The sequence below is a fragment of the Pongo pygmaeus genome, chromosome 19 (genome assembly GCF_028885625.2).
Source record: "Pongo pygmaeus isolate AG05252 chromosome 19, NHGRI_mPonPyg2-v2.0_pri, whole genome shotgun sequence".
In the NCBI taxonomy this organism is placed as follows: Eukaryota; Metazoa; Chordata; class Mammalia; order Primates; family Hominidae; genus Pongo; species Pongo pygmaeus.
The window spans coordinates 43,308,542-43,369,489 of NC_072392.2; the positions used below are offsets into that span (position 1 = coordinate 43,308,542).

At 47.4% G+C, this 60,948-nt stretch overlaps 1 protein-coding gene across 3 annotated transcripts; it reads left to right on the forward strand.

Moving 5' to 3' along the window:
• Positions 1-26,817: 26,817 nt before the first annotated feature.
• On the forward strand, positions 26,818-38,192 carry LOC129018289 (ubiquitin carboxyl-terminal hydrolase 6-like). 3 transcript variants are annotated; one of them, XM_063655396.1, is made up of 8 exons: positions 28,416-28,485; positions 28,641-28,723; positions 28,826-28,931; positions 29,738-29,845; positions 30,154-30,263; positions 33,056-33,150; positions 33,540-33,605; positions 37,332-38,192. In XM_063655396.1, exons 1-7 carry the CDS (start codon positions 28,420-28,422, stop codon positions 33,599-33,601), a joined length of 630 nt encoding a protein of 209 aa, XP_063511466.1. In that variant the 5' UTR covers positions 28,416-28,419; the 3' UTR covers positions 33,602-33,605; positions 37,332-38,192. The 3 variants fall into 3 exon arrangements, with proteins under 3 accessions (XP_054315804.2, XP_054315805.2, XP_063511466.1); XM_054459829.2 differs by lacking the exons at positions 33,056-33,150; positions 33,540-33,605; positions 37,332-38,192 and adding exons at positions 26,818-26,953; positions 27,981-28,135 and having other exon boundaries at positions 28,413-28,485; positions 30,154-31,337; XM_054459830.2 differs by lacking the exons at positions 33,056-33,150; positions 33,540-33,605; positions 37,332-38,192 and adding exons at positions 27,475-27,580; positions 27,981-28,135 and having other exon boundaries at positions 28,413-28,485; positions 30,154-31,337.
• Positions 38,193-60,948: the final 22,756 nt, after the last annotated feature.

A 60,948-nucleotide genomic window follows, 5' to 3' on the forward strand; every position in this document is an offset into this window, starting at 1 on the left:
ACCATCGATGTGATGGCTGCTCTGTCTTAAGGGCCATTTGGGATCAAAAAGCCCAGAACTCAAATTTGAGATTGACCATTTGTAGTGTCACCTTGAGAAGGTCATCAAACCATTCAGAACTTAATTTTCCCAATTAAATTTTTTTAAATTTCCAGATTAATAAATCTGTGCCTCTACACCCAAAGAAGAGTTTGGGAAAGAAAAGAACTAACACTTAATTGACTATCTAATGTATATCAAGCCTTCTGTTTGTAATCATTTTCCTTTTCAAACTTTACAAGCTCCAAGAGTCCCCAAGAGTCTCCAAGAGTCCCCAAGAGTCTCCAAGAGTTGCAATGAGAGCTCACTGAGAACAAATATTTAACAACTGTCTAGGTACTGAAGATACAGCAGTGAGCAAAACAGACGAAGTCCTTGTCTTTGTGGAGCTGACAATCTTAACAGGGCAGACAGACAATAAGCAAATAAATATGTACAGTGTCAGGACAAAGGGTGGGATAAGGGGAATGAAGAAAAGTGGAGCAGAGTGAGAGGAGGCAGGATGTGTGTGCTATTCTGTGAGAGAGTGACATTTGAGCAGCAAACTGAAGATGTTAAGGAGCAAGCCAGCCTCTGTGAAAAGATAATTCCAGGGAGAAAACTGCAAGCGCAAGTTTTGAGATGGAAATGTGTCTGGCTTATGATGAGTGGTCCGTGGGGCTGGGGCAGAGGAACCTAGGTGAGAGAATGGTAGGAATTCAGGACAAAATAAGACCCAGTTAAGGGCTTTGGATGCTAGGACCATGGATGTAAACATGTATTGCAAGTATTAAGCACTATGCATAATAGATGCATCTCTCCATTCACCTGTCTTTCAGGACTTGAGAGTCTTAATTTTTTTAAAGCATATACATTTTAATTTTTATTTTTTAAAAATAGAAACAGAGTCTTGCTTTGTTGCCCAGGCTGCTCTCAAACCCCTGGGCTCAATGGATCCTCCTGCCCTGGCCTCCAAAAGGGCTGGGATTACGGGTATGAGCCACCACACCCAGCCTATTATACTTTATAAAGATATATATTATATACAGTAAAATGCTATGGATTTTTAACACATCCAATATAACCACCAGCTAAATTGAAGTATAGGACATTTCCATTGCCCCAGAAATTTCCCTGGTGCCCTTTTCCAGTGGCTATCCCAATCCCACTCCCCAGAGGCAACCATTGTTCTGATTTCTGTCACTGGAGTTAATTTATTTCCCTGTTCTTGAACTTTGTATAAATAGAATCATACAGGGTATATTCTTGTGTAAGGTTTTTTTCATTTGTTTACTATATGTTATTTCTCAGTTTTTTAAATTTTTAATTTTGTGGGTACATAGTAGGTATATATATTTATGGGGTACATGAGATATTTTGACACAGGTATACCATGCATAATAGTCACATCAGGGTAACTGTGGTATCCATCACCTCAAGCATTTATCCTTTATTTGTATTAGAAACAATCTAATTATTCTTTTTTATTTTAAAATGTGTAATAAATTATTGTTGATTGTAGTGAATTCTAGACCTTATTCATTCTATTAAACTATATTTTTGTACTCATTAACCATCCTCACTTCCCCACCACCCCACTACCGTTTCCAGCCTTTGGTAATCTTCATTCTACTGTCTAACTCCATGAGTTTAATTGTTTTAATTTTTAGCTCCCACAAATGAGTAAGAACAGACAAAGTTTGTCTTTCTGTGCCTGGCTTATTTAACTTAACATAATGACCTCCATTCATTAACATAGCATAACATAAGTTCCATTCATATGGTTGCAAATGATAGGATCTCATTCTTTTTTCTGACTGTATAATACTCCTTTGTGTATATGTACCACATTTTCTTTATCTGTTCATCTGTTGATGGACACTTAGGTTCCTTCCAAATCTTGGATATTGTGAATAGTGCTGCAATAAACATGGGAGTGCAGATATGTCTTCAATATACTGATTTCCCTTCTTTTGGATATATGCCTTGTGGTGAGATTGCTGGATCATATGGTAGTTCCATTTTTGGTTTTTGAGGGACCCTCAAACTATTCTCCGTAGTGGTTGTACTAATTTACTGTCCCACCAACAGTGTAAGAGGGTTCCATTTTCTCCACAGCCTCACCAACATTTGTTATTGCCTGATTTTTGGATATAAGCCATTTTAGCTGGGGTGAGATAATATCTCATTGTGGTTTTGATTTGCATTTCACTGATTATTAATGATGTTTAGCACCTTTTCATGTATCTGTTTGCCATTTGTATGTCTTTTTTTTGAGAAATGTCTATTCAGACCTTTTGCCCATTTTTTAATCAGATTATTGGATTTTTTTTCCTGTAGAGATCCTGGTTATTAATCCTGTGATAAATGGATAATTTGCAGATATTTTCTCTGATTCTGTGGGTTGTCTCAACTTTGTTGATTCTACCCGTTGCTGCAAAACACTTTTTAACTTGACATGATCCCATTTTAGCTTTGGTTGCCTGTGTTTGTGGGCAAGAAATCTTTGCTGAGTTCAATGTCGTGGAGAGTTTCCCCAATGTTTTCTTTTAGTAGTTTCATAGTTTGAGGTCTTAGAGTTAAGTCTTTAATCCATTTTGGTTTGATTTTTTTAATATGGCAAGAGATAGGGGTCTAGTTTCATTCTTCTGCCTATGGATATCCACTTTTCCCAGCATCTTTTATTGAAGAGACTGTCTTTTCCCCAGTGTATGTTTTTGGCAACTTTGTCAAAAATGGGTTCACTATAGGTGTATGGATTTGTTTTCAGGTTCTCTATTCTGTTCCACTGGTCTATGTATCTGTTTTTATGCCAGTACTATGCTATTTGGGTTACTATAGCTCTGTAATATAATTTGAGGCCAGGTAGCATGATTCATCCAGTTTTGTTCTTTTTGTTCAGGGTAGCTTTGGGCATTCAGGGTCTTTTATGGTTCCATATAAATTTTAGGATTGTTTTTTCTATTTCTGTGAAAAATATCATTGGTGTTTTGGTAGGGACTGCATTCAATCCGTAGATTGCTTTGGGCAGCATAGACAGTATAAAGATATTGATTCTTCCAATCCATGAACATCTTTCCATTTTTTTGTGGCCTCTTCAATTTCTTGCATCAATGGTTTCAAGTTTTCATTGTAGAGATCTTTCACTTCTTTGGTTAAGTTTATTCCTAGGTATTTTACTTGTAGCTATTATAATTGGAATCACTTTCTTGATTTCTTTTTCAGATTGTTGTTGGCATCTAGAAATGCTACTGACTTTTGTATGCTGCATATGATACATGACTTTTGTATCCTGCAACTTACTGAATTTGTATTTGTTTTTCAGTTCTAATCGTGTTTTTGTGGAGTCTTTTAGGTTTTTCCAAATAGATCATATCATCTGCAAACAAGGATATTGGCCAATCTTCCTTTCCAATTGGGATGCCCTTTATTTCTTTCTCTTGTCTGATTGCTGTAGCTAGGACTGGCTATATCGAATAACAGTGGTGAAATTGGGCATCTTTGTCGTGTTCCAGATCTTTCAGGAAAGGCTTTCAGTTTTTCCCCATTTAGTGTGATACCAGCGGTAGTTTAATCACATATGGCTTTTATTGTGTTGAGGTATGTTCCTTCTATACCAAGTTTTTTTGAGAGTTTTTTCCTGGTTCTCATGAAGGTGCTTTCTTGTGTGGAGAGTTGTTCAAATTTGGTGTTCCTATGAGGAGGATGATTGGTGGAGCTATCTATTTGGTCATCTTGCTGTACCTCCTCTTGTGTAAGATTTCTTTCACTTAGAGTGGAATGCTTTGGAGAGTCATCCATGTCATCACATTTAGCTGTAATTCCTTTCTTTTTGTCATAGAGCAGTATTCCATCTACCCAATGCTCGAAATTATCAGTCTTTTACTTTTAGTCATGTGCAAGGATATGAAGTGCAACTCACTGTGGTTCTAATTTGCTTTTCCCCGATGACTAAAGATGTTAAGCACATTTTCATCTGTTTATTGGCTATTTATGTATCTTCTTTTGAGAAATGTCTGGTTAAGTCCTTTGCCCATTTTGAATGTGGATTGTCTGTCTTCTTGTTGTGGATTTGTAGGAGTTCTCTATATGTCCTGGATATGAGTCCTTTGTCAGATATACCCGTTGTGAATATTTTCTCTCAATCTCCCAGTAAAAAGTGATGGGTCTTTTTGCTCACTAATTGTGTCTTTTGAAGGTTTTATTTTCAATGATGACAAATTTATCCGTTCTTTTTAATGGGTAATGCTTTAGTGTCCTGTCTAAGAAAATTATTGGTTACCCCAAAGTCAAGAAGTTATTCTCCTCTGTTTTCTTCTAGAAGCCGTACGGTTTTATCTTTTACATGTAGATCCATGATTCATCTTGAATTAATTTTTATATATGGGCCAGGTATGGTGGCTTATGTCTGTAATCCCAGCACTTTAGGAGGCTGAGGCAGGAGGATGGCTTGAAGCCAGAAGTTTGAGACCAGCCTGGGCAACATAGCAAGACCCTGTCTCTACAAAAGTTTTTAAAAAGACTAGCTGGGCATGGTGCACTCTTGTAGTCTCAGGTACTTGGGAGACTGAGGATTGCTTGAGCCCAGGAGTTCTAGGCTATAATTAGCTATGACTGTGCCACTGCACTATAGGCTGGGGGACAGAGTAAGACTCAGTCTCTTAAAAAAAATGTGTATGATGTAAGGTGGAGTGAAAGTTCATTTTTTTCCCCATATCTGAATACGCTTAGAAGATGAAATAATAATGGTGAAAAAACAAACACCTAGACTGAATAAAGAAACAACAGCAGAAACGCCAATGGCCCATTTGTGATACTGTCTGGCCTTTAGCCTCCCTCATTGCCTAGGCTGCGTTTGGCTTCCCATGGCCAGAGCCAAGGAGGGCAGAGGGGAAGGGGAAGCAAAACATGTAGCAGGATGAGGCAAAAATAGGAGCGAGTGTTGAGAAAGTCCCTACAAGGCTGAGCCAAGCTGGCCTGGAAGCTGGCTGGTTCTTTGGGGCCATACTATAATTTGAATTCTTGTGTCCCCTCCAAAATTCATGTTAAAACTTAAATTCCCAATGCAACAGTAATAAGAGGTGAGGACTTTAGGAGGTGATTAGGCCATTGAGGGCTCCATCATCATGGATGGGATTAGTGTCCTTTAAAGGGGCTGGAGGGAACTAGTTGGGCTCCTTTTGCCCTTCCGCATCCATCATGTGTGGACACAACAAGAAGGCCCTCACCAGACACCAAATGTTGGTGCCTTGATCTTGGTATTTCCAGCCTCCAAAACGGTGAAAAAATAAATTTTGTTATTTATAACTTACCCAGTCTCAGGTATTTTGTTATAGCAGCACAGAGTAAGACAGGTCTTCAGCAGGAATCTAACTGTGCAGCTTCTCTGTGTCTCTCTCCTGGGATTTGTGGACACTGGGAATATTAAGTCTCAGAGGCGCAAGTCAGATAAGAGGGCTGTGGGCCAAACTCTCCTCCAACAAGGCCAGAATGCCCTCTGCAGTACACAACCAGTGATCCAGAAGCTTGCTCATGGTATCTTATTCATTCAATTTGCCCTGCCACCTTAGAAGAAAGATACTTATTACTTCAATTTTATAGATGAGGAAACTGAAGATCCAAGAGATTGAATATGCTTCCCAGCACCATAAGTTACATGTGGTGAGTTAGGATTCTCTTTTCCACTTTCCTCTCCACTGCCTCTCATTTCCTCTGTGATCTAGCCCTTCCAAACCATGTGGTGCTGAACCAGTCAGACCACTGTATAACCACAGGCTTTCCCTCTTGAGAAACTTGCAAGCAAGCAAAAAAGAGATGCATGTGGGCCACTTCCTATTCCACATTTTCCCAAAATAGCCTAAAATTCCTATGAAACAGAGAGCATTTCAGGCCCAAGGCAAGGGTTTGCTTATATTGCATGTAATCTAGTACAAAGAATTTCAACAAAGTGAAAATATCTGGACATTCCTTTGGACTTTATTGATTCAATCAACTCACAAAAGAATGGTACAAAATGGTATAAAGAACAGCCAAGCTTTTTGCACATTGCCATACATTTGTCTATGTGGAGCCTCCTCCTGCAAAGCTGGCTTTGCCAGGTGCACTCTCAAGTACTCTCAACTGCCTGGCAAAGTCAGCTTCTCCTCTTTGATGCCTCTTTGGCTCCTGAGGTAGATTGAGCATCCCTGTATGGCCCTCCACAGCCTTTTGTCCAAACCTCAATTTCCAACATCTCCTGGACTGTATTGTTTGCCTTCATGTCCATATACCCTGTTAGACTGCGAGACCTCAAGGCCAGGACCTGTTATCTTTTACTTCAGTATCCCAAGTACCTGTCACAATATCTCTCTGACTTGCCTCAATAAATGTTAAGTATTGAAAAGATGGAGGCTGGGCGGGGTGGCTCATGCCTGTAATCCCAGCACTTTGGGAGGCCAAGGCGGAATACATGAGGTCAGGAGTTCGAGACCAGCCTGACCAACATGGAGAAACCCCATCTCTATTAAAAATACAAAATTAGCTTGGCGTGGTGGCACATGCCTGTAATCCCAGCTACCCAGAAGGCTGAGGCAGGAAAATTGCTTGAATCCGGGAAGCGGAGGTTGCGGTGAGCCGAGATTGAGATCGCACCATTGCACTTCAGCCTGAGCAATGAGAACAAAACTCCATCTCAAAAAAAAAAAAAAAAAAAAAAAAGAAAGGATGGGCCAAAGAAGGTGCCAGAAGATTGAAGAGAATTGCTGAGTCAGTTCAGGAGAACTTCTGAGGGCAGGAGCTCAGGTAACGGTCTAGATGCGTGCTCCTTTCTAGCTACGTGGTACTCAGTTTCCTCATCTGAAAAAAGGGGATGAAATTGGCAACTACTTTGTAGAGACGGTGTAAGGGTTGAATGAGTTAGCACAGAAAAAGCCTTTAGAGCTGTGCCTGGCATGTTTCACACTCAATGAATTTTAAAATCATCATAATCATTGTCATCAGCATGATTATAGTGGTAGTATCTTGCTTTCATGTCGGGACCACAGGCGCTAGGCTCCAGCCCAAGTGGCTGATCACGAAGAGTACACATCCAGGGCTCCTTGCCTTCTTTATAACCTAGAGAGACACCTGCCCTGGATGAGGGAAAGGTGACAGTGGCATGAGGACCAGGAACCTAATGCCAGGAGGTGGCTCAGACAAGTCGGGTGGACCAAGATGGTCTCACTTGAATGGGGGAAAATGGAGGCCTATGGTTAGGAAGCCCAGAAACCCACTGGCTGCGTGCAAATGTCCTCAGAGATGGTCAGCCCTCTAGCCACGTTCCTCAACCTTTCTTCCATATGGGGACTCATCAGTGCCTTTTAGTTTTTTAGCACCATAGATAACATTGGAATCAACATCTTTGAATATAGAGCTTCCCCTCCTCTGTATTGGGGTTATTTTCTTGAAATAGATTACCAGGAAGTGGAATTACTCAGTCAAAGGTTATGTGCTTTTAAATGACCATTTTCCCAAAGTTAATAATCATAGTCTAATCTAAGTGGAGTACACAGCTGTTCCTTTTTTGGTCTGTCCTGAATTCCCTCTGTCAGGAAATGGCTGTTTTTCAGTCCGTCTGATCCTGGTAAGCTGTCACTCCCACTGCCCACCCCCAACCCGGGTTCCCTGTCTCAGGAGTGGGCACACATCTAAATGGCCATTCAGAAGACCTCAGACCCTTGGGCAAAGCAATTGGCCTAGGGTAAATATGTGACCCCAGCAGGGCCAATCAGAATTTTTGGAGGGCTATATTTAAAAATTTTTTAAAACACCTTTAGGTTTGTAGAAAATTGTAAGTACAGTACAAAAAAACCTTTTCGCTAAACCGTGTGAGAATACATTTGCTGATATGATGCCCATCACCTCCAAATATACTTTAGTGTGTGTTTCCTAAAAACAGGGACTTTCTACTACATCGACTATTAAAATCAGGAAATTCATGCTGATACATTACTATAATTAAATCCTCAGATTTCATTCAGGTTTCACCAACTGTTCCAAAATATTCTTTTTTCTTTTCCTTTTTCTTTTCTTTTTTTTTCTTTTTCAGTGGCACCATCACAGCTTACTGAAACCTCAACCTCCTTGGCTCAAGTGATCCTCCTGCCTTGGCCTCACAAAGTGCTGGGATTACAGGTGTGAGCCCACGCCCGGCCCAAGAACATTCTTTGTAGCAAAGGGATCCATTCAGAATCACACACTGCATTTACTTGGCAAGACTCTTAAGTCTCCTTCAGTCCGAAAAAGTTCCTTAATCTTTTCTTAACTATCATGACCTTGGTCCTATAAAGATGTCCAACCAGTTACTGTGTAGAATGAACCTCAGCCTGAGTTTGTCCATTGTTTCCTTTTGATCAGATTTAGATGGTGCATCTTTGGCATGAATATCACAGAAGTGCAGCTGTATTCTTTTCATTGCATCCTATCAGGTGGCGCCATTTTGGTTTGCCCCATTGCTGGTGATGCTCACTTTGTTACTGGATTAAGGCAATGTTGGCCAGCCTTCTCCACTGTGAAGTTATTAATAAAATCTGGGGGCAGTTACTTTGAGACAATGTAAATATTCCACTTTTCCTTTTTTTTTTTTGAGACAGGGTCTAGCTGTGTCACTCAGGCTGGAGTGCAGTGGGACAATCACGGCCCATTTCAGCCTCTGCCTCCTGGGCTCAAACGATCCTCCCACCTCAGCCTCTTAAGTGTCTGGGACTACAGGCACTTACCACTATGCACGGCTAATTTTTGTAATTTTTGTGGAGACGGGGTTCACCATGTTGCCCAGGCTGGTCTTGAATTCCTGGGCTCAAGTGATCCACTCACCTTGGCCTCCCAAGTGCTGGGATTACAGGCATGAGCCACTGCGCCTGGCCCCGTTACTCCTTAATCATTCCATTTATTTGTTTGCTTATTTATTTATATTAGTATGAACTCATTGCTTCCTATTTTATCCAAAGGTTTATAATCCATTACTCTCATTATTTATCTTGGTGCTCAGATTGTCCCAGATTTGGCTCGTGGGAGCTTCTTCAAGCCAGCTTCTGTGTCCTTCTTTAAGTGCTTCCTTGCTTTCTGGTTTAATAAGATATTTTGGGTTCATATGGTACTTTCCCAGGCTCGGCCTTGGAATTTGACATTTCTCTAAGGCATTCTAATTCCTTTTAGCATAGAGTTGTGTTTAGAAGTCAAGATCCATGCCCTATGCAAACTCACTGCCAGGTGGCAAAAAATAAAAATAAAAATAAAAAAATAAAAAAGGATCTAGGCCCCCAGTGTGCTCATTGTGAATGGGGAACACATTCTATCTATGTTTCCATATTAAACACCATGAGTTTACAACCTTTTGTAAGTTTTATCATGGACTCTGAAACAGAGAGTTTCTCTCTAGAATTATAACTTCTAAGATCATGTAGACCTGGAGCTACTGGGAGACATTTTAACACTGCTGAGTAAGATCCTGTTGGGGAATGAAGTCAAGCAGAGGCAAGTGGATCTGAGAGGTGGACAAACCTAGGGTCCCAGAACACTACTAGATCTAGTCATGCCTGAGTCCCTTGAATTTCTTGGCTACATGAGTCAATGCGTTTCTTTTTTGTTTAAAGCTAATATAAACTAGGTCTCTCACAATTGACGGAGTCCTGATCAATATACTAAATAGCTTACAAGTGACTAGTTTGCCTTTCTACTGTGGAATGCTGGCTCTAGCCTTCAGGTTTGTTCCCTTCCAGTACTGGAGGCAGAGGGAGTTTACCTCTGTCTGGTTCCCCGTCTGTCAATGCTTGAGGCTGTGACTATGCCGGTACTGGGCTCCCTAGAGTCACTTGGTTCCACGGGGACCTCGCCCACTTTGCTGCTAGTCTTTCATGAAATGGTGCTGCACCACCTTAGAGGCCTTGGAGAAGAAGGTGTGGGGGAAGACCATCAGCTCCTCCATGGGTCTGCCCCAGGTGTGGACGCTGGCTGCCTTTTAACACCCCAAAGCAAAGACAGGGCTGCAATGGTCAACCCAGCATTACTGAAGGCTCAACCATAGCAGAAGGGAACTGAGAGGCTGGAGAAACAGATTTAAAACTGGAAGCCGGATTGGGTGCAGTAACTCCTACCTATAATCCCAGCACTTTGAGAAGTCAAGGCTAGAGAATCACTTGAGGCCAGGGGTTGGAGACCAGCCTGGGCAGCATAGCAAGACCCTATCTCTACAAAAAATTTTTTTAAAAATTTGCTGGGTGTGGTGGCCTGAAGTTCTAGCTACTTGGGAGGCTGAGACAGGTGGATCACTTGAGCCCAGGAGTTCGAGGCTGCAGTGAACTATGATCATGCCACTGCACCCTCCAACCCTGTCTGAAAAAAGAAACAAAGAAACAAAGCTCTACCTCTCCCATGACAATCTAAGAGAATCCAGATGTCTACAACCACACAGGGACCAAAGCCTATGGGTTTCCTTCTGCAGTGACCCCAGGGGACTCGGCAGTCCCCAACCAGCCCTGAAGGCACCCATCAACAACCGAAAATGAAGACAAATCTCAGCAGCCTTCCTGCAACACCAGCCTGATCTCCTGGGGGGCCTCCTGGGCAGAAAACAGCCCCCTAACACACACACACACACACGCATGCACACACGTACATGTCGCTAGTACCACCCCCATGCCACATCCACACACTCACACGCGAGCACACACACAGACACTTTTCTCCCAAGGACAGACCATTTTCTTTTTCTTTTTTTCTTTTTAAAAAACTCCCACGACAGCTTAAAAAGTATTATTATTATTGTTATTATTATTATTATTATTATTTATTTATTTAATTTTTTTTTTTTGAGGCAGGGCTTCCCTCTGTCCCCCAGGCTGGAGTGCAGTGGTATAATCTCAGCTCACTGCAGCCTTCACCTCCTGACCTCAATCAATTCTCCTGCCTCAGCCTCCCGAGTAGCTAGGACCACAGGTGAGTGCTATCACATCTGGCTAATTTTGTTCACTTTTGTAGAGAGCAAGTCTCACTATGTTGTCCAAGCTGGTCTCAAACTCCTGGGCTCCAGAGATTCTCCCAACTCAGCCTCCCAATGTGCTGGGATTACAGGCGTGAGCCACTGCGCCTGGCCCAGACAATTTTCAAAGCAGTGCAGTCCATATCTCTATACCAAGGGGAAGAAAAATGTTGGGCCTAGTGCGGTGGCTCATACTTGTAATCTCAGCACTTTGGGAGGCCAAGGTGGCCGGATTGCTTGAGCTCAGAAGTTTGAGACCAGCCTGGGCAACATGGCGAAACCCCATCTCTACAAAAAATTGCTGAAGTCCAGGAAGTTGAGGCTGCTGTGAGCTGATCATGCCACTACACTCTAGCCTAGGTGACAGAGGGACACCCTATTACAAAAAAAAAAATCAGAAAAAGAAAATAAAAATAAAAATAAAAATTGTTCCCAAAGATTTGGTAATACCGTGCATTCGAGGCCGCCTTTCCTGCTGGGCCTGGTCCACTCCGGAATAAGGTCTGGTCTAACCCGCAGTCAGCCAAAGCCCACAGAAGTGTTTCTCCCAAAACAAGAGGGGCCTGTGCCGCAGAGGTTTATTTAAGACTTTTCCTCTCCCTCACACAGAGAACAAGGAAACGATAAACTGAGTATATTTTTCCCCCAAGAAAAAAAGTTTCCAAAGTCTCAGATAAATGTTTTCTTTGTCTTTTTTTCTTTCTCTTTTTCCTTTTTTTTTGAGACAGGGTCTCACTGTGTCACTCAGGCTGCTGGAGTGCAGTGGCCCAATCACACCGCTCACTGCAGCTTTGACCTCCTGGGCTCAAGCAATCCTCCCACCTCGACCTCCGGAGTAGCTGAAACTACAGGCACATGCCATCACACCAGGCTAATTTTTGTACTTTTTGTAGAGACGTGATTTTACCATGTTGCCCAGGCTGGTCTCAAACTCCTGAGTCAACCGAACCGCCTGCCTTGGCTTCTCAAAGTGTTGGGATTATAGGCGTGAGGCACAGCGCCTGGCTAATAAATGTTTTCCACAAGACTCAGGCTCAGGGCCCCCCATCCCCTTCCCCCACTTTCCACTCTAGGGACCTCTGCAAGTAGAAAGTTGTCCCCACCCTGCCTTGCTTGAGGGGAAGGTGAGGAAGTGGAAGAAGCCTCCCACCTCCTCAGAGCATAAGGTTGGAGCATCTCTATTGTTGTCCCTGCTCCACCTGCTGAAGACTGTGCTGGGCGCTGATGAAAGACTGTGCTGATTTCCCAATGTCAATGGAGGCTCTGAACAAAGAAACCCAGGGTCACACAGTCAGTGACAGGCTGAGCTGGGATTCCAACCCAGGCCTGGCTGACCCCAGAGCGATAGCTCTTAGCAGTCCCCATGAATTGGTCTCCACAGATCCTGCAAAGTCATCTAGTCCACCAGCCCACAGCTTCCTTACTGGTGCCTCCAAGGAAGTTTCCCTTATCTACCCTAAGTCTCTCTTGCTATCCCTCTTGCCTTGTTTCCTTTGCCTTGTGCAGAAACACCCCCTCTTCTGACAGTGTCAGGCCCTCCTGACCACAGCCATGGCCATCTCTCAGCTTCCCTGTCCTCACACAAGCAAGATCTCCCACCCTCAAGGCCAAGGGTTTAGATAAGACCTTCATTCCAAGCCATTCCTGATATCACTGGTGTTGCATCAGTTACACATCCCTCAATCATCAAATGCTTTCGGTCTTATTTTCCTAAGTGATATAATTCAACCTGTTTTTTCCATCTCCTCTGCCCCAGGTGCCCAGAGGAGGCTCCCACCGTGGGTATTTCTTGCTAAGGTGTTGGCTTCAGTCAGTCCAGGCCAAGCACAAAATGTGTAAGTTCTCGGGCCTGAAAGATGTGCATTGACACATGGACACAGGGTGGGGAACATCACATACCGGGGCCTGTCAGGGGATGGGGGGCAACGGAAGGGATAGCATTAGGCCAAATACCTAATGCATGCGGGGCTTAAAACCTAGATGACGGGTTGATGAGTGCAGCAAACCACCATGGCACACGTCTACCTATGTAATAAACCTGCATGTTGTGCACATGTATCCCTGGGGTCCTAGCTACTCAGGAGGCTGAAGCAAGAGGATTGCTTGAGCCCAGGAGTTTGTGTTGTGCACATAAATTTAAAAAAAAAAAGATGTGTATTGAATTCTGCCTTAGCCACTTACCAACTCTGTGGCTTTGTGGGGGGTCTCTGGTCCTCTCTGAACATCAGTTTCCTTGTCTCTGGCTCTCTTCTCATCGGACTCTTGTGAGGATTATTTGGGATGTTTTTTTCAGCCCCCAAATATTTCCTTTTGGAGAGAGCGATTCATTGGGTGTCAAGCATTGTACCCTGTTTTCAGTTTGGTGGCTTATAATGAAGCAGCAAGGCACCTAGTGTGTGTTCCCAACACACATTAGGTGCTCAGTAAATGTGTGGCCCCTCCTCCCTCTCCAGACCAGGAAAGGTCTCTTTATATTTATTTCACTGGAAATTTTCCCATTTCGCTGTGGTTTCCCAGGAACAAGCAGTCCCTGGTGTATTTTGCAAATTAGTACATCCCTCTGCAGATGGCAGGCCTGAGATCAGAGAAGTACACCATGGGTACGAAGTCACATGGCAGGCTGGTGGGTGGTTGACAAGATGGCCCTTGTAAAGTCAATAGACTCTGCTTCCCCTCCTGTATTAATCCATTCTTATGCTGCTAAGAAAGAAATACCCAAGACTGTGTAACTTATAAAGGAAAGAGGTTTAATTGACTCACAGTTCAGGATGGCTGGGGGAAGCCTCAGGAAACTTAAAATCATGGCAGAAGGGGAAGCAAACACATCCTTCTTCACATGATGGCAGCGAGAAATGCCAAGCAAAAGGGGGAAAAGCCCCTTATAAAACCATCAGATCTCGTGAGAGCTCACTATCACGAGAACTCATTATCACGAGCACCCCCATGATTCAATTACCTCCCACCGGGTCCCTTCCATGACATATGGAGATTATGGGGACTACAATTCAAGCTGAGATTTGGGTCGGGGCACAGACATACCGACCTCCAAATCCTCCAAAGGGGATCACTTCCCCTTCCTTTCCCCTTCGGTGTCACTTGAGCAGTTCTAGGTCTTGCTGAGCTCCAAGTCTACCCTCTCATCTCCTCCATCCAGATGAACTTACTTTTCTCCAGCTTATATCTGCTCAAGGCAAAAAGATAACTTATTGGCCAGACGCGGTGGCTCATGCCTGTAATCCCAGCACTTTCGGAGACCAAGACAGGCAGATCATGTGAGGCCAGGAGTCTGAGACCAGCTTGGCCAACATTGTGAGACCCTGTCTCTACTAAAAATACAGAAATTATCTGGGCATGGTGGTGGGCACCTGTAATGCCAGTTATTTGGGAGGCTGAGGCAAGAGAATCACTTGAATCCAGGAGGTGGAGGTTCCAGTGAGCCGAGATCACACCACTGCACTCCAGCCTGGGCAACAGAATGAGACTGTCTCAAAAAAAAAAAAAAAAAAAAGAAGAACTTATTAACTCGTGGACCTGGGAAGTCCAAGCAAGGGCAGTTCAGACATGATTGGATCCAGAGCTCAAACAAGGTCTTCAGAGTAGTATCCATCTTACGTCTCCCTTTCTCCTTCCCTCTGTCTGATGGTTTGAGTCCATAACTGGCCTTCTGCACATGGCAAGAAGGATGTCCCATGGCAGCCCCAATTCTGTTTCCAAATTACTTAGCACCTCAGAGAAAAAGACCAATAGATTCAGCACAAAATCCAGAGAAGGCCTCTGATTGGCCCTGTCTGGTTTTTTGTTTTTTTTTGGACACAGAGTCTCTCTCTGTCACCCATGCTGGAATGCAATGGTGCAACCTTGGCTCACTGCAACCTCGGCTCACTGCAACCTCCACCTCCCAGGGTCAAACGATTCTCTTACCTCAGCCTCCTGAGCTGCTGGGATTACAGGCGTGTGTCACCATGCCTAGCTAATTTTGTATTTTTAGTAGAGACAGGGTTTCACCATATTGGCCAGGCTGGTCTCAAACTCCTGACCTCAGGTGATCTGCTCACCTTGGCCTCCCAAAGTGCTGGGATTACAGGCGTGAGCCACCACATCTAGCTGGGGATAGGTGTTCTAACAGGTGGATTAGGCCAGTTGCCATGGCTCACACCTGTAATCTCAGTATTTTGGGAGGCCAAGCTGGGAGGATCACTTGAGGCCTTGGGGTTCAAGACCAGCCTGGGCAACATAGTAAGACCCCCATCTCTACAAAGAAATTTTTAAAATTAGCCAGGCCTGGTGGCATGTGCCTGGGGTCCTAGCTACTCAGGAGGCTGAAGCAAGAGGATTGCTTGAGCCCAGGAGTTTGAGGCTGTAGTGAGCCAAGATCACACCACTGTCCTTCAGCCTGGGTGACAGAGGAAGACTCTGTGTCTAAAAAGAATTTTTTTTAATTAAAAAAATTAAGAACGGGGCATCTATCTACCTTTGGAATCTGAGGAGAAAAAAGGACAGGGTCAGCTCACCAGAACCACATAGAATGAGTTGCCCCTCAGAAAGAGGGATGTGCTGCCAGAAATGGGGATGGCTGTGGCACAGATAAAAACAGCAGGTGTTCCCCAGCACTGCCCTAACTTCCACAGCCTCAATACTACACCCATGGCTGTTAGCAAGACCTCTGTCTCTTGTTCAAAGAAGCTACAGAAAGAAAAGAACATGATTGTTGAGGTCAAGTGGAGCTACGACAAGCTGTAGTTCTGCCACTTGTTAAGCTGTATGACACTAAGCAAATTCTTTATCCTGTTGAAGCCCAATTTCCTCACCTGTGGAATAAGGATAATGATTCCTACTTCACAGACTTACTGTGAAGATGAAACAAGCCAACCACCAAGCCCGGGACTCAGTGTGGAGGAGAGAATTCATCTACCTCTGATCTCTTTGCCTTTGGTCCCTGACCTCCAGCTTGGCTTCCGGGTCCCAGCTCTGAAACTGGGACCAGGTCTATCTGTACTTGGAGGTCCACCTGCTCCTCTTTATGGAGCAGAATGCAGTGGAACTCACTCTGATGCAGTGGCAGGAGGTCTTACCAGGAGATGGAGCACATGGTGTTTTGTTTATTTGTTTTTCCATCTTGATAAAAAATGTGCAGTTTTTACACTGTCACAGAACAAATAGAACCTCGACATATGGGCCTCTATTTATGTGCATGATTTAATTAATCATGTTTCATGTTCCATCATCTTTCTATTATGAAGAATGATATTTTTCTCTGGGACTTCCTTCCTTCCTTCCTTCTTTCCTTCCTTCCTTCCTTCCTTCTTTCCTTCCTTCCTTCCTTCCTCCCTCCCTCCCTCCCTGCCTTCTTCCTTCCTTTCCTCTCTCCCTCCTTCTTCCTTTCTCTCTCTCTCTGTCTCTTTCTACAAATATTCCCTAGTACTCACTCTGTGCCAAGCTCTGGGCTGGTCTGGTGGTGAACAAGATGGACACAGCTCTGCCCCCACAGAGGTTACAGTCTAGCAGGGGATTCGGATGTTAACTGACAGTCATTTAACTACAATTGTAGTGAATGGTCTAAAAGAGAAACACATAGGGCTAGGAGAAAGAAATTTGGCCTGATCTGGGGTATCCAGAAGAGCTTCCTGGAGGAAGTGGCTTTTGAGCTAAACTTGGGAATAGGTGGAGGTCTCCACTGGTTGTGGAGTTCAATGAGGTGGGTGTTCCTGCAGCAAAAACAGTGTAATGGAGAGGCCAGAGGGAAGGGACATCATGCCTTCTAGAACAAGACAGAGGGCCAGCATGTGTGGGGGAAACAAGGACTTGGGAGAGCTGCTCAAGGCCAGGCTTGGGGGCAGGCAGGGGCCAGATCATGTAGGGCCTAAAGGCCACACTAAGGCTATTGGTCTTAATTCCAGAGCAACGGAACTTACACAGTTCGAGGGCTGCACTCCGATTGGAAGTGGTGGAAGTGGGAGCTCTCACCAGGAGGTGGCACTTAGAGGTTTTGCTTATAATTTCCAACTGGATAAAGCACTGTCTATTTCTTGCAGTCACAGAGCAGAGAGTGTGGCAAGCTCATGAACTGGGTGCTGGGTGCACTGTGCTTTTGTCTACTTTTCCCTGGACTCCACCTCTGGCTAGCTGCTCTATAGCCCCTGCTGGTCCCTCATCCTACTCAGCTGAATTCCCTGACGTGCCCCACCTGCCTAGCTCCAGCCTGCTGTTGTCTGTCTCCCCCACCTCCACCCCAGATCCTTGGACCTCACTAAGAGGTTTGGAGATGGGACTCCTCTCCCCGAAGTTCTGCACTGCTTTGTTGGGGCAGGAGTCAAGTTCCTCTTACATGCCCTCTGTGTCCCCTCCCTTCACCCCCTAGAACCTTGAGGAACTGATGTTCTTAAGCCTCCTTTTGTTCCAGAAAACTCCTCCTGCAAGAATCATCAATCTGTGAGTCAGAGGACTCTCAAAGTCTATCTGGTCCAGCTGTTTCTGGAAATCCTCCAAAGTCATTCCTGCCAAGGGGCCACCCAGCCTCTGAATGCCTCCACTCCAGGGAGCTTGCTGCCTGCTCTACTTGTAGCTTGGGCTTGGATCCAAAGCTTTTGAACAGGAGAGGGGACAGTGCCCCTCCATGTGTCTGTCTAGAAGTTATTTTGGGTAGCTCACCTAAATATTGTCTTTGCCATCTAAGCTCATTTTTTTGATGTCCTTCCAAGATACAACAGGGCCAGAGTCAGCTGCTTAGCTTCCCAAAGTCAAAGCCACCTCCTTCACCCTCTGCAAGAGGCCTTGCCTTTCACTGCACAAATGGGCAGTTCCTCCTCCCAGAGAAGCCTGGTCCCTTCTCTGCCTCCATGGACTCCTGTACCCAGGAAACAGGAAACACAGGCAGATGATGTGGGAGAAGGAGTGACTCAGAAGTTGCTAGGACCATCAGGAGCTCTCTAAGGACAGCAGGGAGTCTACTCCTGGGACCCGCAGTAGGGCACTCGGGGGTCTGGGGACTGGGCTTGAGGCTGGCCTGCTTGCCTGGAGTGACAGAAGTGCCAGCCTCTCGGCTCCACATCATTTTTGCCTCTGGGGTCCCCCGCACCTTCCGTGGAGGCGCTCTGCCAATGACGAATAATTTGGGAAACTCTCAGAGAACTCTTGCTGTCTCTGAGGCTCAGTGAATTGTTTTCTTTGGAGGCAGCAGCTCCTGGAGAAAACAGCTCTCATGGAAGCTTCCATCCATTTCATTGCATGTTCACCGAGAGAGAGCTCATTACACGCCAGGCCTGTTCCAGGCACTTGGCATACAAGATGAGCACCTGCCCTCAAGGTGCTCACAGTTTAGGGGGGAATCCAGGTGGGAGATGATCAAACAGATGTCCATGGTGTCCTGTGATAAGTGCTGCAACGGTGAAAGGTTTCTGAGAGGCCAGAGGAGGCTACCTCAGCCTAGGGAAGCAGGGAAGGCTCCCTGGAAGATGTGTCCCTTAAGCTGAGTTCTAGAAGATCAGTAGGAATTAACCAAACTGGTTCAGTAGGAAGGAAGAGATGGTAGGAAATTGGCTTGGGCCAGAGAGAACCTGGTGCATTTGGGGAATTGCAAGGAGTTGTGGAAGACTCCAGGTAACAAAAGCAGCTCAGGCCGGGGAAAAAAAAGCCTTCCTTATGGAGGCACCAGACCTCATTTCTGGGCCTTCCCTTTCCCCTGTGATGTTTCTCTGCAGCCCTAGGCTGTGCTGGCTGCCCATGCTTGCTGATGTTACTATGTCCAGGCTGGAGGATTCAGCCATTACCCACAATTCAGCACTCAGGCTGGAGAGGAGAGAAGAGTTATTAGGTGCCACCTCACACTGGAGTCCAGGACCACTGACTCCCAGCCCATGGATCTCTAAGGAAACTTATAAGTGATGTTTAAAGTTCTGTTCTTTGAAAAGCAAAATACAGACAGATATGCATTACGAAGAATCTGAGTGATGTTGCCTCAAGATATCAACAATGGTCTTAGCCATGGAAGTACTGCTTTTTTTTGAGACAAAGTCTCACTGTGTTCCCCAGGCTGGAGTGCAGTGGTACAATCTTGGCGCACTGCAACCTCCGTCTCCAGGGCTCAAGCAATTCTCCTGCCTCAGCCTCCCAAGTAGCTGGGATTACATGCATGCACCACCAATCCTGGCTAACTTGTTTTTGTTTTTGGAAGCGTAATCTCAGCTCACTGCACCTCCACCTCCTGGGTTCAAACAATTCTCGTGCTTCAGCCTCCAGAGTACAGGTGCGTGACACCACATCTGGCTTTTTTTTTTTTTTTTTTTTTTTTGTATTTTTAGTAGTGTCAGGGTTTCACCATTTTGGCCAGGCTGGTTTTGAACTCCTGGCCTCAAGTGATCTGCCTGCCTAAGCCTCCCAAAGTGCTGGGATTACAAGCATGAGCCACTGTGTCCGGCCTGTGTTTTTTGTTTGTTTTTTTGGTAGACACAGGGTTTCACCATGTTAGCCAGGCTGGTCTCGAACTCCTGACCTCAAGCAATCTGCCCTCCTCAGCCTCCCAAAGTGCTGGGATTACAGACGTGAGCCACTGAGCCTGGCCTTGAGTCCTTGTTTTCAACTCCACCTAGGAGTGGAACTGGGACAGGTAATTCTGTGTGTAACTTTTTTTTTTCTTTTTCAGACAGGATATTGTTCTGTCTCTGCAGTGGTGCAATCATAGCTCACTGCAGCCTCAACTTCCTGGGCTCAGGCGATCCGCCTGCCTGAGCCTCCCAAGTTTCTAGCACTAGAGCTGCATGCCACCATGCCAGCTACTCAGGAGACTGAGGCAGGAGAATTGCTCGAACCTGGGAGGCAGAGATTGCAGTAAGCGGAGACTGCACCACTGCACTCCAGTCTGGGCAAATAGCGCACCAATGTTCACAGCAGCATTACTCACCATAAGAAAAAGGGAGAAGGAAACCCACTCTCCATCAAAAGTTCAATGGCTAAACAATGTGTGCAAAACACATAAAACAAATTATTATTCAGTCATAGAAAGGACTGAAGTGCTGATACATGCTTCAACGTGGATGAAACCTTGAAAACATCATGCTACGTGAAATACAGGTAGCCACAAAGGACAAAAATCATATGATCCCACTTACATGAGGTATCTAGAATGGGCAATCACAGGGACAAAATAACATAGAGGTTACTAGCAGCTGGGGAGAGGGGAAATGAAGAGTTTTTGTTTAATGGCTATAGTTTGTTTCATGTGAGGTGAAGAAGAAGTTTTCAAATAAATAGTGGTGGTGGCAAATTCTGCCAGATACCTGTGGCAATCCCCTTTCCTAAAACAAAACCAAATTAAAAAAAAAATTTTTAACTAGGAACAATGATTTTTAAAGGAAAATAAGCTAAAATAGTTCTATATTTTCTAAAATATGTGACAAAATGTATGTAACAATTAGCAGGTATACTTCAATAATTTTAAACACTCTCAGGAATGTTTGACTTTCTTTCTTTTTTTTCCTTAGACATTTCATATTCAAAATATAAGTAAAAATCCCACAGAAATTAAATGGGGAGCCTCTGAAAATCAACAAAATGATCACAGACTAAAATTAAACAAGCAAGTGGTTCCAAGGAATGGCACGAGAGTTTATTAATTATGAAACAAAATTTCTATGTAAAACATTGAGACAGCACTGTGAAATGTATGGCCATTATGGGGAGGGAAAGGGGATAGGTCCCACAAAAGCAAAATAATATAAATAAGTAAAGCAAAAGCTAATGCATTTTTATAATAGCCTGACCATCTTTTTATTCCAACATTAACTATGCTTCTAACATTAAACAGTTATTCTTAAATAAAAGTTGAAAACCTACATAGAAAAAAGTCATGATTCTAAAAAGGTCAACATTTAATCTTACATTTTCCCTTCTAGTATAAAACCTACATTTTATAATAGAAAACTTTGGACTCTGGCAGGGCGCGGTGGCTCACGCCTGTAATCCAGCTCTGGGAGGCCGAAACGGGTGGATTATCTGAGGTCAGGAGTTCGAGACCAGCCCAGCCAACATGGTGAAATCCCATCTCTACTAAAAATACAAAAATTAGCCTGATGTGGTGGCACACAACTGTAATCCCAGCTACTTGGGAGGCTGAGGCATGAGAATTGGTGAACCTGGGAGACGGAGGTCGCAGTAAGCTGACATTGCAAAACTGCACTCCAGCCTGGGCAATAGAGTAAGACTCTGCCAAAAAAAAAAACCCAAAAGACAAAAAAATCAGGCCGAGCGTGGTGGCTCATGCCTGTAATCCCAGTACTTTGGGAGGCTGAGGAGGGCAGATCACGAGGTCAGGAGTTTGAGACCAGCCTGACCAATATGGTGAAACTCCGTCTTTACTAAAAATACAAAAATTAGCCAGGCGTGCAGACCCAGCTACTCGGGAGGTTGAGGAAGAAGAATCACTTAAACCTGGGAGGCGGAGGTTGCAGTGAGCCAAGATTGTGCCACCACACTCCAGCCTGGGTGACAGAGCAAGACTCCATCTTAAACAAACAAGCAAACAAACAGACAAATAAAAAACCTTGGACTCGCCAGTGTTTGCTGCTGGAATGAGGTGTTTGTCCAGTACATCCAGAATGTTACAACAGATTAACTTTAGCTCAGCCTCAACCTAAGAAATGAAAATAAATTTTAAAAAATCAGATTAAGTCTAGAAATTCTGTAAATTATTACACAGTCTATCTACCTCTGGTTTTGAATAAGAGAGCTTAGTATTAAACAGAATTCCTATCCTCCAAACTTCCTTCTTCCCTCTTGACACGAAAGCAGAGAAAAGCTGCCTGTAGGTTATAAAAAGTATCTTTTCCTTTCTTCGTTCTATTACATGCTACACACACGCACGCGTGCGCACACACACACACACACACACACACACACAGCCTCACAGTCCAGCTAGTCAATTACCACTGACTAAAATTGTACACTGATGCTTCTTAGTTAATGCTGGTCAATTACATAAATTAACTTCTTTCACAAGGTAACAACTATTGTGTCCATTTACATGGGCAAACAGAAGCTAAGACATTTGCTCAAAGATCATCAACTTAAAAGAACTTAATATGCAGAGCTAGAATTTGAACCCAGACAGGTCGCAAGGAACAGAATAAAATTCAAACCAGGCAGTTGCCTTCAGTACTCTTATTCCTAACAACATTCAACAGGCAATTCCTTTAGTGGTAGAGATCCATAACTAGTTAAGACACCAAAAACCTATGGACCAAAGTAACTATTGCCACTCATCTCTATCCATTTATAATGCTGAAAATGTACACCACCTCTAAACGCACATATCCAGCTTGCTTCCTGTTTTCTATTAACTCATGACACTACTGTTGAAACTTTCTAGGTTCCTCTCATTCCCCTAGAACCTCCTTTCTACTATAAAACATTCTCTCACATTTCTTTCATAATCACATTCTTATCTTAGCTAAGCAAAACTATTTTCTGAATAAACCACCTCCCTGATGGCTTTTCAAATAGAGCCTGCTCTAGGAGAATGAAGATTCCCATGTTCTCCTAGCTCCTCACATACTAAATGACTGCTCTCCTGTTACTCCAAACCCTTCCTCCTCACAAGCTGTTATTCTACATTCTGTTTCTCAGTTTCTGTCATCGATAGATCTCTAGGCCTTTCTTCCACATTCACGGAGTATCTACAGCCAACCTATCCAATACCTGAGATCACACCAAGATATGGTGTGGCCATGTTGCATGCAAAAATGTCCTTTGCCCTCTACTCCAAGACATTCACTTGTCCACACCCGTACCTGTGCTGCTCCATACTAGAAGTCTGAAATTGTAATACTCCACTCTTGGCCCATGACTTCCTTTTTCGGTTCCTCTTCTCTGTCATTTCTACTTAGGAACTCATCAAGACATCCAGACTCTTTTTTGTTGTTGTTGTTTTCTCTTTTTTTCTTTTAATGCATGTATCTCATCTAAGATGTCCAGTATCTTGAACTTCTCACATCTCCTCCCAATTTATCAGCTGCTCTCTTGCTTCCTGCTTCCCTTTCCTAGCTAGCCCAAATCTCACGATGGAGCACATGGGCTTTTTTCTTCAGCACTTTCAACTTTCTCATTTCCTAATTCCTCTGGGACACAAAACTTGTCTATTGATCATCCAAATTCTTTGACCAAACAAACATATTTCAGGGTAATGGTAGCATCAGTCCTAGCTTATAACTTTATTTTTAGATACAGAGTCTCACTTTTTTGCCCACTACTGGGCTCAAGTGATCCTTGTCTCTATCTCCCCAAGTGCTGGGATTGCAAGCCATGAGTCACCATGCCAGGCTCCAGCTCACAACTTTCTATGTGACCTCATCTATGTTACTTAAACACTCAAAGCCCCGACTTGTGCATTTATAGGTTGGGATAATACCTACACCTTCCAGTGCCATTTTAAAGATTTCATACAATACCTTGCACAAATACCTATGATAAAACTATTTCCCCACTCAGAACAGTGCCCAGTAGAGCTGGCAAGTCAGTAACTGTGGTTCCCCCACGTTGCCCTCTCCCTAGCAAGCTCACTTTCCACCTGCCCTGTAATTCCCTTCCCTGTTCTCTTTCATGTGTTTACATGCCTGTCTTTTCCACTGGAATCAGTTTCTCAGCAGCAGCACTATTGACAGTTTGGGCAGAATCATTCTTTGCTGTGGGAACTGTCCTGTGCATAGTAGAAAGGTTAGCAGCATCTCAGTCTCCACCCACTAGATGCCAGTAGCACCTTCCAAGCTGTGACAATCAAAAATATCTCCCGAGATTGCCAAATGTCCTCTGAAGGACAAAATCACCTCAATTGAAAACTGCTGCACTAGAGTAATGGCTATCAAAATTTTTGGAACGAGACCTGCAATAAGAAACATTTTGTATATGTATAAACACACACAGTATGTGAAATAACTTAATTAAATCATTCTTACCCTTACAATGTCCCACTCTGATATGTTCTATTTAAAAAAACACTGACTAGACTGAGCATCCATAAGAATAGTAATCATATCTGTTTCATCTTTGCACTCACAGTACCTAGGCAAATTGTGTGGCACAAAAGAGGAACACAAATACTTGTTAAATCACAATGAATCACTCTATTGCCTGCTTGCCCAGATGTCTTAACCTGGCTTTAGGAAGATAGAACAGATAACAGGGATGAGGCCCTGGCTTTTCCCAGGAAGATTTGGTAAAACACTCTTTATTTAGAAGCAGGGGCAGTGGGGGACCTAGGGATGACTGGCAGTGATGGGACCTAGGGATGACTCTTCACCTAAACAGCAAGAAGAGCAAGGAGCCTGGTTTTATGCCTTCAAGCCTGGGAGGACGTGGCCAGGGCTCCACAAGGCCCTGGAGTTGGTGGGGGGTTGTGTGTGCTGGCAGGAGAGCAGATCCACCCTCCTCTTGAGGAAGCAGCCACCACCCCCAGGAAGCAGCAATTCGGGGCACACAGGAAGAGTCCCCGCATGCTGTAGAGCAGGGCCAGCAGATCTGCACTCAACCTCAGCCCCGAGGGAGCTGCAAGACAGGTGGAGACCCTGATAGGTTTGGCTCTGTGTCCCCACTCAAATCTCATCTGGAATTGTAATCCTTCTGTGTCAAGAGAGGAACCTGGTGGGAGGGGATTGGATCTGGAGACAGTTTCCCCTGTGCTGTTCCCTGATAGTGAGTGAATTCTCAAGAGAGCTGATGGTTTTAAAGCGTGGCACTTCCTTGTTCTCCACTCACTCCCTCCTGTCACCTTGTGAAGAAGGCTCCTGCTTCCCTTTCACCTTCTGCCATGATTGTAAGTTTCCTGAACTGCGAGTCAATTAAGCCTCTTTTCTTTATAAATTACCCAGTCTCAGGTATTTCTTTATAGCAGTGTGAAAACAAATTAATACAGATCCCTTCCCTGAAATGCCTTCTCCTTAGGCCACCAGCTCCCCTGATGCTCCTCCTCTGCCCCCCGGTCTTTCTTTCCCCCTAATTAGGCCCAAGTGATCCACATGGCCAGGCCCAGCCCCATCCTACTGCAGGCCTTTGTGGCTGCTGGAGAGGCCGGGCTCCTTTCCTCACCCCGAGGCTGCCTGATATGCTTTCTGGATCCTGGAGGAAATTTACCCCCTATCCTCATACTGGTGCAACTTCTTCCAAGACCTCAAAACTGGACAACGTGAGCCAGTCTTTTTTCTTTTCTCCACTTGCTAGGGCTGTCACTGGGACAGTCCTGGGGTGGGGTGGGGTGATGGGGCAATGGATGAATGGATGGATGAATGGACACTAGTCCAGGGGGGATGTCCCTGTCTGTCCTGAACTGGGCCCTTCCTCCAATGAGAAGCCTTCCTAAGTGAGTTTACACAGTCATCCCTTGGTATCCATGGAGGATTAGTTCTAGGGTCCCTGGGGATGCCAAAATCCATGGATGCTCAAGTCTCTGATATAACATGGCCAAGTATTTTTTATTTTTTATTTTTTGAGATGGAGTTTCACTCTTGTTGCCAAGGCTGGAGTGCAATGGCACAATCTTGGCTCACTGCAACCTCCACCTCCTGGGTTCAAGCAATTCTCCTGCCTCAGCCTCCTGAGTAGCTGGGATTACAGGTATGTGCCACCACGTCTGGCTAATTTTGTATTTTTAGTAGAGATGGGGTTTCTCCATGTTGGTCAGGCTGGTCTCTAACTCCTGACATCAGGCGATCTGCCCGCCTCGGCCTCCCAAATTGCTATTACAGGTGTGAGCCTCCGCACCTGGCCTAACACAGCCTAGTATTTATATATAACCTGTGCACGTCCTCCCATATACATTAGACCTTCTCTAGATTACTTATGATACACAATACAATGCAGATGCTATGTAAATGGTTGTGATACTGTATTATTTAGGGAATGATGACAAGAACAAAGTCTGCACACGTTCAGTAGAATCATCTGATTTCTTTTCTGAATATTTTCCATCCGCTGTTGGCTGAATCCACAGATGCAGAACTCCCAGATATGAGGGCCAAGTGTGCTTTGAGAGTAGGATGGTGAGGTTGCTAATGAGTACAAGGGAGTAACTGTCAATCAGGAGGGCCCTGCATTGGGGCATCTGGATGCCCTATCTCAGGACTTGAGGCTCCAGGTTTGGATGGCAGAGGCAGGCTCAGCCCAAGTCAAAGCCCTCCCCTTGAATGTTCTTTTTATCCCAAGCTCTTTCTGGCCCCTGGAATTTGGCATCCCCTAGGATGCCTTGGATGGAAGGATGGATAAGCCAGATTTTAGATAACATGTCTAGAAGAGTGAGCCTCTACTGTGTGCTGGGCACTTCCCCCACAGGATCCTCTAGCTGGAATAACCAAGGGTCATAGAGAGAAATATCCAGTTAAAATATCAGAAATAAAAAAAGAGATACCATTAGAGATACTAAAAAGATCATTAGGTAATAGTATTAGCATTTTTATTCTGAGATTCAACAGCAGCAATCACTTCCCTCCACCCCTATGTATATCCCAGGACCACCCTGGGCTGGGAGGGCTGAGGTTAGGGAGCCCCCATGGATGCCGTGATGCTGGCTCTGAGCCCCGGGGGTGACAGTGACAAGGAACAGGGTGCACACATGGGTGAGGCAGCCAGGCCTGGCCAGAGAAGCAACAGACACGTGCACAGATGTGTTTACCTACATACATGTGTGCACACACATGCGCAAACACATGGCACGCAAGCATGATGATGCCTCAGGCAGTGGAGGATGCTGACTTTGGGCCCTGCTGACCCGGGCAAGGCCCCATTGTGATGCGTGCCTTTATCTCAGAATGTCACTGGTGCTTAGCACCTGTCCACTCTCCGGCCTGCCTCTGTGTTCTACAGCAGCTACACACACACAGTGGTATCTGTGAGCAGCTCTGTGGACTCAAAGGTTTTCTCCCTGAGAGGCATAACCCAGGCCAGCTGATTCTTCAGAATCAGGTGAGTGTGACCTGCTCTCTTCCCTCCATGCTGTCTTGGGGACAGTGGCTAACCGTGTGGGTGGTGCTGGCCTCTGGGCGCCTGCTGAGGAAGGTCATCCCTGAGCACTCACCGGGTGCCTGTTCTACACTGCCCGTGTAGACAATTGTCTCTTTCATCCTCATGGTGGCTCCTGCATGTGCCCATTTGACAGGTGAGACATCTGGGCTCAGAGAGGCGATAACCGGCCCAGGAATCCCGACAGGACCCTGGGTTTTGCTCTTGGCCCTGCCCTGTGCCCTATTGGACTTCAGGCCTGAACCCTGTGGCCTCCTTGCCCTCCTTGATCAGATTTGGGACAGATCCCAAATCTGTGCAGGGTTTCTGATCCCAATGGGGCAGAGCCTCGCCATGGCAGAGCCACTGAGATGGATCCACTGTGGGTGAGGTGGAGGGGAGGGTCCTCAAAACACATCTGTGCCCTAAGCTGGGTCTTGATGGTCCCTGTGGGACCCACTGAACACACACGGTCCTTTGTTCAGGAGTGGGATGGGGAGCCTTCTGCCTTTGGGCAGTTGTGGAAAATGAAGGATCCCTGGAGAGCTGGCTGGAGGGAGACTATCTTCCATCCTGTTCAAAGGGGTCCAGGTACTGGGGTTCTCCCCAAGTATTTCTTCCTCTGTCTGATCCTCTCGAGGCCTCACCCTCCTTTTGCCCCGAGTGTTCCCAGGAGGGACGGTCCATCTAGGTGTTCTCCAGAACCAAGGACCCACTGTTCTTCCTCAGTGACCCAGGAAAATGAAGCCCCCTCCTATATGGATAGCTTAGAATGGTGGAGTCCACCGTCCCTCCCCGAGAGATGTGGTTTCCACGAGCACAGGGGCTGCTTTGGAGACAGTAGATTATTTTCATCCCCCAAACCAAACACCCTCCTGCTTAACTGGCGTTGTTCCTAAAGTGGCTTCACTGGTGAGACTGAAGGGCCACAGTAGCCCAAGTGATGAGTGGAGTAGAACCGAGCAGTCAGGAGAGGTCTTGTTCCCCGTAGGAAACTGGGCATCTCTGTGGTCCCTGAGCATCCCAGGAGGCCGATTGTACAGAGACCTCTGGTCCCTGACCCCAGTCTGCCTCCACATCCCTGGAATAGCCCATCATGGGCCCTTCAACCTTGGCAGGTGGACACCATTCAACCTGCTGGGGCAGGTGTGTACCCATTTCATGGCATTTGGGGACAACAGGATTCTCTGTCCAGGTCCCACTGTCCTCAAGTCCTTGGGAAGATGCCCACCCCTGCTTGGGGCTTGAGACTCCAGAGACCCATGCAGGTGTGGGCCACTGGGTCTGGCCCCTTTTCACCTGAGGGCAGTGGTGGAATGGGGGTTACGCAGCCAGGCAGCATCTGGGAGCCACGTGGGAGCGGTTCAGGCGTTCTCCAAAGGTCTCAGGTACAGTGTAACATTTAGATGATTTTGTCTCACAGGATGGACATGGTAGAGGATGCGGATACTTTGCAGAAGCGAGAGGACATCATTATGAAGTATGAGAATGTACAGGTCCGTCTGCTCCCTGGAGGGAGGCCTCTTCCAGTGGCCCTGGTCAAAGGACCCTGGGCTCCCTAGGAGCACAGGGCAGGGACGGGTGGCCAATATCCCCAGACCCTTGCACCCTTTACCTTGGACCCCTCATCAAGGCTGCCTCTGGATTACAGGGACACCGAGCTGGGCTTCCAGCAGACATGGGGCCTAAGCCTGTTGGAATCTACAGCAGCACTTATCACTTTGGGATTCTGCAGTGAGTCCTCTGTGCTCCCCTCAGCCCCTAAAGCACTTATTTCAGCTTAGGGATGGGTTTGCTTTTAGAAAGGGCTTTCTGAGGCAGAACATGTCTCCCCAGGTCGGGCCAACCTCCTTTCCAGGATCAGAACTCCTCCCTGGCTCCCCTGCAGGTCCAGCCTGAGGTCGTTGTTAGGCCAGAGGTGTGGGGCCCATCTATGCAGCGGGTAAGAATAGACAGGGGTCTAGGTCAGGGCCCTGGGCTCTCAGCAATTCTGTCTCCAAGTTAGCACAAGAGGAGGGGGGCAGCCTGAGGGTCTGGCCCTGTTCACTTGGAGACAACCCCAGTGAGATCCAAGGGTTGTGGCCACAGGGTGAGGAGATGCCTGGTCCAGCCTCACAGCTGTTGTCCAGCAGGTCTTTGGTCTCTGAGGGCCCACCTGCCCCTGTTCTCCCCCATTTCCCTAGAGCTACAGCCCTCACTGTCCCCATAGGGAAGGGGGAAAGGCATGGGGACAGTAGGGGCTATGGCCCTAAGAGAATGGGGGAGAAGACTGGCAGGGCCCGGTTCTGGGCATCTCATGGAGAGCCAGGGAGGCCCCCAGAACCACTCTCTGCAGAGACAGGTGACAGGCACCCATGGCTGTGGCCTGGCACCATCAGCCTCTCAGAGGGTGGGTGGCACACTGACCTCACCCAGAGGACCGCAGGCCTGGTTGCCAGCTTTACTGTCCATTCATGCAAGCATCACCTTGCTGAGAGAGAATCTGAATCTAGGGCTGGGGCCACCCCTAGCTCAGGGCTGGGGATGCCTCCTGGTGACCTGAAGGAAGGAAAAGGTCCAGATCAGAGTTCAGGACTCTGAGTGCCCACACATTCTTTCAATCCTGGGAAGGGAGACCCTGTCCCAGCTTGACCTCACCTTTACCAAGGAATCATGGGGCTGAAACCAAAGATTTCCAGGATCCTCAGGCTCTGGTCCTGGCTGAGGTCACCCCGTGGCCTGTGATACCAGATCATTTTCTGCCCACAGCTAATTGATCGAGTGTATAAGGGCATTCCCATGAACATCCAGGGCCAGGTGTGGTCAGTCCTCCTGAACATTCAGGAAATCAAGACGAAAAACCCCAGAAAATACCAGGTATGCTAAGCCAGAGCACAACAAACAGGCCAGGCTGGGTCAGGGCCCAGTTCTCCAGCTGGAGGGAATGTCTTGCCCAGCCTGGGGGAGTGGGTGCTGTGGTCAGATGCACATCCTAAGCACAGAAGGTGACACAGGAACCACAGACCCTCCCCAGCTTCAGAAACAAGCCAAAAAGCAGCTTTCTGCAGAAGGAAGCCTTTCTTTCCTTCCTTCCAGAAGTGCTGACTGTGGGCTGATTGCCATTTGGGGCAGGGAGTCTTCCATCTGTTCTGAGGCTGTTTCCTCCGCTTGGCCCTGCCCTACAGGTCATGAAGGAGAAGAGCAAGAGATCCTCTGAACACATCCACCAGATCTACCTGAACATGAGCTGGACACTAGGGAACCACATCTTCTTCAGGGATCGACATGGAGTCAAGTAAGCCAATGGGAGCCACAGGGTGCCAGCAGAGATGGGGTGAACCAGAGGGATGGGGACTTCCCCTGAGCAGAATCCAGGGTCACCCAGGGGGACGACACAGCTGCCAAGGGCTCTCCTGGCCCAGGGAGCAGCCGGCACCATGGACGGAGCACCTCCCAGGTTCCAAGCCCTGTGCCAGGCTGGAACATGTGGGGCCAGAACCCAGGAGGATCCTGCGGAGACAGAAGGCAGCAAAGAAAATCGTGCACAATGGTGAAAGGTGCTCTCCCTGACCCACAGGGACCCATGGTAGGACCCACAGGAGGGTGGCAGGAAGGAGGGCCCATGAGCCTCCCCAGGCGATACTGACAGCACCAAATGCTGGGGGGATTCAGTTTCCTGGAAACTATCATCCAGGTCTGCTGGGAACATGACATGGCACAGCCACTTTGGCAGCTGGTTGGGCAGTGGCTCACAAAGCTCAATGGACTTGAACTCCACATCCCCAAAGTGTCACAGTTATTGAACCCACTGATTTGAAAACTGACATCCACATGAAACCTGCATGCCACGTTCACTGCTTGATTCATCATCACTCATACATGGAGCCTTCGGGAATGACCTTCAACACGGGAATGTGGAGAGGAAGGCTGGTCCTCCCTAAAATGGTAGAAGACTCAGTGAGAAAAGGGAATGAGCCAGTGATGCCCGCACAAACTTGGGTGGATCCTAGATGCCTTTTGCTAAGGGAAAGAAGCCAGAGTCAACAAGATACTGCTGTAGGATTCCAAACATAGGCCATTCTGGACAAGGCCAAACCATAGGACTGAGAACCAGTCTGAGTGGCCAGGGACTGACGGATCAGGGAGAAGCTGGCTGCATAGAGGCCACCCTGGAGACTTGGAGGATGAAGGAGTCACTCCAGGAGGGGCTGGAGCAGTGGCCAGAAGATTCTGCACATTGGTATAGAACCATGGAAGAACTGTACACCCAAAGACTGAACTGGCATGCGTGCACACCAAAAAAAAAAAACAAAAAAAACACACAAAAATCAGAGCAAAAATGATCAGTCAACTCACTGTACAACTGGGCTATTAGCATTTCACAGATGTGGATTTTACTGAAACATTTCTTAAATAGTCAAAGGCCCTGAAGAGTTCACTGCTTGTCTAGTGAATCATCTGAACCTGAAATTGGATTTGTTATTAGGGTTTGTAGACAAAGTGAAACTAACATCTGCACAAAAGAAACAAAAGCCCACTTTATCTGTTTTTTAGGCAGCGGGAACTATTCTACATCCTCCTGGCATATTCAGAGTATTTCTAGGCAGTGACCATATTCCCATGTTCACGGCTATATTCCCGGTCCATATTTCCATATTTCCAGGCATGGGTGTCTGGTGGGGGTGTCATTGCTTCTTTTAAAGTTAGTATTTGTGACCCACTGGGATATAGGAGGTAGGACTCCAGCCCACTGCTGGCATAAACCTCCAAGCAAGGGGGGTGGTCTCAACGGGTCTCACTGAGACACAAAGGAGTTGGGCCTGGACTCCTGGTGTCACCTGGGCCTGACCACCCCTTCTTGGAACAAGAAATGATGCCCTCCTCCTGGGGCTACCCCAAAGCTCAGGAGCTTGGCGGTGTCACAAGCAGGACGGTGCTATCAGGAGACATTTTGGACAAGGTGCTAAAAGGCCCAATGGACATAGCTGTTGTTATAAAATGAATTTGCATCTTGAGGAAGCCTCTTCTTCAGAGGAAGCCTCCCCAGTCACCTCTGCCCTCTCTGATGATGTGAGTCCTCCCAGGTGACCTCAGCCCTCCCAGGTGATGTCCTTCCATGGTGACTCTGGCTCTCGCAGGAGGTGGGCTACTGCAGGGACCTGAGCCATGTCACTGCCTTGTTCCTCCTTTATCTGCCTGAGGAGGATGCATTCTAGGCACTGGCACAGCTGCTGGCCAGTGAGAGGCTCTCCCTGCAGGGTAGGTGGACAGCTGCCCCCAGGGCCTCACGCAATCAGACCCGGAGAGAGCCACCCTGGCCAGGTGATCTCGGCTTTCAGTGAAGACATCTTCCTTGTGTCACCAGCTAACTGTTGGGAGCCTTTAGGATGTCTCTGCCTCACGCAGTCAGACCCAGAGAGAGTTACCCTGGCCAGGTGATCTCGGCTTTTATTGAAGACACCTTCCTTGTGTTGCCAGCTTGTTGGGAGCCTTTAGGATGTCTCTGCTGAGGTTCCCACAAGAGCCCGGGGCTGACCCCCAGAGTCCAAGTCAGACACCTTTCATCTTCATCAGCAGAAGGCATCTCATCCTCCCCGTGGCCGCCGTCTGTATCATGGAGCCACGCCCTCCAGCTCTGATTCTATGCAGTTGACTCTCCCCTCCCTGAGAGTCCTCCTGCCCTTCAGCTGCTCAGGCTCCAGTTGCCCTTGGTACCCACAAATGGGCCAACCAAGCCCAGATGGCAGCATCTCCCCATCCTGTGTCCCCTGGCCTGACGCCACTTCCAGGAGACGACCACGAAGCCCAGCACCCACCCTGTTCTGGCCACCCCCTGTCGTGGCCTCAAAGTCAGGCTTGCCCTCCCGGCACCCTGGCCCAGGAGGCCTCCAGGGGAACCTCCAGCCAGGCTCCGGGGAATGTTCCCACCCCTCCTCCCCAGGGCCAAGGCCACATGGTGGGGTTACCAGATGGGAGGGTGGGAGGCCTCGGGGTTTGGGGGGCTCTGCAGCTGCCTAGCTCTTCCAGCTGATGGCTCCACAACTTGGGAGAGGGCTCTGATTTCATGATGGGCTGGGGGCTTCTCAGGATTCCACAGCCCAAATGGCAGGACAGTTCAGGGGCTCCAAGACCATCAGGAGCATGTGGTGCCCACGTCACAACCCAAGACCATGTGTCATCTGGTGAGTTTATAGTCCCCTCGGCCCTTCCCCAGAGGCCCTGCATCGTAGGGGGCTGGAGGAGCAGCAGGGGCTGAAGCCCCTCGTGGGGCTGGGGACAGGCTGAGTTCCAGCCAGGGCCTGACCTGGGATGTCGGGTTCCCCATGGGCTGGGAGTTGGGTTTCCTTTCCAGCCCTGGAGGAGACACAGGCATAGGGATGGGGTCCCAGCTCCCACAGAGCAGGGCTAAGGGCAGTGTGTCCACCAGCAGTGCCGGAAGGGGAAGATGTTGGGGGAGCCCGGTACACTGCCCAGTGTTCTGCACTTGGGGAAGGATCTTCAGAGGACCCTGGAAGAGGGAGGTTTTTAGGGCAGCCCAGGGGGTCCTGAGCACCCCTGTTCCTCCCATCAGGACAAGGAAGGTCTATGCGCAGAGGGTTCCTCATTCAGCTGGCTTCTCTGGGTGCTGAATGATGGGGTAAGGAGTCACAGGGAGACCCTGGCTCAGGGACCCTCCTTGCCCTGCAGTGCCCTGCTTCCCCAGCCCGGGGGTCCAGCTCACCCCCAGCCCACAGGAGGCTCAGGCAGATCCCTACAGGACACACAAGCAAGACCTCTGCCAAAGAGGGGTCATCCCAGGGCAGAGGGTGGGGCTCAGGCCCAGCCTTAAGGGCAGACTGGGCCAGGACCCGACTTGGGAGGGCTCAGGGGAGCCTCAAGCCCTGGGGAAGCCCCTCCCTCCACTGAAATGAGTGCCTCCCATAAGGAGCTGCAAGACCTTGTCTGACCCAGCCTCCTGGAGGGGTCCGGTGACCCTCATGGGGAAGGTCACTGAAGCCCCAGTGGGCTAGCTCGAGCCACTAGCCCCAGCCTGGAAGGCCAGGTCCTCCCATGCCTAGTTTCCCCACAGATCTCTCTCGGGCTCTCCCTGTGCCTGTGGGACATGTATTTGCTGGAAGGGGAACAGATGTTGATGCTGATAACAAGCACTACCTTTAAGGTTCAGAGGAGTAAGTCCACATGTGCCCAGTGGGGCCTGGGGAGCACTGGGGTCAGACCCCGACTAGCCCAAGGGCAGCTTCCTCACACTGTTCTCATGATTCTCTGTTCTGGCCCAGAGGGAGGTCTGGCCAGGTGGGCTGGGCAGGGCACAGTGACACCGAGCCCATCCCTCACATGACCCAGATGAAAGTCAGGAGTGTGGTGAACACTTCTCTGCCCAGGCCACCCCCCTCCCCCAGCCACGGCCTTCTGTGCACATCTGGACCCCTGGGGTGGCCACAAAAGGATCCGGCACTGCCCAGTGGGAGACTGAAGTGGTCATGGGGTGTGGGCTCTGACCCTTCCCAGGGAACTCTCCTGGCCTGATACCCACCTTGTCCCTAGAGCGCCACATGAAGACATCCAGGTCTGGCCTGTGGGCACATTTTCAAGACCAGCTCTTCTATACCTGGGCCCTGGATGATGACGCTGTTCTTTTTTTTTTTCTTTTATACCTTAAGTTCTAGGGTACATATGCACAACGTGCAGGTTTGTTACATATGTATACATGTGCCATGTTGGTGTGCTGCACCCATTAACTCATCATTTACATTAGGTATATCTCCTGATGCTATCCCTCACCCTTCCCCCCACCCCATGACAGGCCCCAGTGTGTGATGTTCCTTTTCCTGTGTCCAAGTGTTCTCATTGTTCAATCCCAACCTATGAGTGAGAACATGAGGTGTCTGGTTTTTTGTCCTTGTGATAGTTTGCTGAGAATGATGGTTTCCAGCTTCATCCATGTCCCTACAAAGGACATGAACTCATCCTTTTTATGGCTGAATAGTATTCCATGGTGTATATGTGCCACATTTTCTTAATCCAGTCTATCATTGATGGACATTTGTGTTGGTTCCAAGTCTTTGCTATTGTGAATAGTGCTGCAATTAACATATGTGTGCATGTGTCTTGATAGCAGCATGATTTATAATCCTTTGGGTATATACCCAGTAATGGGATGGCTAGATCAAATGGTATTTCTAGTTCTAGATCCTTGAAGAATCACCACACTGTCTTCCACAATGGTTGAACTAGTTTACAGTCCCACCAACAGTGTAAAAGTGTTCCTATTTCTCCACCTCCTCTCCAGCATCTGTTGTTTCCTGACTTTTTAATGATCGCCTTTCTAACTGGTGTGAGATGGTATCTCATTATGGTTTTGATTTGCATTTCTCTGATAGCCAGTGATGATGAGCATTTTTTCATGTGTCTGTTGGCTGCATAAATGTCTTCTTTTGAGAAGTGTCTGTTCATATCCTTCGCCAACTTTTTGATGGGTTTGTTTGTTTTTTTCTTGTAAATTTGTTTGAGTTCTTTGTAGATTCTGGATATTAGCCCTTTGTCAGATGAGTAGATTGCAAAATTTTTCTCCCATTCTGTAGGTTGCCTGTTCACTCTGATGGTAGTTTCTTTTGCTGTGCAGAAGATCTTTAGTTTAATTAGATCCTATTTGTCAATTTTGGCTTTTGTTGCCATTGCTTTTGGTGTTTTAGACATGAAGTCCTTGCCCATGCCTATATCTTGAATGGTATTGCCTAGGTTTTCTTCTAGGGTTTTTATGGTTTTAGGTCTAATGTTTAAGTCTTTAATCCATCTTGAATTAATTTTTGTATAAGGTGTAAGGAAGGGATCCAGTTTCAGCTTTCTACATATGGCTGGCCAGTTTTTCCAGCACCATTTATTAAATAGGGAATCCTTTCCCCATTTCTTGTTTTTGTCAGCTTTGTCAAAGATCAGATGGTTGTAGATGTGTGGTATTATTTCTGACGGCTCTGTTCTGTTCCATTGGTCTATATCTCTGTTTTGGTACCAGTACCATGCTGTTTTGGTTACTATAGCCTTGTAGTATAGTTTGAAGTCAGGTAGTGTGATGCCTCCAGCTTTGTTGTTTTGGCTCAGGATTGTCTTGGCAATGTGGGCCCTTTTTTGGTTCCATATGAACTTTAAAGTAGTTTTTTCCAATTCTGTGAAGAAAGTCATTGGTAGATTGATGGGGATGGCATTGAATCTGTAAATTACCTTGGGCAGTATGGCCATTTTCATGATATTGATTCTTCCTATCCATGAGCATGGAATGTTCTTCCATTTGTTTGTGGATGACATTATTCTTAATCATTTTTGGGCCTCTATGAAGAAACTAACAAGGAAGGATGGGGACCTGCCACCCCCAGGTGGGCTCCAGTACCAAGTCCCCTCCTGAGTCACCCTCTGGGGCAGTCAATACTGGGGGAATGCCCAGGACCCCTAACCCTACTACCTGGGTCTTCCTCTTCACCTTTTCTTCCTCCTCTTCCTCCTGGACTCTAAGAAAGTACAAGAGGCCCACTATTCCTCGGGGCAGGCGCTCAGTGCATATGTACTGGATGTGCTGTGCACGCAGGAGGGGGATGTGGGCAAGACCCTCCAACAAGCTCTTTCCCACTTTCCATGGTGGCCTGCTCTCCCCCTCACAGGGCCCTCAAGGGCACTGGAGGAGCCAGACCCATTTGTGAGAGCCTCTGCCCCTCCCTGCAAGCGCTGACAGCCTCAGAGAGCAGCAGAGGCCCCTCACTCCTGCAGACTCCTCCAGAGGTGCCAGGACAACAAGCCTTGAGCCAGGGAGACAAGGGAATCAGTGTCTCTGACCTCTAGAGCATTCAGAGACAGGGCACAGGTGGGACCCCGGGCCAAGAGCCAGAGCCAGAGCCAGAGCCAAGTGTTTAGCCAGGTGTGGGAACGGTCAGTCCTGGTATGGACGGGGCAGCCCAGGAGGGCAGAGGATGACCCACGTCCAGGCCCAGTCACCCACTGTGGAGACGGGTCCCCATGTGAGGTGGCAAGGGGCTGGTTGACATCCAAGTCCCCTCCCACCTGAGTTCTGACTGGAGGCCATATCCCAGGCCCAATAGCCCTGGGACGAGGGTGTGTGGCAGGAAGCCCCCAGCGAGGCTGAACCCTGGGGGCAGTCCCAGGAGCCACCTGCCATGCCCAGACAGCTTCCCCACGCCAGGCAGCACACACCCCTTCCTCTGGGATCAGCAGACTACAGGCATGTCATCAGTGTCAGACCACGGGGGCCACACAGAGACCCTGAGGACTCCAGAGACCCAGGCAGGTGGGGCCCAGCCAGGAAAGGCCTGCATGGGCTCACTGGAGACGCTGACCACGTCTGTTTTCCTTTTAGCCAAACCTGAGAAAGGGTCCTCGGGACCCAGGTCTGTGCTGGCATCACGTGGCAGGAAGACCCTCTGCAAGGGGGACAGGCAGGCCCTTCCCGGCCCACCAGCCTGGTTCCAGCGGCCCATTTGGTCAGCCTCCCCACCTCGTCCCACACCCTGTCCTGGTGGGGCTGTCCATGAGACCAAGGCCCAGGAACATGTGGGGGCTTCTGGGGAGCCCAGGGCAGCAGACCACTCTCTGGGGGCACCTGGGACTCAGGGCATGCCCAGGCTGGCCCCCGCTCAGGGAGGACCTCAGCGTTCTTGGTGATTCCTGCAGTGGAACTCTATGCCCCGGCTCCTGACGGACCTGGATGTGGGGGCCCTTGGTTCCCCCATGACGATTTCAAACAGAGCTGCTGGGTCCATGTCCCTTCTAAATGTGTCCTGGACAGCCCCGGAACCATGGGACAGGCCTAGCCCAGGAAGCCCAAGGGGACCCTGACACCCGGCCCAGCCCAGGCCCATCAGGAATAAGAGGGAGGTCGGGAGATAACCCCACTGCAACATGGGCACCTGCATCTGGCCCCCTCGGTGACCAGTGACTGGCATGTCTGGAAGAAGCCAGGGTGGCACCCCGCCAGCTGCCCCACAGCCCCAGACACCTTGGAAAATCCCATTCAATGGGGAGGCCGGTCCCACCAAGGCCACGAGAGACAGAGACGTGAGCATGGCAGCCCCGGCCAGCCAGCAGCATGCCCTGGGGCCTCTGTCCCAACCTGTGGGCCTGTGTCCCCCTCCCAGCGCATAATTCCCAGGCAAGAGGGGTCTGGCCTAGACCCCAGCCCTGGGAAGAGAGGGGCACCAGGGGTGTGGTGGGCTCCCAGCTGCAGTCAGTATGACCATGCAGGGGACCCTGGAGCTGCAGAGCTCTGCCACTGTCACAATTCACCTCACAGAAGCCGGGTGAGTCCCGAAGCCTTGCAGCCACTGCTGCAGCCCCTGCAGGCACCACCACCAGGTGCCTTCCAGCTGCCAGTGCAGGCTTTCCTGACAGGAGGGCACCCTGCAGCCCTGGCCTCAGCAGCTCAGACTCTGAAGGTATCTGTTATTCATGTTTCCAGTACTCCCACCAAAGAGAATTACTATGGAGGATGATGTTGGTCCTGAGTTGAGCAAAACAGCACGCCCTGTGGATGGAGCCAGCTTCTTTCCAAGCCACCACACTTGCTGGATGGGCCCACGGAGCAAGTGGCCTTGAGACCGGCATGAGGATGGAAGAGGCTCAGCATCCTGCACATGCCCTTACCAAGGCTCACCAGGCTGACACCACATTTGTGGATAAGAGACTCACACCCAGACCCTGGGATGGCACAATTTCCCAGGAGGATCAGCTGGCCACCTGCTGGCAGGCTGACCACACTGCGGAGGGGCTGAGATTGGCTTTCACTGCACTGAGCAACAATATGGACATGGACTTGTGGGCCCTGCAGTCCACACAGCATTGCCTCCGAGCAGGACACCCCATTCACAGCTAGGGACAAGCAGCAGTGTGCTTCCACCTTGGGGCCTTGGCTCTGCCACCTCTATTTTGAATGTTCTCAGTTCCCTCCAGGCTTCTAGAAGCATCTGGGCCAGGGCTCATGACTAGATAAGCACCCAAGATCCCAAACAAGCTTCCCATCCTCGTTTTATTTTTTGTTAAACTTATGAAAAATTTTTAAGATATGACTTACATCCCTGGTAAGTGCACAGCGCAAAAGACATTCAGAGATGGAGCACACCAGCCCCCAGATCACAAAGCCAACCATGCCCAGCCCCTCCCAGCACCCCCAGCCCCGAAACCAGTGTACTGACTTCTGACGACACCATGAGCCTGCCTGTGTACTTTACACTCATGGAAGGATAACCACCTTCATGTTGTAAAATAAATGTTTACTGTTGAAATGATTTTACATGTACACCTTCCATCCAGCTGCCCTTAATAAGGACGTTTTGCCTTATCATGGCACATAAGAAATTTAGGCCAGGTGTGGTGGCTCATGCCTGTAATCCCGGCAATTTGAGAGGTCGAGGCAGGAGGTTCAGGTTCACTTGAGCCCAGGAGTTTGAGACCAGCCTGGGAAACATAGGTAGACTCTTTCTCTAGAGAAAAGTAAAAGAAATAGCCAGGCGTGGTGGCATGTGCCTGTAGTCCCACCTAGTCAGGAGGCTGAGGTGGGAAGATTGCTTGAGCAACTGAGTTCTAGGAAGCAGTGAGCTATGATCACAGCACTGTACTCCAGCCTAGGTGACAGAGTGAGACTTTGTCTCTTAAAAAAACAAAATAAGAAATTTAACATGGGTGCAATCCTATTAACTAAATGATAATGTGAACTATCATCTAAGGTTATTAATGCAGTAATTATCTGAATAGGGTGAAATTTATTCAGACTTCACCCGTTTTTGCCTAGCTTCTCATACCTGTCCAGGGATCCCACCTCTGACTCACCCTCTGCCTTTAGGTCATGTCTCCTTAGCTTCCTCCAGGTGGTCCACCCAAACATACACCTGGGCTGAGTGGTAGAGCTGATTGCTCCTGGGCTCCAAACCTCTACAGCATGTTACCATATTGAGTACTGTAGGCAATGGTAACATAATGGTGGCTATCTGTGTATCTAAACACAGAAAAGGATCATAAAAATACAGTATAAACAATACAAAATGGTACACCTGGCCAGGTGTGGTGGTTCATGCCTATAATTCCAGCACTCTGGGAAGCCATAATGGGAGGATCACTTGGGCCCAGGAGTTCAAGACTAGTCTGGGCAACATAACAAGGCCCCATCTCTTCTTAAATATCAATTTTTAGAGATGGTACACCTATATAGGGTGGATCCATTATAACCTTATGGGAACCACCATCCTATATGCATTCTGGCATGAACTGAAATGTCGTTATCTGACACATGATTGCATAAGTAATCTAGAGATAATTTTAAGTGTACAAGAAGATGTACTTAGGTTATATACAAATACTGCACCATTTTATATCAGGACTTTGGTATCTGTGGGAGATGGGGAAACTGATTCCCCACATACATTGAGGGGCAACTGTAAACATTTCAGGCACCACAGAAGGCTCAATTCCCTGCACCCCCACCCCGAGGTAAATTCTTTTACTGGAGATTAGTTTGCCTGATGATAACTTCATATAAATGGAATCACACATTATCTATTCTTATAGATATTATTCTTATCTATTCTTATAGACCTATTCTTATAGGTCTAACTTCTGTCGCCCACACACAAGCTGTGTGAGATTCATTCGTGTTGTAGCCACAATTTATTCATTTTCTTTGTTGTATAGTATTCTAGTCTTGAATGTCCCATGGTTTTTTATTCATTCTTCTGTGATGCGTATTTGGGAAGTTTCTAGTATGAGGCTATTACAAATTGTGCTGCTATGAGGGTTGTTTTACTTGTATTTTAGTGAAGATATAGACACATCTGTGTAAGGTACACACGAAGGGAGGAAATTGCTAGCTCATGGGAGGCAAATGTTTAGCTTTGGTGAATATTGCCAAATCATTCTAAAGTGTCTGTTCCACTTCACCTGTTCATCTGTGAGCTGGAGTTTTCCATCCACAGCATGGGCTGTCTCAGAAAGACCTGGGTTCAATCCCATTCAGCCACTTAGTAGCTGTGTCCCTTTGGGCAAACCATGTAACTTCTCTGAGCCTCAGGGTCCTCATCTGTAAATTGGGCTGCTGGCGGTCCTTAACTCACAGGGCCACTGTGAGGACTAAGTGAGATGAAAGCTGACTCCCTGAGTGACACCACTTCTCTCTCCCTCAGACTCAACAGGAAGACACCTTCACTGCCCAATGCGAAGGCCATGGGGAGGACGTGAGGCCCCAGCGCTCCCCTGTCCCAGGAGCATAAGCCCTGGATTTTCATTTCCAGAAACAACCATCCCTGGGGTCAGGATGACTCTCAAGTCCCCACAGCCTGTTCTCCCACCCCATGAAGGCGCCTCTTCAGCAGTGGGGAAAGGGCTGCACTGTGCCAGCCTCACCCTGGCCACTCTCTGTCCTCATGACTCAGAGCACAGCGAGGTCACCAAGCAGAGCAGTGCAGGGTCCGGCCCCAGCCCTGGGCTCTAGACATCCCAGTCAGCCCCACCTGCCCCAACCCTGCCCCCTCCATCCCTCAGCCCCCGCTTGCCACCTTCACCGCTCAGGACATTTTAGCTCCTTACATGACACCATCATCTGTCTCCTCAACGGAGTGCAGCACAAGGGCAGTGAACTCAGTCAGTCTATGGATGTGTCTCTGGTGTCTGGGAGATGAGAAGCTCAATACATACTTGCTCAGTGTCTGCGTGCATTTCATTAAGCAGAAGACAGCTTTGGAAATAAGAAGAGACCCTCCCGAGGTGACAGTGCGTAGCTGGCATTTTCCAGGTATTCTCGGCATGCAAGGCGCTGGGCTGGACCATGGACACGGGAGCTCTGGAGCCCGTGGGGTGCCAGGTTACAGGCCACGCCTGGATAGAAGTATTGTTTATTTCTTTATTAAAATTTGTACTTTCTGAGTTTATGTAATTGGCAGGTGTTGCCTTGTGATTAGAAACAGTAAAGGTATAGAAAAAATGTGTAGAAAAAAGCAGAAAAACAAATCACATCTATAATAAAATCCTCGCTTTTAAATAAAATGTGCAGAGAAGAAAGATGGAAAAGAAATGCAGTGGGCCGGGCATGGTGGCTCACGCCTGTGATCCCAGCACTTTGGGAGGCCACGGCGGGAGGATCGCTTGAGGTCAGGAGTTTGAGACCAACATGGCCAACGTGGTGAAACCCTGTCTCTAATGAAAAAAAAAAATTAGTAGGGCATGTTGATGGGCACCTGTAATCCCAGCTACTCGGGAGGCTGAGGCAGGAGAATTGCTTGAACCTGGGAGGTGGAGGTTGCAGTGAGCCAAGATTGCACCACTGCACTCTAGCCTGGGCAACAGAGTGAGACTCCGTCTCAAAAGACAAAAGCAAAGAAACCTTAATAATTGTCATCTCTGAGGGCTGGGGATATCAGGAAACTTTGCTTTTCTGTCTAATTTTGTGTATGCTCATCTCCAGATTTGAATGTATTCTATTAAATTCCCTTAGCAGCCTCCTCATTAGTCTCTCTGCCCCCATTCCTGCCTGTGCCTGCCGTGCAAAGGCTTCCCTGGCATTGTGCTAGAGAAAGCAGGTTGCTCCTAGAAAAAGTCTCCGTTCTCTATGCCTAGTTAACTTCCACTTACCCATCAGTACTGTACTCAAGGTCTCCCCAACTACTTTATGGAAGACTTCTGTAGTGGATGCTGTGACCTGCCACCCGGACGTCCACTTCAGGATCAGGGCCCTCATTCCCTGGCTGCTAGGAGACTTGGAGGTGGATGCTGGCAGATGAGTCTTACTCTGGGAAATGCCCTGGCTGAACGGAGCTGCCTGGGGACAGTCTACATCCATTGCCTAGTTCATTGGATCAGGGAGATGGGGTGGGCAATAAAAGCCCAGACCCCTCGCCTCCATTCACTGCAACTTTGAAGGGTCATCTACCCTCTAGAGCTCCCTGTGGGAGTGGCTGAGACCTCTGTTGCAACTGGAGTGCAGTCACTCTGTCTGGCCAGGCCTGCCAGCTTTACCCTCTCACAGGTGCTGGTCCTGAGGGCACTTCCCAAGGAACTTCCTTAACCAGTGACAACTTCTTGACCTCCCAGGCTAGGGTAGATTCCTTAACTATATGCTTTTTCAGGGCATATATCGCCTTTGTAAGTTTTACATCCATTTGTGGTATCTGGCTAATGTCTGCCTGTCCCATCAACTGTAATAGCCACAGAGTGGGAGCTCTATCTGATTTTATTCACCATTGCATTCTGCCATGCTGGCATGCAGTTTAAAAATATTTGTAGAGTGAACAAACAATTTTATTAACCATCTAATCTAATCCCTTAGGAGGCCATCAGCTTTACTTAGGGCTGCAGAATGTCTCATTCATTAATTCAATAAATATTTACAAGGAGAAGCTGGATTCCTACCTCTCAACACCAAAACAATTCCAGATGGTTCAAAGATGGTTATATGTAAGAAAATGAAACCAATAACTTTCTAGAATAAAGATGAGTAAGTTTTAGAAAAAAAATTGGTGGGCCGGGCGTGGTGGCTCACGCCTGTAGTCCCAGCACTTTGGGAGGCCGAGACGGGCAGATCATGAGGTCAAGAGTCCAAGACCAGCCTGGCCAACATGGTGAAACCCCGTCTCTACTAAGAATACAAAAATTAGCCAGGTATGGTGGTGTGTGCCTATAATTCCAGCTACTCAGGAGGCTGAGGCAGGAGAATCTCTTGGACCTGGGAGGCAGAGGTTGCAGTGAGCTGAGATTCTGCCACTGCACTCCAGCCTGGGCAACACAGCAAGACTTAATCTTGAAAAAGAAAAAAAAAAAAGAAAAAAATTGGAATATTAAGGGCCTTCATAAGCATGACCACATAAAATTCTAAACCTTTATAAAGCAAAAATAAAGATTAATAATCTGGGCCAGGCCCAGTGGCTCACGCTTATAATCCCAGCACTTTGGGAGGCTGAGGCAGGTGGATCACCTGAGGTTGGGAGTTCAAGACCACACTGACCAACATGGAAAAACCTTGTCTTTACTAAAAATACAAAATTAGCTGGGCGTGATGGCACATGCCTGTAATTCCAGCTACTCAGGATGCTGAGGCAGGAGAATCGCTTGAACCACGGAGGCGGAGGTTGCAGTGAGCCAAGATCACGCCATTGTACTCCAGCCTGAGCAACAAGAGCGAACTCCATCTCAAAACAAACAAAAAAAAGATTAATAAACTGGTCAGGCATGGTGGCTCATGCCTGTAATGCTAGAACTTTGGGAGACTGAGGCAGAAGGATTGCTTGAGGGACCAGACAGGGCAACAAAGTGAGACCCTGTCTCTACAAAACACACACAAACAAAAATCAGCAGGTCATAGTGGTGCATACCTGTAGTCCTAGCTACTCGGGAGGCTAAGGCAGGGGGATAACTTGAAGCCAGGAGTTCAAGGCTGCAGTGAATCATGGTTACACTTGTAAATAGCCACTGCACTTCAGCCTGGGCAACATAAAGCCCGTTTATATTTATATTTGAAAAAATAAAACAAGTAAAGAAAAAGCAGCCAATAAGGAATATTTCCAGCTAGGCACAGTAGCTTATGCCTGTAATCTCAGCACGTTAGGAGGCCAAGGTAAGAGGATAGCTTGAGCCTAGGAGTTTGAGAACAGCTTAGGCAACATAGTGAGACCCCAGCTCTACAAAAAATGCAAAAATTAGCCAGATGTGGCAGTGTGTGTTTGTAGTCCCAGCTACTCAGGAGGCAGAGGAGGGAGAATCGCTTCAGCCTGGAGGTCCAGGCTGCAGTGAGCTGTGGTCATGCCACTGAACTCCAGCCTAGGTAACAGAGAAAGACCCTGTCTCTAGAAAAAGAAAGTAAAATAAAAAATTTAAATGAAGAGTGTTTGCAATACCTATATATGACATCTAATATACCAAGAATCTTTGCAAATCAAAAGGTTAAAAAGCCTACAGAAAAATGGGCAAAGAATGTGAAAAACTATTGGAAACCTTATTTCTATTCTATGAAATGCAAATTAAAACAATAATACAACATCACTTTTTCTATAAAATTGACTGAGTTGAATGATTAACAATACCCAGTCTTGGCACGAGTGTAGACAAACAAGAAATTTAATTCACACTTGTTGGCAAAAGTTGTCCTGAGCTCTTTGGAGAGCAGTTTGGCAATGTCTATTAAAGCATTCACTGTTTTTGACCTCACAACCCTACTTCTAGGAATTTATTTGTCTAAGGTCATGTTTTTGTACAGTCTGTACAACATAGAGCATTGCCACTTTTATAATTGCAAAAAAGATGCCTGGGCAACCTAGTGAGACTCTGTCTCTACAAAAAAAAAAAAAAAAAAAGCCAGGCATGGTGGTGCTCACCTGTGATCCCAGCTATTCAGGAGACAGGAAGAAGGATCACTTGGGCCCAGGAGGTTGAGGTGGCAATGAACTGTCTTCATACCACTGCACTCTAGCCTGGGCAACAGAGTGAGATTCTGTCTCAAAAAAAAAAAAAAAAAGAAAGAAGAAGAAAAAAGAAAGGGTGGCCAGGTGCAATGGCTCACGCCTATAATCCCAGCACTTGGGGAGGCCAAGGCAGCCAAGGTGGATCAGATGAGGTTAAGAGTTTGAGACCAGCCTGACCAACATGGTGCAACCCCGTCTCTATTTAAAAAAAAAATACACACACACAAAAATAGCTAGGCATGGTGGAGGGCACCTGTAATCCCAGCTACTCGGGAAGCTTAGGTGAGAGGGTCACTTGAACTTGGGAGATGGAGGTTACAGTGAGCTGAGACTGTGCCATGGCACTCCAGCCTGGGCAACACAGCAAGACTCCCAACTCAAAAGAAAAGAAAAGAAAAGAAAAGAGAAGAGAAGAGAAGAAAGAAATAAAAAAGGGATGGAAGGTTTATTAATGCAGATTGTTTAAATACATTGTGATTAATCCATACACTCAAACTCTAAAGATCTGTCTTAAAGAACAAGGCACCTCTCTGTGTACCGAAATGCACTGCATGTACATTTGTATTGAAATATAAGCATAAGCAAGTATGTACTCTCTATGTATGTGGAAAGGGTCCGTAATGCATTAAGAGGAAAAATCATGCGGTAAAGGAGGTATTTCCCATTTTGGAGGCAGGGAGGAAAATCTGGTGTGCATGTGTGTGAGAGCGAGTGCATTAGAATATGCGCAGAAAACACATCTGTGAACACATAGTGCAAATGCTTACTAATGGAGAGCAGGGGTGCTGGCCAGCTTCTACTCTGTCATGCGTTTCCATTGTGTTCGACTTACTGATAATGAGCTCACGTGACTTTTGTAATCCTAGAGAGGGGACAGCACGTGTGAAAGTCTGAAGCAATAGGATGCATTTGGGGAAATACTAAAATTGGCCCAAAAAGGATGGCAGGAAGAGATGAGTCTGGAGAGGAAGGCGGCAGGCAGTTGGCCCAGGTTAGCCCACGCTCTACCGAGGAGCGTGGGGTTCATCCCGGTGCAGCAGGTTTTCTTTGTCCTCGCTGGCAGCTCCTCTCAGTCTCTGAGGCTGCCTCCTCATCTTCTGTCCACATCTGACTGTGGGAGTTTCTAATCTAATCCCTCAGGAGGCCATCAACTTTACTTAGTGCTGAAGAATGTCTCATTCACTCAGTAAGTATTTACAAGCCCAGTGAGGTGGCTCATGCCTGTAATCCTAACACTATGGGAGGCCGAGGCAGGCAGATCACTTGCATCTAGGAGTTGGAGAGTAGCCTGGGCAACATAGCAAGACCCCATCTCTGCAAAAAATAAAAAATTAGTCAGGCGTGGTGGCATGCACCTGTGGTCCCAGCTACTTAGGAGGCTGAGGTGGGAGGATCACTTGAGCCTGCGAGGTCAAGGCTGCAGTGAGCTGAGATCTTGCCACTGCACTTCAGCCTGGGCAACACAACAAGACCTTGTCTCAAATAAATAAATAAATAAATAAATAAATAAATAAATAAATATTTACAGGGAGAAACTGGATTCCCATAGGCTCAGTCCTGATGAGGGTCAGTCCTGCTTCCTCATCCTTTCTCTGTCTACACTGTCTCCTGTGACATCATTTGTGTTCCTGGCTGTATGAAGCATCTTTGTGTGCCCCTCCTATGTCCTGTCTCCTGCTTGGTCTCCCTCTGAGCACAGACTTGGGGATGTAACTGCCTCCTTGGCACCTTCATCTGATAGACATCTCACGTCAAAAACTCAACTCTGGCTTTTAGCCACCCTGACAACCTGTTTTTGTTCTAATCTTCTTCTCAGTAAACAGTGCCACCGTCCACCCAGTTGCCAAGGCCAGACACCTACGAGTCTTCTTTTTTTAATTTGATTTTAATTTTTGTTTTTTTTGGGACAAAGTCTCACTCTGTTACCCAGGCTGGAGTGTCATGGCGTGATCTTGGCTCACTGCAACCTCCACTTCCTGGGTTCAAGCAATTCTCGTGCCTCAGCCTCCTGAGTGGCTGGGATTACAGGAGTGTGCTGCCACGCCTGACTAATTTTTGAATTTTTAGTAGAGACAAGGTTTGCCATGTCGGCCGTGACTGGTCTCAAATTCCTGGCCTCAAGAGATCCACCCATCTCAGCCTCCCAACGTGTTGGGATTACAGGCGTGATCCACTATGCCCAGCCTCTAGGAGTCCTCTTGATGTCCCTCTTTTCTTCCCTGCCTCCTGCTCCTCCTTACAATCCATTATCGAGTTTTGCCTGTTTTATCTCCAAAATAGACCTCAACTTGTCCCCTTGTTCCCGTGACTCTTGTTACTCCTAGTCCAAAGTGCAGGAACAAACAAAGAGCACTCAAATGAGAACAAGCAAAGTTACTTACTCAGAGTTTGCCATAGAAGGGGGTCAGCAACCATCACCTGCATTTGGCAGAGCCTCAAGGGTAGGGCAAAGTGAGGGAAAGCTTTCTTTCTTTCTTTCTTTCTTTCTTTCCCTCTCCCTCTCTCTCTCTCTCCTTCTTCCTTCTTTCTTTTCTTTTCTTTTTTTTTTTGACAAGGCCTGGCTTTGTTGCTCAGGATGGAATGCAGTGGCACAAACACAGCTCACTGCAACCTCTGCCTGCCTCCCAGGCTCAAGCCATTCTCCCACCTTAGCCTCCTGAGTAGCTGGGACTACAGGCATACACCACCATGCTCAGCTAATTTTGTTTATTTTTTGTAGAGATGAGGTTTCACCATGTTGCTCAGGCTGGTCTTGAACTCCTGGGTTCAAGCAATCCACCCTCTTTGGCCTCCCATAGTGTTGAGATTACAGGTGTGAGCCACCACGCCTAGCCTATTTTTTTTTTCTTTCCTTCCTTCCTTCCTTCCTTCCTTCTTCCTTCCTTCCTTCCTTCCTTCCCTCCCTCCTCTCTTTCTTTCTTTCTTTTCTTTCTTTCCTTCCTTCTTTCTTTCTTTACGGAGTTTCACTCTTGTCACCCAGGCTGGAGTGCAATGGCACGATCTCGGCTCAACGCAACCTCTGCCTCCCGGGTTCATGAGATTCTCCAGCCTCAGCCTCCTGAGTAGCTGGGATTATGGGCATGCACCACCACTCCTGGCTAATTTTGTATTTTTAGTAGAGATTGGGTTTCTCCATGTTGGTCAGGCTGGTCTCGAACTCCCAGCCTCAGGTGATCTGCCCACCTTGGCCTCCCAAAGTGCTGGGATTACAGGCTTGAGCTACCACGCCCGGCCCTATTTTCACTTTCACTTTCTTTCTTTCTTTTCTTTCCTTTTTTTTTTAGACAGTGTCTCACTCTGTTGCCCAGGGTGGGGTGCAGTGGCATGATCTCAGCTCGCTGCAACCTCTGCCTCCTGGGTTCAAGCAATTCTCCTGCCTCAGCCTCCCAAGTAGCTGGGATCACAGGTGCCTGCCACCACGCCTGACTAATTTTTGTATTTTTAGTAGAGACTGGGTTTCACCATGTTGGCCATGTCGGTTCTGAACTCCTGACCTCAGGTGATCCACCTGCCTCAGCCTCCCAGAGTGTTGGGATTACAGGCGTGAGCCACCACCCCCGGCCTATTTTCACTTTCTTAATAGTGTCTTTGGAAGTGCAAACATTTTGAACTTTGAAGATGTCTAATTTATCAATTTTATTGTGTTCTATCTATCTATAGATCGATACATACAGACACTTCCTGATTTGCAATGGTTCAACCTAACAATTTTTTGATTTTACCATGGTATGAAAGACATATACATGCAGTAGAAATCATACCAAGTAACCATAAAACCATTCTGTTGCCCGGGTGAGGTGGCTCGAACCTGTAATCCCAGCACTTTGGGAGGCCGGAAGCAGGCAGATCACCAGAGGTCAGGAGTTCAAGACCAGCCTGACCAACATGGAGGAACCCCATCTCTACTAAAAATACAAAATAAGCTAGGCATGGTAGTGCATGCCTCTAATCCTAGCTACTCAGGAGGCTGAGGCGGGATAATCACTTGAACCTGGGAGACGGAGGTTGTGGTGAGCCGAGATCATGCCATTGCACTCCAGCCTGGGTAACAAGAGCGAAACTCTGTCTTAAAAAAAAAAACACCACACACACAACAACAACAAATCCTGGCTAGCACAGTGAAACACTGTCTCTACTAAAAATATAAAAAATTGGCTGGGCACGGTGGCACCTGTAGTCCCAGCTACTCAGGAGGCTGAGGCAGGAGAATCGCTTGAACCCGGGAGGCAGAGGTTGGGAGGTTGCAGTGAGCTGAGATTATGCCGCTGCACTCCAGCCTGGGCGACAGAGCGAGACTTCGTCTCAAAAACAAAAACAAAAACAAAAAGAAAAAAAGAATAAAACATCCTGTTTTTCACCTTCAGTACAATATTCTATAAATTATGTGAGATATTCACCACTTTATTATAAGATAAGCTATGTGTTAGATGATGTGGCCCAACTGTAGGCTAATGTATGTGTTCTGAGCACATTTAAAGTAGGCTAGGCTAAGCCATGATGTTTCATAGGTTGTGTACTAAATGTATTTTTAACCTGATTATTTTCAGCGTATGATGGGTTTGTTGGGATGTAACCCCATCATAAGTAGAGGAGCACCTGCATATAATTTTTTGTGTGTGCATATATTCAAGCAAGTGTCTAAGATGGGGGAAGGCTACAGAAGCAGGAAGTAGGGGATGGGGTATCAGGAGCTCTGTTGTGGATGCACGGAGTTTGAGCTTGTCTGTTAGAAATCCCTGTGAAGGTGCTGAAGGGCAGGTGGAATCTGGAGTTCAGAGTCATTTGATAGATTAGGTGGATGGGTGAGGTGGCAGAAGACCAACAGGGGTGAGAGGGTGGACTGAAAGGAGGAGAGAATCGAGGCCTGCCCAGGGCATCTGCACTTAGAGTTTAGACAATGAGGTAAACCCAGCAGGAAGAGGAGAAGGAGTGGCCAGTGAGGTACAGTTAATCTTCCTGAACGTTAGTTTCCTTGTAATAACTAGGCAGTAGTCGTTAATAGTACTTCCCTCATAGCGTGATGGTGAGGTTCCTGGAATGTGCACTAAAAGTGCTTAGAGCAATGCCTTGCACGTAGGAGCTGCTCAGCGCGTGTTAGCTAAAAATGAGAATCTTCTCTAAACCTTCTAAAGAATTGTCAAACCTTGCCTGCTGGCCTTAGTTATCAGGTGAGAGCATCTACAGAGAAACCTGGAGCCCACCTCAGCCAAGTGGCCTGGGCACTGTAGGATGCCAGCTGCTCAGGGGGAAGACTACTGCCCACAGCCTGGCACCAACAGGCTGGCCGAGGCACATCACCAAGCCAGCAGGTTTGTGCAACAGACTTGGCTCCCAAAAGGGAGGCCCAGAAGGCCCAGAGACCCTCAGGGATAGGGCCTGGCTGAAGACTGTGATTAAGGAGGTGAGAGTTTCGAGTCTGGTAATTTTGCTATTAAACAGAAATGTGACTTCATTTATACTCCTGAGCCTCGAAGCCCGGACTTAAATATTAATCCCCAGTGGGTGAGGCTGGGTACCAGGACTAGCTACATAATTTGCAGAGCCCACTGAAAAAGCAAATGTGGATCTCTTGGTCATGTGTCATGAGGAATGTAAAGGCAGTTATAGCAGAGCATTAAACCAAGTGTGGGGCCCTTAGCACCAGGGCCCTCTGTGACTGCACAGGTCAAAGGCCCATGCAGCTGGCCCTGTCTGGCCCTGTCTTGTCTCCATCCACAACCATGGGGGAGGACAGAGTCTGGAAGGTTGAAGAGGGAGGCACTAGACACTCGTGGGTAGAGAGACCACTCTGGCTGCAGTGTGAAGAGTGGGTCATGGTGAGCAGGGGTGCTCGGGGCTGTTGGAGCTTCATGCTGAGATGGGATAAGATCTGCCCAGATGGGTGGGGAAGGAATGGGAGAGGGGTGGGACCCTCTCTCTGGGGAAGTTGTCCTGCAGCTTTCTGGCCCTCCCTGTTTCCTGCTCAGTTTTTCTGCCTTCTCCTTGGGAATTCTCCTGGGACTGCCATTCTGGGATATGCATTTTTGTTTGTTTGTTTGTTTTTGTTTTTTTTGAGACAGAGTTTCACTCTTGTCGTCCAGGGTGGAGTACAATGGCATGATCTCGGCTCACTGCAACCTCCGCCTCCTGTGTTCAGGCGATTCTCCTGCCTCACCCTCTGGAGTAGCTGGGATTACAGGTGTGCACCCCTATGCTCGGCTAATTTTGTATTTTTACTAGAGATGGGGTTTCACCGTGTTGGTCAGGCTGGTCTCAAACTCCTGATCTCAAGTGATCCACCCTCCTTGGCCTTCCAAAGTGCTGGGATTACAGGCATGAGCCACCAAGCCCAGCATGTTCTTTTATTCCACTCCCTTTGGTAGAGAGGGAAGCTTCCCCACTGGTGTGGGGGCTGAGAGCAGATATCCCCCACTGACAGAAACGTAGACACCACAACCCCTCCCTCGTGGTACCATTGCTGTCCCTTCAGGAACTGCAGCTTGGGATGTCCTGTTGAGTCACTTCACACCCAGCCTCTCACTGGCATTGACTGTCTATGACATTCAAAGGCAGAAAAAGTACAATACGATTTTATTTCTTAATTTAATTTAATGTTCATGAGACAAGGATTGAACAATAGAACTTAAAAAAAGTTTTAGACAACCTCTGTCTTATTTATTTATTATTTTTTATTTTTCAGATAGGGTCTCACTGTGTCGCTCAGGCTGTAGCCCAGTGGTGCAATCTCTGCTCACTGCAACCTCCACCTCCTGCCTCAGCCTCCTGAGTAGCTGGGACCACAGGCGGGCACCACCACGCCTGGCTAATTTTTTATATTTTTGGTAGAGATGGGGTTTCATCATGGTACTCAGGCTGGTCTTGAACTCCCGAGCTCAAGTGATTTGCCACCTTGCCCTCCCAAAGTGCTGGCACTACAGGTTTGCGACACTGAGGCTGGCCAATACAACTTTTTTTTCTTTTTTGAGACAGAGTTTCACTCTTGTTGCCCAGGCTAGAGTGCAGTGGCATGATCTTGGCTCACTGCAACCTCCATCTCCCAGCTCAAGGCATCCTGCCACCTCAGCCTCCTGAGTAATGGGGACCATAGGCATGCACCACCACGCCCGGCTAATTTTTTGTATTTTTAGTAGAGATGGGGTTTCACCATGTTGCCCAAGGGTCTCGAACTCCTGGGCTCAAGTGATCCTCCCACCTAGGCATCCCAAAGTGCTGGGATTACAGGCATGAGCCACTGTGCCTGGGCAACAATTTTAAAGAAAAAAATAATGAGAACAGTGTCACCAAAACTTTGGCATAAGGAACCTAGATACTGAGCAACTGAGCATTCCTCTCAGATGCCCAGGGCACAGGGAACAGATGAGGCATTTCAATCTCCATAAAATGGGGAGCATAGCTGCAGGAAGGGCAATCATCATAAGCCCTAGTGTCTTTAGTAGACCCCTCCCCACCTAGGAACTTAACCACCCACCCACATCACTCCAGTCCCACCTGTCCAGGGGAACAAGAACTTCAGAAGACAAGAAACGATTCTTGAATGGTGGAATTTCAGGCACCATGGTTATCATAATATGTGTTGTGTTCATGGGTGTGTGATGGTGGCAGAGGGATCTTTGTCTCCTACCTGGGACGAGATTAGTGTTGCCTCTACTTACCATAAAATGGGTCCTCCCAGGATATTAAATCCAGCTTGTGAAAGATCTCTGTGTTAAATTGACCCACTCAATTCAATGATGAACCACAAGCTTTTTGGAGCACTGTGATATGTGAGTGGGGCCCTTTCTGCAAAGAGCTCACAGGCCAGTGCAAGAGTAAGAAAGCAGAGAGTTTTGAGGCAGGAGTGTCCCCTGACACTGAGGACAAGCATGGGAGACTTTGGTGGCTTGGAAGAAGTGAGCTGGGCCAGCCTGGAGGTGAGGGAGGGTTTCCAAGAAGAGGTGACTTCTGAGTCCTGAGTGGTGCATCGGTATGTAGGAGTGAAAGTGGTGGTGGTCTCTAGGCAAAGAGCGATTTCAAGGTCAATTGGCTTGTGATTGGAGGACCTTCTGCTCGGACTCTGGATCCCACGACTCGAGCAGGTTCAAGGCCTCCATTTCAGCGAGTATCCTGCTTTTCTCTGCACTACCATTTTATCCCTTTTATTCTCATTTGCACACAAACATGTTCTAGTATCTCCCTTCAAGAAAGAAAGAAGGAAGGAAGGAAAGAGGGAGGAAGGGAGGAAGGATGGGAGGAAGGAAGGAAGGAGGGAAGGAAAGAAGGCGGGAAGGAAGGAAGGAAGGAAGGAAAGAAAGAGAGGCGGGGAGAGAGAGGGAGGAAGAAGGGAGGGAGCGGACCTCTCTATCAGTTAGGGTCCTGGCAGGAATCATAATCGGCTCAGATGGCTCAACTGATGTCAAAGAGGTCTAGGCTGTGTTTCTGGTTATTCTATGAATAAAACCCACTGAGCTAATACTGTTTACCTTGTGACTACCACTGTGGCATTCAAGCAAGCTGATATAGGTGAAAGGACTTCAAAGAGTCCTTTGGTACAACAGAAAATCAACTCAATCAATGAATGATCATCATCATGACTTATATCACAGTTGTGAAAGTATCTCATGGCATTCAGATCCCAGGAATTTTTGTTCCTGGGCTCAAACACCTGCTGCATTTCCTGCAGGCAGGCAACAGAGCAAGGGCATTGAAAACATGAATTCGGCTTCAATGAATTTATCTAGAATGGGGCAATTGGAACATCTAGAAAGAGACTGTTTTCATTTCACCATACATTCAGATTTTGTGTTTTGTGGTTTTTAGTGTTATTTTTATTTTGACTCATATTTGTGGGAATAGATGCCATAATCCCTTCAATGCTTTGACCCTGGAAAGGACATTACATCATCCTTCATTTCTAGTCACTCCTCATCCCCTTCCAAACAACCTGCCAGAAACAGCTGGCAGCCCTCAACTCACTGCCCCAATCTGTGTGCATCACCTCTTTCTGTAGCCTGTGATCATTGGGAAGCTTCTGGAAAATAATATCCTAGCTATGGAAATGATTGGCACTGTTCCAGTGTGCTTACTCATGCAGGGCTCAGAGGCTGGGGGCTTTCTGTGTATTGCTCACTTAATCTCTGTGACAACCCTACTCAGGCAATTTTCAGATAAGAACCCTGAGGCTCAGAGAGATAAAGTGACTTGGTTAAGGTCACATTGCAAAGGAGGGTTAGAAATGAAATTTAAACAATTTCCTGTTCTGCAGCCCTGGCCTTTAAGCCATTCTTCATGCTGCTGCCTCATGGAGGCTGGATGGAACCAGAGGGGGCAAAGAGATGACCTCATTCTGAGTCTTCACTTTATGGAATTATATGTCAATAATATGAGACCTCATCTACTCCCAAATCCAGGTTGCCAGATCCTCTGTTCATATTTCCCATATATGTGTAATATATGTGACTATAAATTTAATAGGAAAGGAAGTTTCCTTTAAAAGACCCGGTAGAATATTTAGGTGCCTATGAGGAAATTCAGTCTTGCAAAAGTAAAACAGTGGAACTGTTTTTGTGTATGTTGGTTTTTTTTGTTTGTTTTGAGACAGGGTCTCACTCTGTCACCTGGGCTGGAGTGCAGTGGCATGAAAGTGGCTCTCTGCAGCCTCAACTTACCAGGATCAAGTGGTCTCCTGCCTCAGTCTCCCAAGTAGCTGGGACCACAGGCACGTGCCACCATGCCCGGCTAATTTTTGTATTTTTTTGTAGAGATGGGGTTTTGCCATGTTGCCCAGGCTGATCTTGAACTCCTGGGCTCAAGAGATCCTCCTGCCTTGGTCTCCCAAAGTGTTGGGATTACAGATGTGAGCCACTGTGCTCGGCCAAGCACAGACAACTCTTCCAAGACATTTTGCTATAAACGTAAGCAGAGAAAGGGCAGAAGCTGGAAGGGGATTTGGGGATGAGGGAAGGTGTGCTGGCCATTATCCCATCCAAGATCCATTCACTGCCCATTTGGTTTCCACTCTAGGCCCCGGGGGAGAGAGACCCTTTTGCACTGCATTACCAGGGCTCTTCTGGATAGAACACTTCCATATGGGTTCAGCCAAGCGGAGGCAAAGGCAGGAGAACTGAAGGCTGGAGGAAAGAGAGAGCAGGTGTTCTGCCCATCCCTCTCTGCTTCAGTGCCCTGTCTCGGGCAGAAGCTGTGTCCCCCTCCAGGCCTGCAGTTCCTTCCAGGCTGCCCTTTTCTCAATGGCTCCTGGAATGCTATTTCTTCCCTTGGTCCTTTCTGGGCCAGGAGTTGTCACCCTACAAACCTTCATTTGTCTCTGGGTGCTGCAACATCCTTGTTTGTTCCCTTAACTTTGTTAGCAGCCTCTTTGAATCAGTTGGACCATCTGAGAGAATCCTGATTTCTGCCAGGACCCTAACTGATAGAGCGGTCCCTCCCTCCCTCCCTTCCTTCCTTCCTTCCTTCCCTCCCTCCCTTAAGGGAGATACTGGAATATGTTTGTGTGCAAATCAGAATAACAGGGCAGATGGCTGGGTGCAGTGGTTTATGCCTGTAATCCCAGCGCTTTAGGAGGCTGAGGTGGGCAGGTCGCTTGAGGCCGGGAGTTTGAGACCAGCCTGGCCAACATGGTGAAACCCCATCTCTACTAAAAATACAATTAGCCAGGGATGATGGCAACATGCTTGTAATCCCAGCTACTCAAGAGGCTGAGGCAGGAGAATTGCTTGAGTCTGGGAGGCGGAGGTTGCAGTGAGCCAAGATAGCACCACTGCACTCCAGCCTGGGTGACACAGCCAAGACTCTGTCTCAAAAAAAAAAAAAAAAAAACAAAAAAAAAACAGAGCAGAAAGGGAGAAAATGATGATGCAGAGAAAAGCAGAATACTCACTAGATCAGAGGCCTTGAGCCTGCTCGAGGGCCTGGGATCCACAGTCCCAGCAGACAAGACAGACATTGCCTTAGACTCCAGCAGGATGCCTCCTCTGCGGTTGCAGGAGGAAAGGCAGGAAGCCTGGGCGCAGGGGCAGGAGGGTTGATAAATCTGGCCTGAGGGCTTTCAGTTTCTCAAAGGAGGGCGACCCATGCCCATCAGCTAAGGAGTGCAGGGGAGTTTGTACAGACAGAAGACAGTATGAAATAGCCATCTCAGGGAACTGGAAAACGAACCTTCTAGGAAAGGTTGGTAGGATTGCCAGGTATGAGGAATGCCAATTTGAGGTTTGTGGTCATGAATTTATTTATTTATTTATATTTTGTTATATTATTTTTTGAGACAGAGTCTCGCTCTTGTTGCCCAGGCTGGAGAGCAGTGGCACAGTCTCAGCTCACTGCAACCTCTGCCTCCCGGGTTGAAGAGATTCCCCTGTCTCAGCCTCCTCAGTAGCTGGGATTACAGACGTCTGCTACCATGCCCAGCTAATTTTTGTATTTTTAGTAGAAACGGGGTTTCTCCATGTTGGTCAGGCTGGTCTTGAACTCCTGACCTCAGGTGATCCACCCTCCTTGGCCTCCCAAAGTGCTGGAATTACAGGCGTGAGCCGCGCGCCTGGCTGGGTCATGAATTTAAAGAGCAACCCATCAACAGTGCTGTGCGCTTTTCTCCAGCACCTGCAGCTGCTCTGGCACCAGCCTGAAAAAGGTGAGGGTTAGGTTTTGGAAGAGTTGGGATTTAGCCAGGTTTACGTGATGGACAGAGAGGGGCAGGTTTATTGAGGGTTTCAGCCAGGGAGTGACAGTCATGGTGGAGCATGGGATCTCCTTGGGGTTAGAAGGGAAGCAAGCACATGAGTGGGTGACAGTGAAAAAGGAGATACTGAAAGAGGATTGGAGGCTCTGATGAAGCATGGCATGGAGGGAAAGCTAGAGCCCATGACAACCGAGTTGAAGTGATTGGGAGATGAGTGCAAGAAACTGCAAGTGAGGGAGCTCAGGGTGTACCCTGATGGTATCAGCCGGGCAAGGGTTTTGAAAGCAGAGGAGGAGAAATGGCTCAGAAAGTAACTGAATGAAAAGAGGGCATCCACATCCCCTCCTGGCCTTCCCAGGACGTTTCTCCCTACATCTCCCAGAGCAGTTCTGTCTCTTGCCAGGTTGCCTGAAAAAGCCCACGACAACTTGGGTGGCTTCAGTTTTAGGCCAAATCAGGCCATTTTTCAACTTTGTTTCTCCTTACAGCCTGATCCACAGCCTGGTTCTGACTGCACTGCACAGGTGGTAGTGATGTGTCTTCTAGAACAAGCACCTACGGGCACATGGGAGTCAGATCCCTAGACAGAAGGCCTGGTTTTTTCCTCTGTAAACTGCATTCCCTCCCTCATTTGTTTATTCAAACATGTGTTAAGCACTACTGCATGCCAGTCCTATTTGCTTTATTTTCTTTACCTCTCTCAGCCACCCTGAGGGGAGGGATTATTTTTTATTTATTTTCATTTTTATTTTGTAGAGACAGGATCTCACCATGTTGTCCAGGGTTGTCTCAAACTCCTGGGCTCAAGTAATGGGGGGAGGATTATTATGCTCATTTTTACAAATGAGGAAATAAAACTCAGAGAGCTGAAAAATTTGCTAACGTCATATTGGGTCTATCTGAGTCCAAGGAGACTCACTATCCAGATAGGGAAAGAATCAGGTAGGGAAATAATAAAACATAAGTCATTGTGCAAAGTTTTAAGGGAACATGGAAGTTAGAGAGATTACTCCTGTTATGGGAGAAGAGGTGGGGTGCATGTGAGTTAGACTTCCAGGATTAGTAGAAATTTACATACGGAACTGGAGAGGAAGGACTGCACGCAGAAGTGATAGCCTGAGCAAAGACATCATGACATGAAACTCCATGGTGTGACCAAGATTGTTGAGTTAAAGGCAGAGACAAGATTGTCTATAGGCCTGGGGTTCAAGAACAGCCTCAAGGAGATGGCCCACAAACCCCCAGACATTTGATCTCAGTTGTGGGTGTCTTTTTTTTTTTTTCTAGAGAGAGGCTTTTTATTTTCATCGATTCTTCAAACCGGGACATTCACTCAAAACAGCCTTGGGTAGCAGATAAGCTTGGAGACATCAGCAGGGCCCGGGAACACAGGACCACAAAGCCCTGGTTCAAGAATTCATACTTCACTCTGAGGCCAACAGGGAACCCATGGTGTTTTCTAGCTGAGAGAAAGCACTCACCTTAAGCACCCTTTCTAGCCTTAGGAAGACAACGCAGTTTACTGTGAGCTGAAATAGATGGAAAGTCCTTTTATAAACGGCAACATGATCTACGTTTACTGCCGTATCCCTAGAGTCGGGCGCAGTGCTGAGCACATATTGGGGGTTCAGTAGATATTTGTTGAATGAATGAATGAATGAATGAATGTGCACAGATGTATGTCATAACAATAAAAAGAATGTATATCTCCAGGGTGGCTCCATGCATTTCTTGACTGATTTAACTGAAGGTGAAATCCACGAACTGCAAACTCTAGAGCTTCAGGCTCTAACAGAAACCTACCGAGTCCTGAGATGATGCTACGAGTGGCGGGGCAGGGGTGGGTAGGGGAGAGTGGGTTTGGCACCTGAGGGTGTGGCCACACCTGGCTGCGGGATAGGGCTCTTCCCAAAGTGCCCCTTGGCGTCTTTGGAGGAGTGGAGGCTACACGGTCAGGATGGCCGGAATTCTTCTTTTCCTCCTTCGACATTCAATCCATCGGCTTGTCCTGTTGACTCTGTCTCCAAAACATATCCTCTATCCCCTCAATCTCCTCCCTCTCCTCCACTCTCACCCGGTTCCTGCTCCCCACCTGGCCTGGGCCACCGCAGCTGTCTCAAAACCAGAGTCATGGCTGTGCCCTTGCCTCCCTACCATCGGCTCTCCATGTGGCAGCCTGAGGGATCTTTAAAACTCTCCACCTGCAAAGAACATGGCTTTCTTAGAGTACTGTGCTTCTAAAAATTTAATCTATTTTTGGGTCATGTGGGAATTTTGCTAAGATGCAGTTTGTGATTCAGTTATCTGGGGTTGGGCTCAAGACTGTGTTTCTAATAAGCTCCCAGGCCATACAGTTGCTGCTGCTCCTGGATCGCATTAGGAGTAACAAAGGCTTGGAGAAAAATCTAAACTTCCTTCCCATGTCCCACTTTATCTGGCCCCTGCATAGCTCTCCCACATCATCTCCAGCCCTCGCTCCTCTCCCTCATCTTGCTATGGCTCCTCTGGCCTTCACTGTTCCTGGAGTATGCCAAGCTGCTCCTACCTCAGGGCCTTTGCACACGATGTTCCCACTGCCTGGAGTGCTCCTTTCCTGGAACATTCCACATGGCTTGCTTTTCTTTATTTATATCTTAGTTCAATGGTCAGATAATAATTCTCTGTCCACTTCACCTAGTGAAGTACCTTAGCCACCAGAGACTCTCGGCTATTTGCTTTCTTCTTCTTCTGCATAGCACTTATGATTCTGTTTATTTTGGGAATATATTTGTTGACATTCATTTCCTGTCCTTCCCTTCATGTAAGTTCCACGGGGATAAGGACTCAGCTTCCTTCGCTTTGAGCCTACCCCAGAGCCTGGCGCATGGTAAGTGCCCTCTTCATGTTTCTTGGTCCTGTGCATGAAAATGCTCCCACCGCTGCTGTTGGTGTTTGGATGCAGACAAGCTGGGAAAAGCAATGGAGGGACCTGAGACAGAGGAGAGGAAGGAGAGAGTAAGCAAACTTTCTCTACTGAGGTGCCTCAGAAAAGGCCTCAAGAACCTGGAAATGATGCTGAAACCCTGAATCAACACATAATAGATCAATTCATCTAACTAGAAGAGATTCATTCTGGAAGATGGGGAAGAAAGTAATGCATAGTTCAATGAGTTAAGCATTTGGAACAGTTTCAGTAGACATACAGTAAATATTTATCAAATAAATAAATATGCTGAACCCTTATTTTATGACCATTACTTTGTGTTATATAATCTGTTCATCCTCATAAAACATTATCACCATCTTGCAAATAAGAAGCTGTGCTACCAGATTAGGAGATTTGCCCGAGGTCATATAAGACTTGTCAAAGGTCATACAGTGATTCAGAGACAGAGCTGACTACCCTACTCTCTAAAACAGCTCTATTCAAAGTTGTAAAGGCCATATTCCCTGTCCCCTTCCCTGCAGTGCCATACCACCTGTTACCACTGACACACTGTGCATTTATCTGCTTGTCTGTTTCCTCTCACCACAGCATAAATTCCCTAAGGGTAAGAATCTTCGTTTTGTTCGCTACTCTTTTCCAGAGCCCAGAACAGGGCCTGCCATGTAAGTGGCACTTCATGAATGCTTACTGAATGTTAAAAGGATGAATGAAGGGATTATTTAAAAATCCTTATTTCGGCCAGGTGCCATGGCTCATGCCTGTAATCCTAGCACTTTTGGGAGAGTGAGGCCAAGAACAGGAGTTTGAGACCAGTCTATATGACATAGCAAGACCCTGTCACTACAAAAAATTTACAAATTAGTCAGATGTGGTGGCAGGCATCTGTAGTCCCAGCTACTCAGGAGGCTGAGGCAGGAGGATGGCTTGAGCCCAGGAGTTTGAG

What these genes read in the sequence shown, in the direction of transcription:
- LOC129018289 (XM_063655396.1), top strand. Translation starts at nt 28,420, where the DNA reads ATGGTAGAGGATGCGGATACTTTGCAGAAGCGAGAGGACATCATTATG. An exon ending in GGGGCCCATCTATGCAGCGG is followed by an intron (nt 28,932 to 29,737) that starts GTAAGAATAGAC and finishes TTCTGCCCACAG; the next exon opens with CTAATTGATCGAGTGTATAA. An exon ending in CCAAGACCATGTGTCATCTG is followed by an intron (nt 33,151 to 33,539) that starts GTGAGTTTATAG and finishes TCCTCCCATCAG; the next exon opens with GACAAGGAAGGTCTATGCGC.